This window comes from Equus przewalskii, chromosome 25 (genome assembly GCF_037783145.1).
Source record: "Equus przewalskii isolate Varuska chromosome 25, EquPr2, whole genome shotgun sequence".
Lineage (NCBI taxonomy): Eukaryota > Metazoa > Chordata > Mammalia > Perissodactyla > Equidae > Equus > Equus przewalskii.
The window spans coordinates 38515253-38587341 of NC_091855.1; positions in this window are offsets into that span (position 1 = coordinate 38515253).

Consider the following 72089-nt stretch of genomic DNA (forward strand, 5'->3'; position numbering starts at 1 on the left):
ATGAGATGGTGGAAAAACAAACCAGTGAAATAATATTGGCTCCTCGTGATGCTGCTCAAATCACCCTGGTCTGAGGCTGCCTGCTGTTTCAGCCAGAAAGTCCGCCCTGGCCACGGGCGGGCAGCGGCTCCAGCTGGTAACGGACTCCATCTTCCAGGGCTTCTTCACTGCCCACCTGAAAAGGTTTCCTGCTGTTTACCTTCTCCAGGCATCTTGTTGCCTTTGCTTTTGATTCGTGGCATCTCTTAGGAGCCGTGCAACCTTGGCTTATCCCTCAGCCCCCTGAGGTTCCTTCCCTGTACAGTGGTGAGGATAGTACCTTCCTTGCCCGTTGTGGGGGGTCATTGGATAATGGCCGAGAGGCTGTACCTGGGGCGGAATCTTGTTCACAAAAATGGCCATGATTGTTCTCCATCCTACAACCTTGCAACCTGACTTTGACCTCTTCATTGAGTGGAGTCCATTTCTTGACCTCATGAATCTGGTTTTATGACTTGCTTTGAGCAACAGAATGGAGCAGAAAAGATGGCCTGCCACTTCTGAACCTCGGCCTCAAGAGACCTTGCATGCCGCCACTGGCTCTCTTGGATCCCTGCCTCTGCCATGCGAGTGCTCCCAGGCTGGCCTGAAGGAAGATGGGCAAGCACAGGAAGCAGACATGAGCCATCTATTGGAGACCATCCTAGACCAGCCAGCCCCCGGCCACCCGGAAGCTGACTACACATGCACGCGTGAGCCCAGCAGAGACCTGAAGAACCATCCCACGGAGCCCAGTCTAAATTGCCCGCCCATGGAATCATACGGAAAATAAATGGTCACTATTTGAAGCCACCCAGTGCTGGATGAGTTGTTATGCAGTAAAAGCCAACAGATACATTGGTATTGAATACAAGAAAGCTGAGTGGCATTGAGGTCTGTCATCCCAGAGGCTGGAGTGGGGAGCTTTGGGGCAGGTCTTGGGGAGGTGCCAAGAAGTGAGATTCCAGAGCAGATGCCCCCACTCCGCCCCCCACCTCCTCAGGGCAGGACAGGAAGTGCGGAACAGTTGGGCATCATATGTCAGGAACCAAAAATTGCATGCAAGCAGAAAAAAAAAAAAGCCTGGGTCTAAGGTTGTTATTTATAGCAAAAATTTAACCAGGGAAGCTCTGTCAGTTTTCTGAATTACTGACAGTTGCAGAAATGTTAATACAAATCTTTATAAGACTAGCCAGATGTTCGATATTAAACAAGCATCTGGTTTGTATAAAAGACTTTTTATGCCCCCTGCACACGGTCTCTTTCTCCCTCTCTTCTTCTCACCCCCCGTCCTGATCCCATGACAGATCCAGGCAATAGCTGCCCGTAACAGCCTCAGCTAGAGTTTTATTTAGTTTCTGAATGCCAGTGTCCACGGTGTCAAAAATGCACCCCAAAAAATAACCCTGGGAAAGGTTAATAATGGCCTTTCTGGTGTCATATTCTGCACTTTATGTGTTGGGCTAATTATTATCATTAGGGCTGTAAGAATGTCTAGTTATCTTTCTTAATCACATACTATAAAGAAGTGCTTCTGAACACATATCTATTATTTAATCAAAATTTCACAGTTATTGGCATTCGTGCTCCACCAGGGCTGTGTTTATTTTCCATTTGCCAGGGGGAGCGTCGCCTCCCAGAAGAGAGGGGGCCCCGTGTCCATACCCACTTTCATGACTGTCATAGCGTGTGACACTCAGTGCTATTAATATCTGAGACGCCAACCACATGTTGTTACTCCCCACTCCCCGCTTTTGGTTGCGTTCTAGAGAAGGCACTTTTATTAACAAATACATGGGGAACGCGTGCCATGGGTGAACCTGCCGCCTGGGAGAGGAGACTTGGTGGGGCTGAGACCCTCAGGGATGTGCTATTATGCTATTTCCAAGGGCAGAGGGCAAAGCAGGTCGGTGGGATCACTACGGACACCCCGTGATGGCCACCTTGGGGCATGGCCACCCACTGCTCGAAAGGAACTGCTCCTCAGAGGCAGGGACTAACAACCAAAGAAGCCTCATTGCCCCGTTTTACAGATAGGCAAACTGAGGCTCGGAGAGAATCACCTGCTCAGAGTCACCTAGCTAGCAAGCTGGAAGTTGAGGCTGACTGCTTGCTTGATTCTAAAGTCTATGGTTTCATTGTAAAGCCATGCACGCTCCCCAACCTGCACTGTGTGGCTACAGCACTTGAAACGTGGCTAGTCCAAAGAGGGTTGTGCTGGAAGTGTAAAATACACACTGGATTTCCAAGATATAGTACAAAAAAAAAAGAATATGAAATATCACATTAGTAATTTTTGTGTGTGTGTGTGAGAAGACTAGCCCTGAGCTAACATCTGTTGCCAATCTTCCGTTTTTTTGTTTAAGGAAGATTGCAGCTGAGCTAACATCAGTGCCAATCTTCCTCTATTTTATGTAGGACACTGCCACAGCATGGCTTGATGAGTGGTGCTAAGTCCGTGCTCAGGATCCAAACCTGTGAACCCCAGGCCACCAAAATGGAGTGCATGAACTTATCCACTGCGCCACCCAGCTGGCCCCCATCACATTAGTAATTTTAACGTTGATTTCATATTGAAACTATAATATTTTGGATCTATTGTGTTTAATAAAATATGTGATTAAAATTAATTTCACCTGTTTCTTTTTACTTTTTAAAATGTCACTGCTAGAAAATTTGCAATCACATCTGTGGCTTGCCTCTGTGCTCGCATCGTGCGTTGGGCAGAGTTCATATGCGTTTCTTCAACAACAGTTCGTCTCATTCCTTTAGAGAGTGGTTCTCAAATGGGTCGATTTTGCCCCCCAGGAGACATTTGGCAACGTCTGAATCAATTTTGACTGTCCTAGTTTGGGGGAGGGGACTGACGGCGTTTGCTGGGCAGAAGCCAGGGATGCTGATCAGCGCCCTGTACTGCACAGGACAGCACGGTCTGGCCCAAAATGTTAGCAGCGCTAAGGCTGAGAAGTCCTGGTTGAAAGTCACACCTTGTATATTTTGTTTTTTGGAGGTCTCCAAGGATGTCACCGATGCTGTAAGAGAAAGAGAAACAGTGCCATGATGGTGTCCATATTGATCATTTCTTCGTCCATTTCCCTCGTGGGCACCCTTCTCCCTGATCTTAATTTCACAGAAGTAGAAACTCATGTCTGATCATAATTTTCACATATTTCTGCCACGTGGCTGACACTTTTTGAAAGCGTGCAAGGGTGGCTGTATTTCCTTGATGGCGTTTTCAGGTAGCAAATCCCTTCTTCCCACAAGGGGATATGCAGCTCCTGGAGAGACGACATCCTGTCAGAATTGGGACAATCTGGCTGGAGGAGGGGAAAGGGGGTTTCCTGGGAGAGGAATAAAGGGGGGCTGACCCTATGTGAGACACAGGCACCGGCTCCTGGCAGGACATCCTTAGACTTGACATGGGCCCTGGCTGGGAGAAGAGGCCCAGAGAGAACGAGCTGAGCCCGGACTTGGACCCCTGCAGCTGTGGAAACGATCCAGGTGGGGAGCAGGGAAGGAAGGCCATTTTGCCATAATGGCTGACTGTCCAGGCCGCCCAGAAGCCCAGGCAGGGACCACGGATTCTCTGGGCAGCTGAGATGGCACAGTGCTCTGGAATGAGTTACACATGGTGAGGCAAACCCACGGGGACCTGAAAACTAGGGTCCTGAGCTGGAAATATCGAGAACTGACACACGCCTTCCCCCTCTGAGCGAACAGGAAGGGTTTGCGTCGGGCTGTGGGCTCCTGGAAACCGGCACTCGGAGACAAGCAGAATAATGCCTCCGGTTTAGGGCCTAAATGTATCCCAGGAAGGGGTGGCCAGGGAAACACGTTTGCTATAATTGTGTAACTGGCATGGAGCTCAGGCCATTAGCTCAGGTGTGTAAGAAATACTATTCTATTTTGTCATAACCAGCTGAGGCATACACAGCCAGCCACTCACCAAAGGTTCCTGCTCCCTTCAGGAACGTCTGGGAGAGGCTGTCCAGCCAGGATGGGCTTTTCAGCCCTCCTGGCATCCAAATGGTGATGGGGACTGGAAATGGTTTCACACGCCCTCCCCCACCGGCTCTGAGGGCCCGAGGGATGCAGAGCTGACATCTGGGATAGGTTTACCTGCTGAGGAGGTGGCAGAGACGGGAGGATGTCGGGGAGCAAATTCCAGAAGACTGAGCAGTGGAGTGTGTGTGTCGTGAGTCCATGGAGGCCTCTACGAGAAGCACAGTCTCTGTTGCTTCTATTGGGCTCAGGGGGGCCTGGAAAATGGGGAGTGGGCTGCAGGGATTTCCAGAGCCATGCAGAAAGCACCTACTATGCAGCAGGCTGTGTGTCGGTTCCGGGACAACAGAGCTGGCTGTCATACAGCCTTGAGCTCACAGCCAGTGGGAGAAGAGAGTCACCGAATAAAAATGATCACCTTGACTGAATACGTCCGCTGTGCCAGGCACGACTCTGAGTGCCATATATTAACTCGGTTCGTTTTTCCCATGAGCTTGCCAAGGAGGTGCTGTTAGTATCAGCGTTTCAGTTTCATTGACAGATTCATTTCGGCTTCGCAGCTCGACAGAAAGGTTGAGTAATTTGCCCAAGATAATAGAGCTGGGATCCCCATCCGGGCTAACTGGCTCCAGAAGTCACACTCCCCACTACCATGGGAGACTGTCCCTTCATGCAGAGACTAAAAAACAAACTCCCTCCCTCCCCCAAGAGCAAATTACCCTTGCTCTCCCTTCCTGCTCTCTGGCAGAAGTGACTACACCCCCCACTTGTACACTGTAGAATTTTGTTAAGACAAAAGTTATAGATGTTTATCTACGCTCACAGGTTGTAGGGAAGAAGAGGGTGTGTTAGATTTGTAGCAATAATGACGCAGCAAACAACCCCCAAATGACAGTGGTTTCCTACATAAATATTCCTTCTCTCTTATGGGTCTGTGGCTCAACTGGGCTTGACTGGGCTTCTATCCAGACCTGCTCCATGGGTCTCTCACCCCAGGACCCAGGCTGAGGATGCAAGGACCACCTGGGGCATTGCTTTTTTTTTTGCAAATGGTGGCAGCACAAGGCTGTCAGGATACGCAATGTCCCTTAGAGCTCTCATTGGGAACCGTCACATCGTCCTTGCTTACCGTTAGTCATGTGGTCAAGCCCACAGCCAGTGGGGTGGAGAGGTGGCTCCACTCACAAGGAAGCCGTGGCAAGGACAGGAAGGGACAGAAGGTCTGTGAACAAATGACAGGTCGCTTTCAGGCACCAGTGGGAAGGGGTTGAACGCAGAAGGCATGGAGAGATTAAGCTCATGCAGAAGGAGTCGTCCCTCTGTGGGCTAAAAGAAAAGAGGTGGGAGCTATTGCTGACACACCCAAGCCTGCAGGTATGGGGCTCAGAGGTGGAGGGTGTCCCCCTCAGGGTCTCCATTTCCCTGCAGAGTGGCGGGTGAGTCATCCCCAGAGCGCCAGCAATGGAGGCCAGGTGTCTGAAGAGTGTAGAGAAGGTTCTGATTGCAACCAGCCCTGGGGACGCACAGGAGCTGCCCAGGGCTGTGGACAAGGGCAGGTGGACAACTCGGCAGCCCGGCTGAGTTTGTAGAGGCGCCAGGCTTTCTGGCCTCCACCCCCGGGGTGGTGACCATCCTGTGTCAGCACTGACTTCTCTGCCGCCCACCAAGTCAACGTCTTGTCTGTCGGTTTTGGGATGAACACAATTGCAAACCAATTGCAAAGTGAAGTTGTAAATCTTGCCAAAGGTGTGGGATTTCTTGAAGTCACTGCAGGTGATACTAGAGAACTGCCTCAAGTATTTGCAAAAGCCACCCGCAAAGAAGATCTGGTGGTCCTAGAAGAGTCAGCGCTGGATTATCATCATGGCTGAGAGGTGACAGATGTTTAGGATGATTTCATATCAACAGATTAAAAAAGGCCCTTGGAAAGACTGATGAAACCCTTGACATTTTTTTAAATAGACTTCTTTATTATGACACCAGGAAGTCAAACCTGCAGTGAAGGAGGTTGTAACCTGTTGTCTTACAATTTTGTTGGAAAAATCATGCCCCCTTACCGACTTATTGCTTACTTATCCTAAGAATTCATGCATAACTGCCATTAGAATCTAAATTTTATTAACTATAAGGAAAAATAAAGTTGACTTCATGATTTTTACTTTTACTTTTTAAGGCAAAATTCTAATCACGTCTTTTTACCAGTTCCATGAAATGGTGGTTCCTGATTTCAGTGGGTTCATTCTGAATGGCCCCTTGTTCCCTCCTGAGACAATGAGGTCCCCCACGCCCAGCGGTCATCTGTTCATCTCCTCCTCGTGCTGGCTGGAGCTGTGTGATGCTCTGGCTCTTTAGCTCCCTGACTTAGACCTTTGATGATCTTACTACAGCAGTCAGCGCTCTCCTGGGCCAAGGCCGTGGGAAGGGTGTGTCCAGGCTCCATTGGCGGGAAGTGTTCTGTCCCGGGTAGAGCTGGACCGTCTGTTGTGTGACACTATGATGCCATGACATGTTCTGTGTCCCACCAAAAATAACTCCTCTGGATATGAAAGCTCATGGATTACTTAATCACGTCACGCCCAATATCGTGTGGGCTACAATTACAGTCTGGGGAAGTCAGACTCCAACCCAGGATGGGGAAATTGTTAAAGTGATTGAAACATGGAAATGAATCTGAGCAGAAAGGTCTAAATCTTACCTGGGTTTGCATTATTGTTATAATAAATAATCACAATAATCCCATACATTTTATAGCTTACAAAATCCTTCTTATACATTACTTCATTTGACTAGGTTAGGGAGAATAAATCTTAAGGCTTAATTTCTCTTGGAAATATCAATCTCTGATCTATACTATGCCTGGCTGCCTTTTTAATGGTCCCAAAGCTCAGCTTCCCCATTCATTCCCCAGCTCAAAACTTTTAAAAACTTTCTGTGTCTAGAGAATAAACTCCAGACTCCTTATCCTGGCATTGAGATCCTCCAGGACTCTGTCTACACCTGTCTTTCTAGCCGTGTCCCTCATCACGCATCTTGCCTTCACACCTAACCACAGCAGCTCCTGCTTCCTGGATGCACAGCTCTGGTTCCCGTGCTGGTGCCTTTGCCCAGTAGCCCCCACCCTATGGATGCCCTTCCCGCACCTGTTCACATGCATGTGGCCAAGCCAACCCAGCTTGCGAGGTCCAGCCTTCAGGCACCTTCCTGAGTCCTCCTGGGGGCAGGGACATCTTGCCTCTGTGTCCCTTAGCACTTCCTCTGAACCTCTCTCAGGACAGCTGCCCTGTAATAGAAGAAGAGTGCACATGACTTGTTTCTCCCACTTGGCTGTGAGCTCCTTGGGTGGGCAGGACCTCAGCTTGACCCTCCTATCTCTGCTTTCTGGGCCCTCCCCACCCTGCCAAGTGTCCGGCCCAAGAGTCGGTAAACCTTTTTCTGGAAAGGGCCAAATAGTCAATATTTTAGGCTGTATGGACCGTATGATCTCTGTTGCAACTATTGACTCTGCCACTGTATTGCAAAAGCAGCTGTGGCCAGTGTGTAGACAAATGGGCATGCCTGTTATAATAAAACTTTATTTACAAAAACAGGCATCAAGCTGGATTGGGTCCATGGGCTGTAGCTCATTGACCCTGTGGCTCAGGCAAATGTCTAACAAAGGTGTTGCATAAGCGTTTGTTGACTGGTGGGTGGATGGTGGGGTGGCTGCAGGAAAGAAAGAACAATGTATGAGTATTTGGGAATTGGGTTTACCCAAGGATACAGGCCAGGGCCCCATTACCACATGGCCTCTTGCACAAGAGGGAAAAAAGGAGTTGCCTGCACAGATGGCCTTCTCATCCTAGGAGGAGAGTGGTCCCTGAGAGAAACGAGTAGGACCCTTGGGGTTGGTGGCAATGCAGGAGAGTTGGAGGGCAGAGCAAGGCTAGCCTCATGGGTCAGTGATGTGGGGAGTAGCCGATGTGGAGGGATGGGAGGCCTGCACAGCGCCGTCCAGGACTCCGACCCTCTGGCTCACCATTCTGTCACCCCTTTGAGTAAGGAGGCTGCCATCTTGGGCTTGCTGCCTCCGTAGGGTTGACCCCGCTTTGGGCCGAGTGGATACCGTAGGATCGGGCTGTTTGCTTCTTGCCTGTCTTTAGTTAACCCAGAGCCAAGAGAGTGGCCTCAGAAGTCCCAAGAACCAGGCAGGGGCCAGGTCCTGAGGACTCTCATCAGTGTGACCAACAGAATCCTGTGCAAGGAAGGCTCCTGGGGCCTGGGGCCTGGGGCCAGTCTCCCTTAGAAGGATGCCTGATATCCATTTAACCCTTTATCGCCCACACAGGGGTTTCCTGCCTCTCACCTCCCTTCATCTTCCCTGTATTCTATCTCCAAGTCCTTTTGCCCTCACACTACACAGCCGTGTTCACTGGCACGCCTGCCTTTCCGCAAGATGAGTGAGAATCCTCGCCCTGGGGAATCGCGGTGTTTGGGGTGAGCCCTCTTTCAAAGGACGGAGACCCTGTAACGGGCGGGGGAGGAGTTAAACGGGGACCCACATCATAAAGAAAAGTGATCTGCTGGGGGCCATACAGGGAACGGGGCAAACTGCAATTAACGACCCACACAGTTAACCATCAAGGTATTTCAAAGCTGCAAGTGAACTATTTCCAGATCTTTCTCAGGTAACTGATGACCTGGATGATCATCTGAATTGCCTTCTCCTCGTTCCACGTGCAGATACAGGTAAAAGGAAAATAAAACCTAAATTTCTTAAGAAAAAATAGTATTATAGTGATGGAGGAATTGTATTGTCTCTTATCCACGATTCTTTGAATAAAAATACCTCTTTGGATATAAATATAATTCTATCTGATCACAGCCCTTATTGTTTTCCATACAAGTGAAGAGCTGGAGGAAAACTTTAAGTTGAATATGGAGTCCACAGTTTTACTTTTATATTTTGTCAGATGGGCGAGTTCAGGACCAAACCACTTAAGAACATCAGGAAAAGAACCTGAAATACAACAATTCATTCAATACTGCAAAACAAAACAAACGAAGCCTGCTTCTGGTAACCCGCTTCCTCTTTCTAATTTTTTTGCTTTGAATGGACAAGAGAAAAAAAGGATCAAATTAGGACATGAAACAAAGAGGAACCCAGGTGGGGATGAGATGCCGTTTCCTTTCCCGATTCTAGAAAGACGACGAAAACGTGCACTTGGAGGGAAGGACGGCCCCACTACTGAATTCCCTCCCTCTCGCCAAGACTTCTGCTCATCCCTGGATTACTTCTTTCACTTCTCAAGATCACTTCTCTCTCTCCCTCTCTTTCTCTTCCTCCAACGTTTGAAGCCCTGCCCCCCAACTCTCAACATTTTAAAAATTCTTAATGATGCAACCTGAAGTTGTCATGGCAACTGATTTCCTTGCTGAGGCGGTGGTGGAGGCCTGTGATCCGGCTGCCATTGAAATCGCAAATAATTTTCCTTTTCTTTCAAAATTAAGTAGGCTGGCTAAAGTGTTCCACTGTGGTTTTCCCTGCCCCCAAAGAATAAGGCTCCCATGTACTGAAATATCCAGTTATTGCGTTTCCCTGGTATCTTTTATGACTTCCTTCTCCACGGGCATATAGGCTGTCCCTCTGGAAAAATAACAAGAACATACTCTTTGTTATTTCTCTTTTGTCAGTGTGAGAAATGCTTCTGACGAGGTCTAATGACATTTGATGGGTTTCGCCACCCCTTTTTTTAATTGCCTTTGGTTTCCCATTCTTAAAAACAACCAAGTTTCTTTCTCCTTGAATCTTGAGGACAGCTTTGTAAATAGCGCGTTGGAGCACAAAGAAGCTATTTGGTCCTGAAGGTCTGCATCGGTGTCACCCCACGTGGATTCAGTGGAAGCTGTCCTTACCTCGCCTGTGTGCCTACCGACTTCCCAGCACAGGCAGGGGCTGGGCACCTTCTCTGAGCACTGCCTCTGTTTCCCTAATGCCTTGATCAAAGCCGGTCTGTCTGCCTTCCTGCCTCCCATGGGCTCCTCAGCCAGTGTGTCTGGCTCTTGCACGCAGCACGGCACTGAGCTTGCTCTCCCTGAGGTCTGGGTGGTTCTGGAGTGCCATGCCAATGTGGCACCAAACAGAGCTCATCCTTTTATCCTCACACTCTTCCCTCGTCCTGTCAACACAGTGAGTTGTATCGTCATCCACACGGGCAGAAACCTGGGGGACAATGTGGAATCTTCTCTCCTGCAGGCTCTGTGGCTCACCAGTTAGCAGGGCTGTTGAGTCTCCACCCGAGGGGGCCCCAGGCCGTGCCCTACAGGGCTGTACTGTCCTGTGCACAGACCACTGCAGCAGCCTCCCGTCACAGCACCTCCTGTTACCTGTCCTGAAAGGAGCTCTCTCTCTCTCTGATGCAGACACGACTGGGACCGGCCACTGCTCCAAGCAGACCGTCCTTGCCTTTAGGCTACACGTCCTTGGTCTCATCCTTGCGGAACCTTCCAGGTCGTCACAGGGGAGGTGAGGCTCCAGGCCAAGGGCAGACAGAGTCCTGGGTGGGTCAAGTCGTCGCCCTTCCTCAGAGGTGAGGAAGCAGAGAGGGTTTCTCTGTGGCGTTTGCACATCTCACCAGGGCAGAGCCAGCACGTGAACTTGGGCCTTTTAAGTTGCACGCTTTTCCTGGAGGATGAAGGCTGAGGGCAGGGGCCTTGTGATCTTTCTTCCTTTGTCCCTCAGACTCATAGGATGCAACCCACCAACCACGACACGGTGACCGTCTCTTGTCAGATGACTGGCTCGGTGGTTTATTCAAGTCCCACTTGCTGGCGTACCTGCTCGGGATGAAGAAGCAAGAGACATGCCGCCCCTGTCCTCCCGCAGCCCCCAGTCTAGGAGAGGAGTGGACATGGCACGGACCGCTGTAAACAAGGGAGGAGGCAGGCAGCCGGCCGGGCTCCACAGCTCCCTGTCTGGGCAACCTCAGGCAAGAATCTCAACTCCTCCAGCCACCGACTGGGCATCTGTGAAATGGGGTGAACTACACCTTCCTGCAGCTCAGCTTGGGAGCTACACAGGCCCATGTGGATGGCTGGCACCCCACTTGGTAGCCGTGACCTTGCTCACATTGCATAACTCCACAGGGTCTCGTTTCCCTATCTGCACAATGGGGGACAGTCAGAGGCTCCACTCACAGGACTACAGTGAGAATCAGAGGATGATGCGTGTAAGATGCTCAGTGCAGCGCCTACCATTTTGGGTACCCGGAGGAGGAGCTCAGGTGGGGAGTAGGTCAGGGAGGGTGTCCTGGGAAAGGCGAATGAACAACTTACGTAAGAGCGTGGAAGTAAGAAACAGCAGGGGTGTGTGTGTGTGATAGGTGTGTATGTGCGGGATTGGTGTGAGGTGTGTATCCTTATGTGTGTATGTGATGGGTGTGTGTGTGAGAGATGGGTGTGTGTGTGTGTGTGTGAAGTTGTGATAGGCACGTGGTGGTGAGAGATGAGGCTGGAGAGGCAGACAGGGCCTCACCAGGGCTGGCTGCCGAGGCCTTGTTTGACAGTGTTGACTTTGTCCTGAGGGGCCCTGGAAGCCATAGGAAGGTTGACACGGGCGATGTGAGGTGTGGTCCGGCCCTTCAGGCAGGCAGGAGCGTGGAGGAGAGACTGGAGGCAGCAACCCAGGAAGGAGGGGAAAGGGCTGTCAGGAGCTGTCTGGGAGGCACAGGCGGGCCAGGGGCCAACCGGTGCAGAAAGTCTGGACGATTCCCAGCACCATCCGAGGCCTCTTCTGGGCAAGTGTGTGCTGGGCAGTGGGCGTCTGGACACGAGCAGGCCGGGCCCCTGCCCTTGAGAGGCTCAAGATATGAGACCCACCTTTGCTCCTCCCTCCTCCAGGCATTTTGGGACTTTCTAGAATGTCTCTCTCACATGGCTGCGATATGACACAAGCTCACACAATCAAGTTGACAATTTCTTCATTTCTGATTTTCAGACCTGTAATTTGGCAAGCCTTGGAATAACTACTCATTAGCACTCAGAGAAGTATTCTCTGACACATAGTAGGCACTCAGTCAACAGTGAACGAATGAGTGGTTTCTGGGAGCATTCCCCACGTTGTTCAAAGAGCAGACAAATCCATTTCTTGAGTTTCCCAGTTTGTAGCAGACAGTGTCGAGGGTGAGGCCTGGCTCGGTGTATACAAGCTCTATGTACCTTTAGCTGGTAGATGTTTTGGGCCTCAGTTTCCCCGTTTGCTCTGCTGCCCTCTTCCCCTTGCGCTGAGGTTAAATGAGGAATGGATGGGGCGCTGCTTTGCGAACAATAAAGGATGAGACATCTCTGTATGGTTTGCTGCGGGAGAGGGCTGAGCGGTGGGCAGGACAGGACAGACTTCCTCCATCCCCAGGGACGGGGGAGCGCCGAGTGAGACCGTGTTCGAGAACCACAAGCAGGGCTCTGAGGCACCTTCCATTTTGTCTCAACCAGGAGCTACGTGGTAACTTTGTGACTACGTGGTAACTTAAGTGCCTTTGGGATTAAAGAAACTCAGTTACATGCAGATAACCTTCGCATTTGCCATCCAGTGTCCACATACCACACCGAGCAGACCCCTGAACCATCTCAGGTTTGCTCAGCACCGGCCCCCTTCTCTTTGTATCTCCCTCTCTGTCTATTGAGATAAATGGAGGTCCCCAAGGAAAATCCTTTCTTTTGAGCCTTTCAGATCTCCCAAGCAAAGACGATTTATCCAGCCTCCTTGGAGGTTAAGGAATGGCTCAAAGCCTTGAATGGAAAGAGAAAGTGTATCTATTTACTTGGAGAGCTTCCTCTTCAATTCCTTCGCATGCGGCCTCAGTAACCCCGACAGAACAATGTCTGCAACGCGCCAGTCCAAGTAGCCCCAAAGCAGGAGGCGGTGTCACGGACTCCCAGTCAAGGTCTTCCCGTGATTGTGAGAACATTCGGCAAGGACGATAAAGCACTCAGAAAGTAATGATGCACTTAAATGTACACATGAAGCGCTTTTAATTTTTTTTTTGACAAAGAGGAAACTGAAGTGGGCAGCTTTGGGGAAACATACACCTCTGTCCCTCACTTATGCCGAATTGTTGTTCTAGGAATTTGAGCACCGTTGCTGAAGGCATTATTGCCAACAAAAGATCCTTTTCGAGGCTGAGAAGCAGACCTTTGCCTTGTTGCTTTCTCTTGCCTGTGAAAGCATTTCTGTTAATGTGCTGCTTGAAGAGAGGGGCCTCCGCCAGCATCTGGCTGATGCATGTTGGGAGCAGAACTTACAGACTGGGGAAGCGAGATACAGTATGATGGGGGGTCGGGGAGGGAAGCAGGCTGGAATCCTTTTCAAGAGAGAAGGAAGGGGACTAGTCCTGGATTGTAGATTAGCAGGTGGGGACCTAGGGAGCCCGATGGGGGGACATATATTGGTTAGCCATTGGTACGAAATGCTGTATAAAGAACCACCCCCAAACTCAGTGGTTTTGCACATCACTTAGTCTCACAAATCTGCAGGTTGAGTGGGCTCAGTGGGGCAACTCTGCTTCACCCTGGGTCTGGCAGCGCTGGGTGGGATGGCCCTGCTCCACGTGTTAATTCTGGGGTCCCTGGCAGAAGGGAGAGCAGCTCCCCAGGGGAAGAGCTTCTTATGGCAGTGGCAGAAGGTCTCGTAAGGCTTAGCGTGGGAGCTGGTCAAGTCCGTCCTGCCCATATGCCACTGGCCAAAAGGAGTCACATGGCCAAGCTCAAAGTCAACGGGTGGGGGATGTACTCTGTCCGTGACAAGACTGTGGCAAAGGTGTGAATGCAGTGAGTGGTAAAGAAGTGGGGCCGGTCATTCCATCCCCACAGGAAACAACATCTGTTGAGCATCCACCACGGACTGTCTACTTACGCTGGTCCGTTATATGCACATTCTCATTTTTCCTTCTCAGCAATTGTGGAAAATATGAATTATGATCTCCACTTGCCAGATTTGGCAAGGTGAAGTAACCTGAACAGACTTACACAGCAGAGGTGGGATTAAAACCTGATCTGCCTGCCTCCAAAACCCAGACTCTTCCAGCTCTGCCAGGATTTTTCATCACCCGAAAAACGGGGCTAAAATCTCCTTGCCTGCCTCCCTCCACACGCTTGCGTGAGGCTCAAACAAGACAACATATAGGAAATTGCTTTAAAGCTCAAAGCACTGGATAAATACAGGATCCATCATTGCATGTTATCATACCGCCCCTGTAATTCATACTGGATTTGAGTGGGGATCCCTGGGGGCCTGTCCCTGTGAGCTTGGTAAGCGATCTTGGTCAAACCCCGTTTCCTCTGTGGACCCTACTGAAGAGGGGACATGAACTCTCTCCTTATTTACAAAATGGTGGAGTTTGGGTGCCCATGGGCACTACGGATGGGAGGCTTGGGGCTTCATAGGGCCAGGGCATAGACGTGGGACAGGGGATAGTGACACAGGGGAGCTGAGGAGGTGACTGAAGCAGGCTGTCAAAAGTGGAGTTAAGCAGGACGGTGGCCTGGTCAGACTGAGAGTTTAGAGAGCGCTTAGAGCAGCAGTGTGAGGATGGGTGTGAGGGCCTGGCTGGAGGCAGGAGGCCATCGCCGTGGTGATGAGAGCCCAAACCAGGGAGATGCTGGTGAGGTGGGGACTCTTGCCTTGCACTTCAGGCTCCAGCCACACCAAAGACCTCGGGTTCCCTCCATCCTGCCTTCCTTTCTCATGATGCCGTGTCTTCGCTCATGCTGGCTTCTCTTCCTGGACTCTCACCCTGCCTGACCACCTGGCTCTCTCTCATTCCTTTCAAGCCCCAGTTCAACCATCACCTTCCGTGACACTCTTTCTCTAACTTCCCATAGGCAGCTAAGGACTTCACCCTCAGTGGCCCAGGGACACACCCCGTTATGTTCCCACTGCTTCATAAGCCCCGTGGGAGTTGGGCTCCCATTTTGCATTTCTGTGTCCCCTGTGCTTGGCACCATGCTTCTTAGCTCATAGGTATCCTCCAAAATGTTGGCCAAGGGCAAGACCATAATGGAGTGGGCTAAGGGCTGAAGGGGGCACAGGGACCATGCTACAAGTCTGTGACCCCTGTGGCGAGCAGAACTTGGCACAGAGCAGGGAGTGGTTAAACCCTGATCGATTGCTCATCACAGTGTGAGCAAAGGGCTATTGGGGTGAGAAAGGGAGCATGACCACAATTCTCCACGTTTTCTTAGGGTCATGTGACAGTGGAATCGTAGGTTGCCTCTACCATGGTGGCTGAACCCAGAGTTCAGTGGTTCAACCCCAAGCGTCCGTTCCTCCCTCACACCAGGTTGAATGCAGGTGTTCCTGACCGAGCCGCCTGCCCTGCGGTCCCTGGACCCCTTCCATCTTGCGTTTCTACATCCTTGGAATGTTCTCCCCGTCCAGCCAGTGGACGGTGAGAGAGCCTGCCGGAGCGCGTGGGAGGATGCTGTGGGCCAGGCCAGGAAGTGGGCCCCTCCCCTCTGCCCACATTCCCTTGACCACACGGAACTGGAACAGCTAGTCCACCTGCACGTCCCTGAGGAAAAGGAAGAGAGTTTTGATGAATATGCAGCAGTCTCTCTTAGAGGCAAGTTCCCAACTTCTCTGAGTTGGTTTCCGCTCTAAATGGGGAGTAGTAATACCCACGTCCTTTGTCGCTGTGAGGGCTGGCTGTGCTAAGACAGAATCCTTTCCACAGCTTTCCACAGGAACTGGCAGTGCTTGGGGAACGTTGGTTCTGTCACTGTCCTTAAATCGCCGTTGTTGTTATCAAACCTGGGCTCACACCATCGCATGGGGACCAAAAGCCATCATTGCCCTTAGCATCCTCTCTAGACCAGGAAGAAACCCCACAGCTCCCTTCCAGCTCCCGCAAGTTGTCTGAAGCCAAGGTCTGTCATCTTCCCCTGGCTCGACCAGTGAGATAGAAACAAAATATCGGAAGGGGCACCGGGAGCTTACATTAACCTCCGGCCTTATACGAGACTGCGTGTTCAAGGCCCGCAGACGTCTCCTCTCTTCACAGCCCATCCTCCGCACCTGCACGGGTGTTGTCATTGTCTTTCAAGATACCTGGAAAAATAAACTTTATTGAATCCATTTCCACTTTGAATGGAAACATACATGTCTGCCTCTTTCAACAGGAATGCTTACAGAGCCCCCTTTGCCCCATCAAATTCCTCCTTCTTTATATAAAAGACTTCTTTTCTCTCTCTCTTTCTTTTTCCCTCGGCGGCGTTGTTCAGCAGGCTGTATTATGTGGAGATTTTTCCACCGTGGAAGGCTTTGGTGACCCCCGTCTTGAGGAAATGCTTAAGCATTCAATAATAGTGCATATGGTGGCTCGCTAAAAATAAACATCTGCTTATAAAGAGTTTAACCCGGGGATGCTACACTTTGGAGGAGAGGCCATCCTTAATGGACTCTCAGTGCCGAGCCGAAAAGGAGTCCATTGCAGCTGGAAACTGACAGCCTCTCGTTGTCATGATACCGGGATATTGTTAACAGCTGGGCCAGGTGGGCTCAGAGGGGTGGTGGAAATGGCGGCTTGCTGGGGACCGGGAAGAAAGAGGCGCTTCCTGCCTGGTTACTTGGTAACGCCATCTCCTCTTCTGTGTGGGGCTCCTGGGATGGACTTGATTAGTCTTTGGACCATCGTTTGCCTACCCAGGAAGAGGTAGCGGTGGAGAAGAAGTGAGGAGAGAAGGGGAGAGGAGGCACGTTGCGTGCGGCCGTGAGGACAGCTGTGGGACGCTGCCAGACCTGGTTTCCTGTTCTGTTTTTGCCCCTTCTTGGCTGTGAGACTGTGCAAGCCTTCAACTTTCTGAGCTTCACCTCTGCATCTGTAGCCTAGGATGCTAACCCCATTCCCTCAAGGCTGCTGTGAGGGTTAGAGATCGCCTATGTGAAACTCCAGCGCAGAGCTTGGTGGATAACAAGCATTTGGGAATATAGTGGTTGTTATAACCGAGTCCACCCATCTGGAGAAAGCAGGCAGAAACAGAGTTGATGCAGCTCAAAAGGAGATAAAACACAGTGTGTTGGGTTCCAGAAGGCAGGACTGGAAGTGCCCAGCGACATGGTTAGAAAGACCCACATGTTGGGTGGGGGCTTGTTTGAGGTCAGTTCAAATCACTGACACTCCCATCATCTGTCAGGCTCTCCCCACGATAGCACCATGAGAATGTTCTCTCACATCATAGGTGAGGAGGCTGTGGCTCAGAGCTGTCAGTATGTCACCAAGCCTGTAGGGGAAGCAGGAGATCAAATTCAGAATGGGGCTCTGTCTTCTCCATACTAATACTTCCCATCTTAGAATTTCTCCCGATAACCCTTACACAACCTAAAAAGAATTAAACAATAGCATGGTTGTTCCATCAGACTGCTCATCAGCATAAATTCCACCATTTTCCATGGTGCAAAGTACCTAAATGGCATATGGGCACAGGCAGGCGAGAGGTGGCCACAGTAAGGTCTCTGTGCAGCTCTGGGGCCCCATGTGGATTATGTGTTAGAGATGGCCAGACAATGACAAGTGCTGGTGATGATGGGGAAAGATCACAGCCCTCATTCATAGCTGGTGGGAATTTAAAATGGTGTAACAACTTTGGACAACACTCTGGCACTTTCTCAAATGGCGAAACATAGAGTTACAATATGATCCAGCAATTCCACTCCTAGGTATACACCCAAGAGAGATTAAAACATGCCCACAGAAAAACCTATACACAAATGTTCGTAGCAGCATTATTCATAATAGCCAAAAGGTGAAACAACCCAAACGTCCATCAATGAAAGAATGGATAAACAAAATGTGGTCTATCCATACAATGGAATATTATTCAGCCATAAAAAAGAAGGAAGCACTAATACATGACACAATGTGGATTGGTCTTGAAAATGCTATGCCAAGTGAAAAAGGCCAGCTCCATAAAACCACACATTACATGATTCCACGTATATAAAATGTGCAGAATAGGCAAATCTACAGAGATAGAAAGTAAATTAGTGGTTGCTTAGGGCTGGGGGGATGAGGGAATGGGGTGTTGACAGCCAAAGGGTACAGGGTTTATTTTTGAGGTGATGAAAATGTTCAAAATTGGCTGTGCTGATGACTGCACATGTCTGTGAATATACTGAAAACTGTTGAATTGTGCAGTTTAAATGGGTGAGTGGTATGGGATGTGATCATGTTTCAATAAAGCTGTTAATAAAAAAAAAATGGGTTAAAGAGGGGTGGGTGCCTAAAAAATTAGGATACCATTTCCAGAAGATTGGGGAATAGATGCTGTGCAGCGGAAACTGCTAATGCGCACTTTTACGTGACTGTTCTAAGGATTCAATGACACGACGTGTAGAGGCACCTGAGAGTGGTGAGGCTTCAGCAAACACGGGTCTCTCTTCCTCTCCCTCCTCTGTGAAAACCATAGTGTAGACTAGAATCCCAATGGACTTAGCAAGGGCAACAAGATTTCCTCCCAGCTTTGAGGTGGGAAACAGGTGTAAGCCAGCATTTCTGAACGGGAGGAAGGTGATGGAAAGTGTCCCTTAGTCAACAACATTGGGCTGCGCTTGGCTCCTGCAAGAGGTCCCCTGCATCTGTCAGTGTGTGAATGAGTCTGGTCAAGACGCCTCTGCCCCCCAACCACCAAAGAGCATCTGGTGTGGCTGGTTTTCTACAGAACCCATTTGGGAAATATTTGGGCCTGTTATCATCTGAATCAAAGTGTCAAGAGACCGTCAAGGGCCAGAGCCTGACCCTTTGTTCAGAGTACAGCAGTCAGACCTGAGACGCTCTTCCTCATCCAGTCTGAGGCCCCCTTGTGTTGACCTGGCCTCTTCTGGCCTGTCCCTCAGGCTGCCCCCATCTCAGCCAGTGGGTCTCACAGAGTGCTCCAAGACCACTTGGGTTTGGGGACCAGGGATTGGGCAAGGCTGGGAAGGTGTCTTGTGTGTCTGGGTGTAGGCCTGAGGCCATGTGGCCTTGGGGTCATGCTGTGCCACAGAAGGATCAAGCCCTGACCTTTCCCAAGAGAGGGCTTTATCCTCTTAGAGCCTGAGAACAAACAGCAGAAGGTTCTGGGCTCTGATATGGGTCCCTCCAAAGACTCCCGCCCAGCTCCCCCGCTTGACTTCTCCAAGACCACTCACTAGCTGGGTCTCTCGACCTGTCTGAGGACCCAGCTCTTCATCTGTGAAATGGGGCAATACTGTCTATTTTCTGAATCACAGTGAGGTTTAAATGAGACAAGTTTTGTGAAAACACCCTGCAGACTGGCACAGAATAAATAAATGCTCATTAAAACTTTTCATGGGCTGGTCCCACGGCCGAGTGGTTAAGTTCATGCACTCTGCTTTGGCGGCCCAGGGTTTTGCTGGTTCGGATCCTGGGGGGGTACCTAGCACCGCTCATCAAGCCACACTGAGGCGGCGTCCTACACAGCACAACTAGAAGGACCTACAGCTAGAATATACAGCTACGTAGTGGGGGGCTTTGAGGAGAAAAAAAAAAAGAAAAGATTGACAACAGATGTTAGCTCAGGTGCCAATCTTAAAAAAGAAAACACAAAACTTTTCATCATCACCATCATCATCATTATCATCAGAGAGGTGGCCCCAGGTGGTCAATCCCTTCCAGATCACTCAGGTAGATGGGCCCCTTTGCAGAGCACTGCACGCTATATCCATTTCATATTTCCTGGAATACGGAAATGGCAAGGAAACTGAGGTGTGTCTGGGTAGCTTAGTGGGGTCAAGGTCCTCTACGAGGATACAATAGAGGTTAGTTTTCAGCCCAGATCTTTCCAAACACTTGTCTCTTTCCGCTCCCTGATGAGCCCCTGCCTTCCCCTGGTGAGCCTGGCGCTGTTTCAGCAGGAGATCTGGCAGGGTGTTAATGAGGGGCCTGTTTAAAAAGCCGGAAAACCTCACCCTAGACATTCACCTAATGTATTCATGCCATAGGTTGTTGGCTGGGGCGCCCTATTAACGGGGTCTGCCTGTGAGTGCTGGTTTTGAGGGCGGTGCGTGTCTGTGGAGACACTTGTGGCTTCCGTCAGCCTCAGGAGAGAGAGGGCTGGCCGAGCAGAGGGGAGGTGCCTGGGAGCCAGTCCCTGGGGCCTGCTGAGAAATGGCCCAGCAGGGCAGACCACCCCTGCTGCCTGGTAGGTTGGTTGGTGCCTCAAAGGAGAGGGCAATTTACTGTGCCTACTATGTGCCAGGCACAGTGCTAATGCTTGGGGATCAGCAGAGGGAAAGTGGGCAGAAATCCCTCCCCCATGCAGCTCACAGCTTGTCAGAGGGAGACAGAAATAAGCAACTGAGAAAACTCCATACAGAGTGTGGGAGATGGTACTAAGAGCTAGCGAGGGAAAGTCAAGCAGGAGGGGAGCGGGATGGAGGGGGTGCTGAGGCAGGGGGCGGGGAGGACTGAGGCTTCCCTTCCATGTGGGATGGATGGCTAACGGGGACTATGGGCACAGTGGCCGGTAGCCAGGCTGTGGGGTGGTGGCTTGGTGAGGAGCCTCAGAGGGCGTTCTCGAAAACAGGGCCTACAGAGGGAGGAAGTGGGGTGCTCATATTAACGTCAGGCCCCCAATTTGGATGTTGGGTGGATCCTCCAAATGAGATTATGGACTCAGTCAGATGGATGCACCGAGGGTGGAAACAAGAAGGCTCACCTGTGTGTCCCCCAGAAGCCCCGGTCCTGGGGTGCAGTAAGAATTCATTAAAATAAACGAATTATCTCGAGACTAGCACAGTGAATTGTGTCGCATTTTTGTCTGTGTGTTATAAGTGTTAGTTTAGTAAACGTACACATCTGATGTGTATCACAAATTCTGTGTCCGTTGTGATGTTTCTATATTCCTGGCTCTCTCTTGACCTTTAGGAAAGTAGCTTTGGTCCCTGATCTGGCCCTTCAGTCTTTCACTGTGAATTAAATCCTTACTGACGGCTGACTCCATGCCCAGCACTGTCCCAGATGCCAGGCGTACGGCGGTGAGTAAACAGACAAAAGTGTCCGCCCTCCTGGGGCTTATGCTCTCCATGGCGGAGACACATAGGTAAAATATGTTGTATGTCACATGGGGGTGCATGCTGTGAAGACAAAGCAGGGATGGGGGACAGAGTGTGTGGGGGGTAGATAGAGCCTGGGAAGGGAGACGGGGAGCATAGTGGAGGAAGAGACCCTAGGGGTTGCTGCCCTGGACCACACGAGGACGAGAGGTGATCTGGGAACCCTGGATGCCTTGTGGTGGCTGATGCGACCTGAGGAAGAGGCACGGCATTATTTGTCCCCAAGACCTCAAGGCAAGTGGTGATGTGGAAGCTGAGTGGTGGTGGTGGTGGGGAGAATGAGGGTCTTGCCAGGAGCAGGCAGACCTCCTGGGACCCTCTCTTCACTCCTGGAATGGTGCCCTGGAGAACAGGGTAGGACGTCTTCATTGGAGCAGGCAGAGCTCCTAGGCTTGGGTTGTGGGTTGGGATGGTGTAGGCAGGTAGAGGAGACTCACGTCCACTCCCGTGCTGAAGGCTCACTGGGTCTCTCTCCCCTGGAGGCCATTCTCTGGCCCACAGGGCAGTGGGGAGATCAGGGAGCTAATGCCGCAGGAGCAGCCCTCAGCCAGTGAGGAAGGGCAGGGGGTGGACAAAGGTCCCGGCTCCTTTGGTTCTCGGGGAGCTCGTGCTGGGTCGTGATCTACACAGGCTCTCTGTGGGTCTCCACAAACCATACTTTGCAGGCTCTCCTCCCATCCTGGCCTCATTTCTCCATTCCCTCAAGTGCTTCCTGGGATCACCTCTAGAATAAGTTATTTGCACCGAAATCCTTGTCTCAGGCTCTGCTTTAGGGGAACCCAAACTAAGATGAGGAGAGAGGTATTCAACCCACATCCCCAAATTCAACCCACAGGCTGCCACCTGTTTGCAAATTCTGCCAGGAGGGTGGAGAGTGACGGTTAGTGACTCGGGATCTCTCCTCACCTTGAGCCTCGTGGCAGACCTGGTGCAGACACTGTCTCTGAGGGTCGTTTCCTTCCCCCTCGACTTGCCCTGTGAGCCTGGGCTGTTGGCCCTCCCTGGTCTCTGGATGGTCTGAGTTCTCATTTATGTTCCTGGTCAAGAAGTCAAGGCTCATAAAGAGGCAGAGTCTGGAGAGCTCACGGGTGTCAGAAAGTGACATTCAAATCTCACTTCCAGCCCTTCAAGAAATATTACCCTTGCAAGCAACCTGCTGCGAGATCCTGGGCAGGGTGCCTGGGCTCTCTGAGCTGCACTCTCCTCTTCTGTAAGTTGGGGGTGACCATCCCTGTCACAGCTTATTGTGGTCTCATTGCAGCAACCAGACAGCACAGGCCACTGAGGGCGGTGCATGGTCCCCAGCGATGGTTATCTTCAGTGGGAACTCAAAATGCTGGGTATGAGGGTGTGGGGCATGGGCTGGGCATCGGGGCAATGGCCACGTATAGAGTTGGGTCTCCCACACCTCAGATTTTCCAGGACCTCAAACAGTTAAATCGTGGATTAACTGATTCAATGCATTCTCCTCTGTCTTACATGTGGGCCTCCAGGTTCCCAGCTGGGCCCCTAAGACAGGAAGTGGCGTCATCCTTCTGCCTTGCCAGGGAAGAGCTGGGGGGCCTCCTCCAACACGCCAGCCCTCAGGAGGAGGACTTGGCGGGGGGTGCCCCTTCTTTGAAAGCATCCACCTTCCTCCCCCAGGGAAAAGGGGATTCAGGAGAGCCAGCAGGTCCTGGGCGGGGTCTCCCCCGGGTGAGGTTAACAGGACAGAATTGCTACTCCTCGGCCCCGCAGCGGCTCACAAACCACAGTCCGTCTCTGGGTAGAACCGTTCACCAGAGAGCAGCCGGGGCCCCAGCCGCAGTCCCCATCGGGTGACTACGCGCAAGCTTTTGTCTGTGTGTCACATATGAGCCTGTTCCTGGTCTCTCCTGTTCCAGAACTGGAAGGAGAGAAGGGGTGAGTGATGTGGCTTTCAGTTAACCTTGGGCTAATTTTAAATTACGATTTCTGGTATACAGCTTGGAGACTAGGTCTTTCTTTGTGAACTGTTTTAAATCTGCTTCTGGAAGTACAGGATATGGACCAATATAAGAGACTTTTTTGGGGGTGGATGGCGGAAGGGATGAATTTTGTTTTTGTTTATGTCATTCTGTTTTATCATAAGGCTTAAATGCTTAACTAAATGAGCTTTAATTTTCTCTCTAAAGACAATCTGAAACAGACATCTCTGCCAGTGCTCCCCAAAGTTCTTCATGTGGGACGGCTTTGTCGTTAGGCCTCTGGCTATTTTATAAAGAAACTCACAAACTAGGGAGACTCCTGTGTCAGAAGACTCGGCCTCATCTTCCATTGAGAAGCTGTGATCATCTTAAAGGGGACAGAAAAGACCTTGGCTTAGGAGCAGCTGCCGGTCCTGCCCAGCCACTAAGTGGCAGCGTGGCCTTGGGCAAATCATGGCCTCCTGGTGGGCCTCAGTTTCCCGTCTGTGAAAGGACGTGCCTCAGTGAGATGATCTGAAAGCTTCTTTCCAGCCCTATCTCTCCCAGGTCTCTGCTGAGTACGAATCAGAACAGTTGTCAGTGTCTGTGCTGACACAAAGACCTGCTTCCCACAGCTCTGAAATCGCGGGGTCAGATGTTATGCTTACCTGCCACACGGAGATTGAGCCTGCCTGCTGGGAGGAAGGCTTTGTGCACGGATTCTTGAAGGATAATAAGTCCTTTTCTTATCTAGTGGTGCATTAGGGATAAGATGACTATAATTTCTTGTCTGCAAGGACTGAGCTTCAAAAGGAGAATTCCTACTCGCACAAGTGTAGGGACAACAACAAAAACATATGTGAAATTAGAGGGAAGAAAGAGAGACTCAGGCATAGCTATTTTGGATGTTTTCCATCATTCAGCTTGTTTGGGAAATAGGAAAATTGCATTGTCTGCTTCAAAAACCCTACAGGAAATTATTAAAAACTTGGAATTCCTGTATAATCACCAAATCTCCTAAAGTGCACAAATTATACTCATGTGAATGGGGATAAATTTATTAGCAGGAACTCATTTGAGATGAACTCAAAGTTGGCCACTTTGTTGTGGTGCTAAATGAGATTTTGAAAGAGAAATCTTTTAAATAGACGTATCTATGTTATATTCAAAGGGAAAAAATCTATCAATAGATTGCTGGGACATTTCTTTTTCTTTTCATTTGTATTGAAATAACAATACAATATTAAAGAAGGTTGTGAAAAAAAATTCCTCAAGGGGCTGGCAGTGGCGCAGCTGTTAAGTTCACATGTTCCGCTTCGGCGGCCCGGGGTTCGCGGGTTCGGATCCTGGGTGCAGACATGGCACCGCTTGGCAAGCCATGCTGTGGTAGGCATCCCACATATAAAGCAGAGGAAGATGGGCACGGATGTTAGCTCAGGGCTAGTCTTCCTCAGCAAAAAGAGGAGGATTGGTAGCAGTTAGCTCAGGGCTAATCTTCCTGAAAAAAAAAAAGAAATCCCTCAGGTCTGATATCCAAATCTTCTGATAATTATAATTATTTTTCCAAGTCTTAGTCTAATACTTCTCTATGAGCATACATATTTTACGATACTCTAAACACAGTCTACATACTATTTCATGTCTTAATCTTTTCCTCTTAACAATGTATTGTAAACATCTTTCCTGTTGATACAAACTCTTTATCACCATCATTGTTCAAAGCTGTGTAATATTCCAGCCAGTGGAAATATGCCAGTTGAGGTCATCATCCCCCCAGAATCAAACATTTGGGTTTTTTCCCCTCCTTTCTCATTGATGCTGACCAAGCTTCAGATAATATATCCTTCCTCCCACCCACTCAATTCATGAATTAGTGCCAGGAGCCGGGATGACTGAGTCAAGGGCTCTTTTTTATTTTATTTTTTTGGTGAGGAAGATTGACCCTGAGGTAACATCTGTGCCCATCTTCCTCTACTTTATGTGGGAGACCGCCACAGCATGGCTTGATGAGTCGTGCTAGGTCCACACCGGGGATCTGAACCCTTGAACCCCAGGCCACTGAAGTGGAGTGTGAGAACTTAACCACTATGCCACTGGGCCAGCCCCTCAAGGGCATCTTTAAGGCTTTAGATAGTTACTGTCTTTTGCCATCCTGAAGTAGCCCAACGTCATGAGGTAGGATTGAGCCAGTTTTTCAGCTAATCTCACTAGCAGCGCAGAGGACTATTTGAAATATGTCCCCCCAAATTAATTGCCATTACAGAGTATTTCAAGGCATGAAGCGTTCAAGGGAAGTGTTGAGTGAAGCATTTCACTTTAATGCTTTAAAGCGAAACTGATGATCAGTCAGAAGGCATACTTTCCTTGGGTTTACAGTTGGCGCATCATCTTGTGTGGTTTCATACATATTCTTTGTTCTTCTTCTACTAGCAGTAGTGGTAGTAACGGCAGTGGTAGTAGCAGCAGTGAGAGCAATAACCACAGTTGTGGCAGTAGCGGTGGTGGTAACAATCACAGCAGCCGTGGCCGTGGTGGTGGTAGTAGTAGCAGCAGTAGTTGGAGTAGCAGCAGTAGTTGGAGTAGCAGCAGTAGTTGGAGAAGCAGCAGTAGTTGGAGAAGCAGCCGTAGTTGGAGTAGTAGCAGTAGTTGGAGTAGCAGCAGTAGTAGCAGCACTGGGAGTAGTCGCAGTAGCAGCAGAGGCCACAGCAGGAATAGCAGTGTTGGTAGCAGCAGGAGTGGCCACAGTAGTAATAGGAGTGGCAGCAACAGTGATAGCAATAGCAGCAGCAGTCAACAGCGGCCGCAGTGATAGTAATGCAGAGGCAGTAATGGTGGCGGCAGCAGTGATAGCAGGAACACAGTAGTAGCAACAGTAACAGTAGCAGCAGTAGCAGTAGTGGTAGCGTGAGTGGTAATTGTGGTGGGACCGTTAGTGGTAGTAGCAGCAGCAGCAGCAGTAGCAGCAGTGACAGCAGTAACAGCAGCAGCAACAGTAACAGTAGCTCGGCGCTGGCTTGTCCTGCCACCTGTCTTCGAGGAGCCCTTGGGTTCCGTCACCTGGGCGGGAGGTCCCCACACTCAGGGAATGCCTGCTGCGTGCGGGGCTGCGGAAGATGCTGGGACGTGGGGACGTGTGAGGAGGGCCCCTGCCATAGCTGAGCGCCCCTCTCTTCTGGTCGGGGGGACTGACCTATCCACAGAAGAGTGGTGGGCAGGCCCAAGTCCCCCGGAAGGGCCACCGCGTGTGGAGGGGCGTGGCTTCTTCTGACCAGGCCACGGGAGTGATGTCCCAAGGGCTTCTGGAGCCGTGTGAACTAAGCTGGGAGGCGGAGGAAGGGTCTGCTTGCCAGGCAGCCATGCAGTGAGATCCCTGCGGGTGGAGTGACCGGGCGGCCCGACCCTCGGGTGGAGGGGCATGAGGGTGGGGCCTGAGTCAGGAGTTAGGGGCCGAGCCTGGCGCGCCGGGAAGACGTCTCCTTCATTCTGGCAGCTCCGCAGTTAAGCACAGGCTTCTTCCTCTGGGATTGGGCTTGAGTTTTAGCCATCTCCTATTTCCCCTAGCATCTAGCACTGAGCTGTGCAGCAGTAGCCACTTACCGGGCGGGTGAGCAAATCCACCATGTAGCCACCATAATCTTTACGATGCAGTTCTGGCCCTGCCAGACCCCTGCTCAGAATCCTCCCTCAGCTTCCCACTGCTCTCAGGATGGAGGCCACGCCCCTTCCCCCAGCCCGCAGACTCCCCAGCATGGTCCTGGCCCCACGGCACCCGTGAGGAGCCAGCTGGGAGCATGGAGGCCGTGTCCTGAGCTGACAGCAGCACCTCGAGCCACCTGTGTGGATTACAGTTCCTGCTCTGCCGCTCTCTAACGATGCAGCTAGCGGACACCTCCATGTCTGCGTCCTCATCTCTACAGAGGTAAAAGGAGACTCTACTTCTAGGATTAAATAAGAGTACGCACCCAGGCCAGCGGCCCTGGCACAGGGCCGTTATCTGCTGTGAGTATTTTCTCCACAAGTGTTACCTGGTCAAGGGGCCCCACACGAATAAGTCTTGATGAGAAGGTGATCTGAAGCGCTGCTCACACAGTGTGGACACTCAGCTGTAGCGTGGACCGGTGGCCCCCACGGCAGCCAACAGGCCCAGAGACAACGATTATCACTATGATGATCAGCAAAAAACAGCCAAACTCTTTTCAGTTTTGAAAAAAAAAAAGAAAGAAAGAAGAGAAAGCGATCTCACTGAAGAGAGGAGGAAAACCGTGCTCGTCTCAGTTTATCCGAAACCTTTTCGTATTTTCAGTTTTAATAAGATGTGACGGAAGCTGACATTTTTGCAAGCACCAAGAACTCGCGTCACTTTGAAAACTTGCAAGTTGATCTGAAGAAGCACCAAGAGGTAGCCAAGACTCGCTTTGCTCACAGATGGTGGCGGATTAGGTGCCAGTTTGCCGAAAAGCTTGGAACCGGCAGACGGCGGAGGGCAGCTGGCTGAGGCCACCCGTGGGCAGGCAGGACGAGCTGCCCAGCAGGAGGGCCTTGAAGCCTTGGCCACACCACACCTGGCCCAGGTGAGGGGCTGCCAGGTCCCCGCTTGGCCTCCTCGTGGGGCTCGTGTCTCAGGCGAGACTGGCTTCAGGGGCTGGGGACGTTTGCCTGTCCTTGGTGCATGCGGAGCCCAGAGCTCAGGCCGGGTCCCAGCCTTGCCACCACCTAGCTGGGTGGCCTTGGCTGAATCATTAACCTCTTTGGGCCGAAGTTTCAGCATTGAAGGGAGAAGAGTACTGACACGGAGCCTTAAGAACAGCTACCTCATAGGGTTATTAAAAAGAATAAGACCATATTGGGAGAGCTCTTTCTAACTATAACGTCTAGTTATTTTATAAAGTCTAATTATTTAATTCCCCAAATGGGGTGACATGGGGGCACAAGGGCATATGAAGAAGATGAAGAATTCAAAATTAATTACGGAATTTATTCAACAAGCCTGTGTTCAGCTCTTCTGGGTGTCGCTGACCCAGACCTGGAGCCGTAACGATGAACACCCTCCAGGAGTTTCGAGATCTGCTCCCCACTGCAGCCGGGGAAGGGGCAGTGGGGCTGTCCCTCGGAGAAGACATAAAGGGTCCTTCATCTGGGGGGCTATGGGTGAAGGTCAACGAGTCTGAGGGGAGGGGGACAATCATGCAGAAGGCACAGCCGGAACAAGCCCCGGGGCCTGAATGGGCCTGCGCGGAAACGCCCATGAGCCATCCACGTGGATGTCCTGATGTCCAGGGGCTGATTGTCTCCCCCAGGGCCTAACCCCAGGGCCAATGGTGGCTCAGAGAGGGTGTCCTTTCTCGAGGAGCTTGAATTGATGAGGACAGAGGTCGGTTCCTCTCATGAGCAAGTCCTGGCTCCCTGAAATAGGCATGTGCCGTGCCAGCTCCTGTCACTGCAGGGCGGAGGGAGGCACTGGGACAGGCCAGACAGCTTAGTTTTGTCCCCTGATGTCCTAGCCTGCTGATGAACTCTCCTTCCGCTCCCTCCGGAAGCCTTTGGGTTCGCGTGATACGGAAATTACGGTGCATGTGTATCTGGGGATGCGACTGACAGAATAAGAAATGTACCCCTCCTCGAAGTGAGCCCCAGGAGCTCAAGACGGGACGCAGTCGGTCTCCTGCTGCAGGACAGACGTCCTTCTGCCGGTAGCTAGGAGGTCTGAGCTGGGAGGGAGTTTGTGCTCCCTCTGCGGGTCTCCCAGGGTATCCCCACCTCTGCCCGCAGACACATCCTTCCAGGAGTGAAGTAATGAAAGGCTGCTGGTCACTCAGATCCAGGTTAAAATTCCTCCTCTGCCATCTCCAAGCTGTGTGTCCTCAGGCAAGTCACCTGGCCTCTCTGTGCCTTCTGAGACACTATCATTACCTGTGCTGTTACTAAGGGGTTGAGTGAACTGAGATTAAATGAGAGGAGGATGACGTCTGGCATGCAGTGCCTGGAACGCAGGAATTGCTTAGAAAATCTTTGTTGCATCTGAATCCTAAGACACCCTCCCACCTATGGATAAGAATAAATATAACAATGGGAATAGTGGATTCTCAGCCAGTCAGGAGTGCCAGCTGTAAACACTGGCTGGCCCATACCAGGGTGAAAGTGCATGCCGGTCCCTTCTCTCTCCTTTTAGAAGTTTCCCCTTAACCCTTTTTGGGTTCAAAGGAACATTTTGTTAGAAGCATATTAGCCAGCATCCTACCTAACATGACACCACTAATATTTACGGGGCCCTCACTGGGGGCCGGGCAATGTGGGAGGGGCTCTCCCAGCATCACCCCGGTCACTGCTCACAGTAGCCCTCTGAAGTCAGCCCCATATCCACTCCCATCTGGCAGAGGATGGAACTTTCTAGGAAATGGAGCCTACTGGGCCTCACTCACTTAGTAAGTGGCAGAGTTGGGACACAAACCCCGGCTGCCCGCCCCGGAGCCCAGGCCCGCCAGATGAGATTGTCTTCCAAATGCAGCCCGACTTGGCCCAACGCTCTCGCTTTGGGGAGAAACACGTCTCATCTCTTTCCATAGCCTGATCTGAAAACGAGGCTTCTTTCACTTCACATTTCACAGCCGCGGTTCTTTCTTGCACAGAAAACCCATCAATGCTGCTGGCCCCCTTCCCTCTTCTGGGCGCGTTCCAGGCTGCTGGCGTGTGGGTCTAAATAAACATCCGTCAGCCGGGATGCTCGCAGACCGAGCCCAAACATTTGGCTCCAAGGGGTGATTTCAGGGGCTCGCAAAACCTCCACCTTGCCACCCACACACTTCGGACACTCCCTTTATGTGTCCAGGAAAAGCAGAGCAGTTGGTTTCTCTACTCTCACACGCAGCTCGGTAAAAACCTCTGTTGTGCTGAAATAACCTATACTTCTGTCTTGCTCATCAAGCTGCGAGTGTTTCTAGGCCAGAGTGGAGGGACCGACATTTATTGTCCCCTCATCCCAGGCTCCGGCCCACACGTGCTACATGCCTGGCCTCACGCTTTATGACAGGCCCAGGTGAAGTATTAACGTCTCCCTCTAAGGGAGGCTGGAAGGAGAGGTACATTTTCTCAGATCAGGCAGCCACTTTGAGGCAGAGCTGGGATTTCTGTGGTCTTCCCATTACACCAAGGAGATCACAGCTTATCCCACTGCATCTCCCTAGGACCCCACGAAGAGACTGGGGCGGCTTTCCAGCAAATGTTTGTTGAGTGACTGACTGACAGAATAAAAGAATGAGTAAGTGTCAAATTTCTAAGAGAAGTGTGGAGCCAGAGCTTTCTAGAAAGATTTAGGTGTCTTGCTTAGAAGGATGACCTAGATTGGAGGAGCACTGGCTAATGGAGTTGTCACATACGTCAGACACGGATAACACTTTGCAAGGCATTGGAGTATAGTCATATCAATAAGAGAGCTTCAATCCTGCCAAGGGCATTGTCTACAGACCGCCTTTTGTTCCTTCTGACTCTGCATAAATGGAATTCGTTGCATCAGGTAAGTCAGGCCAACTACTTCTTTTAGCCTGTTAATTGAGGAGCAGGTTTTTCAAGTTCTTTGAATTATTTGAATCATTTTTCAACAAACATACAGATACAAAAAATGCCATGTCTTTGCAGACTGGAGAGTGGCAAAATGCTATCACGGTTTAATTTCCAAATTTGGTCGGTTGACTTTTTCAATCAGCACTCAATCCTCTGGCACGCATTGCCCCTAATTTTCACTGGCTTTTGCCCTTTGGCAATGGTCTCCAAGAGGAGTTGCTAGAAGTTTCTTGTAGAAGAAAGCTTAAAGTCATCACCCAGGCTCCCTGTTTTAAAGATGAGGACATCCCGTTTCCCAGAGGAAAAGAGACACGGCTAGAACGCGGCCAATCTCACACCAGAGCCGGGTCTCCTGACACCACACAAAAATCCTCTGCTTAAATGAACGCTAAGTGGACCAGCTTCCCCGTGCAATTGTGCGCACTGCTGTCCTCGCTCCCTTAGGTTCCCCTCTTGATGATAGAGTTGCTCTAAAGTATTTAAACCCGTGGACTGATGGCTAAAGCTCGTCTTAACAATGATGATGCACTGTGTTCTGTGATGCCCTTCCTAGGAATTTACCAAAGAAAATAATCAGAAATGTGGATAAAGATTTATGTACCAAGATGTTCATTACTGCATTATTTATAACAGGAAAAAAAAGGAAAAAAAAGGAAGTAAGCTAACAAAGAAGGCCTATTACGCTAGAGTGCACTATTAGGCTGCCATTAAAATAAAGATTGAAGACTATTTAATGACCTTGGAACATGTTCAGGAGAAAACATGAAGTGAAGAAGGAAGGCCAAAAATGGATGGATATAGAATGGTCTTGAACATGTAAAAAATATGCAATATACACAGAAAAAAGACTGGAAGGAAATGTACCCAAATGTTAGTAGAAGTCATTCATTCAACAATAACGCATTGCATTTATTGATCACCCACTATCTATTGGGCACCGAGCTAGTCACTGGCATGCAAAATAGGGTGGGTTTCTGCCTTCGTGGCCCTGCTGTCTGGGGTAGGGGTGAAAGAAGAGGCAACGTTAAGAAAATAGTCATGAAAATAAACATATAATTACAAATGGTGATCATTGCTATTAAGAAGGTTACCTCTGAAGGATGGGATTCTGGGTGATTGTTAGTTTTATGTGTTTTTTCCTTTTATATTCTTCCGACTTTTCTTTAGATTTTACTATGATCTTTAGATCTTAGAAAAACAGAGGACTTTTAAAAACATACACAAAACCCCAGGTAGCAGCATCGTTTCCAGTGGCCCCGTGCTGACAATGGAGCCAGTAGACGGAACCACTTGGTGGGTGGGGGGGTCCCTCCAGAGATGCTTGGACCCTGGGTTTGGGACGAAGCTCTGCCCTTGGAGCGCTGGTGGCGGTGTCAGTTTCCTCTTGCTGCTGTAACAAATTATCACAAACTTGGTGACTGAAAGCCACACAAATTTATTCTCTCACAGTTCCAGAGGCCACAAGGCTCAAATTAGTATCACTGGGCTAAAACTGAGGTGCTGACGGGCCGGTTCCTTCCGAGGCTCTAGGGGAAAATCCCTCTCCTTGTCTTTCTCTGTTTCTGGTGGCTGCCTCAAATCCCTTGCTCACGGCTCCTTCCGCCATGCTCGCGGCATCCCACGGGCTTCTCTGTCCCCTGTAGTGGGGTCTCCCTCTGCCTCCTCTGAGAGGGACTCCTAGGATTACACGTAGGGCCCACCTGGATAACCCAGGACCGTATTCCATCTCAAGATCCTTAACTTGATCACATTGGCAAAGTCCCTTTGCCCCGTCAGGTGACATTCCCAGGTTCCAAGGATTAGGACTCAGGTATCTTTGGGGGCCATTATTCAGCGGCTGCAGCTTATCAAAAGTTTGTAGCTTTATGGAATGTTAAACCTGGTTAGCTAATCTTAGAACGGCCCTTGCCTAATGTGTGCGTGTGTGTGTGTGTGTGTGTATGTATATTTATGGGTGTGTGTTTTCCTGAGAAAAAGAAAGAATGGAATGTCTGCAAATTCGTTTGTGCCATGAGAGCTTCTTAAATATTTGGTGGCTGACCTCAGACCCCATTGGCTCTACTCTATTATTGTGAACAATTTGCTTGGAGGTTTGCATCCAAAATGGGAGGAAAGGCTGGGCACACAAATAAAGAGCGAGAGAGAGGAGAGGAGAGGATCATTGTAAGCTAATGCTTGCATTTCACACATTCAGTCCAGTTAAGACATTGACATCCAGCATTGTGTATGTTCCTGCGAGAGGGCTCTCCGAGCTGTGTATCTCATGGGTGTCATTGGATGTTATTGTTGCCTTGCTAAATATTCATGGATGAATATGTGGAATAAATTCTCTTGTAAACTGACAGAGGGCAAGTAAGTCCTGTCCTTGAGTCTCTCATCTGCATCCTCATTTCTGAAAAACTGTCTGTTTGGGCCTGAGTATGTGTGTGTGCGTGTGCGTGCATGAGTGTGGGCACCATGTACTTGGTTAATTTAAGCAGAAGCATCCCATTTTCAGAGTAGCAAACATGCCTCTCCCCACTTTGGGGACCTCCACGGGGGAGGTCGTTAAAGAAGGCAAGTTTTGCTCATACAATGGCTTTGGTAAAGCTGCCATCTTGCTTTAAAACCAGTCTCTTTGGACCCATTAAGGGGCTGTGACTTGTTTGTTCAGAGGTGGAGTGGGTTCCAAGAATGACTGTGACAAAAAGCAGCACATAATGAGTGCATGAGCACACACGCACACACACATACATACTCTCACAGAGCAGAACTACTTTGGGCCCAGGACAAAGTCCTTGAGGGTGGCCATGGGCCAGAGTGCTCTGGGGAGAGAGAGAGAGAGAGAGTGGGGTGGGGAGACTGTGACGGCGTTGGGTTACAGACCTAGGAGATATAGAGAGGACAAGGGAGGGACAGTGACTACTGGAGACTCTGCTGAGATGCCACCTTCCCTAGGACACATCCTCTGATCCTTTGTCTTGTCCTCCATCAGGCCTAGCCAGTTGCCCAGGGCTATGGACTGAATTGTGTGCCCCCCAAGTTAGTATGTTGAAGCCCAATGTGACAGTATTTGGGAGTGGGGCCTTTGGGAGATAATTAGGTTCAGAAGTCATGGGAGTGGGGCCGTCGTGATGGGATTAGTGCCCTTATGAGAAGAGACACCAGGGTGCTCTCTCTCTCCCCTGCTACCTGAGGACACGGTGAGAGGGTGGCCTTTCACAAGCCAGGAAAGGAGTTCTCACCAGAGCCCGACCAGCCTGCACCCTGACCTTGCATTCCAGCCTCCACAACCGTGAAGGAATAAATGTCAGTCATTTAAGCCGCGTGATCCATGGTATTTTGCTATGGCAGCTGGAGCTGATTAAGACACCCAGCCTTGGGGTTCTCACAGCACACGCACAGGCATCCAGCAGAGCAAACTATAATTATTGCTTTACTTGTCTGTCTCCCCTGACAGCCTGAGGGCTCGTCGAGGTCAGGGACTCCCCTACTGGACGCTCTGGCTGTGTTCTGTGTACTTAGCAGGTGCTGGTGGCAGACACTGGCTGAGGCACCCCAATACCTCTTGCCCCTGTTTTCCATGATCAGAGAACTTTCAGCTGTGCCCCTGGCCGCTTGGAATGAGAACTGCACTGTTCCGCCTTCTTTGCAGTGGGGTGTGGCCACGTGACTGTGCTCCGGCGAATGGGAATGTGAGGGAATGGACGGGTTTCCCTTCCGGGCCATGCCCTTAAAGAGTAAACGCACACCGTCCCTCTCCCTTTTGCCCCTTCCTGCTGGCTGGAATTTGGGCACGTTTGGGAGCCCCCTTGGGCCATGCAATCAAGGGCAATGCCCTAAGAGGGCACAGTAACAAGGTAGAGTGGGCCTAGCCCATGACACTGCGAGGCTGCCGTCCAGCCCTGGACTGTTTATGCCCCAACTGTTTACCTGAGAGGGAATTACAATGCTTGATAAGGATCTGCTATTTTGTGTCTCTGTTCCAGGAGCCCAAATAAATACTCACGCAACGCTCAGAGTGTTTGCACACTGACAGATAGCAGGCTCTGAGCCCCTGCAGATATCCCCAGCCGAAGTTCCACACTGTGGCCTCACTGAAGACAGAACACCCTACCCCCTAATCCTGCCAAAGAGGTCCACGTCCTAGTCTCCCAAACTGTGACTATGTTCCCTTCCATGGCAACAGGGACTTTGCAGACGCGATTGAGCTAAGGATCTTGAGATGGGGGATTGTCCTGGATTATCTGGATGGGCTGAATGTTATCACCAGTGTCCTTACAAGAAAGGAGAGGTGACAAAGGAAGCAGAAGTCAGAGTGACGTGAGGAAGGGGCCATGAGCCAAGGAATGTGGGCAGCCTCTGGGAGCTAGAAGGGGCCAGGAAGTGGATTCTTTTCTAGAGCCTCCCAAAGGAGCCAGCCCTGCCAACCCATTTCAGACCTCTGACCTCCAGAACTGGAAGAGAATGAGTCTGTGTTTAAGCCTCTGAGTTTGTGGCAATTTGTTACAGCAGCAACAGGAAACTAATACACTCTTCTTTGTCCCCATGGTTCTTTGCATCCTCGAACACAGGCTTCGAATCCAAGTTGCCAGGTGGACCTGGGCTTGAACCTGCTCTGGCACCTCCCAGGCTGGGTAACAAATGCTCCGAGCCTCCAGCACATGGGGAGGCACAGGAGAAGACTCTGCAAACGAGAGTTCCAGCACTCTGGGGCTTCAATCGTTTGCTGGGGGCTCTGACTCCTCTCTGGGCCTGCGAACTCTGACAGCAGGGACCCTGAGACCCCCTTCTTCCTCAGTGTCCCCTTTCCTCCCATCGACAGTCTTTTCTGTTTTTCAGGGGATCATGTTACCATCCTCACCCTGCTCAGAAACATCTGCTGACTCTCCTTCGAGTCCAAACTCCTTAGCGTGGCACGCGATGCTCTTTACACTCAGGCCCGAGATGCTGGCATCCTGCTCCCGGCCGGCTGCCCTCACAGCCCCTCACCCAGGGACTCTGAATTTCATGCAGCTGGACCAGACTCCCTTCTGTTCTTCCAGAAGCCCAGCTCTTATCCCACTGTCCCTGCCTGGACCACCTGCCCACCATTTCCTCCAGTCACAATCCTGCTCGTCCCCTAAGACCCTGCAGGGGGAGGAGGTGAAGACCACAGCCCTGGTTCTGGACTAGATCCCAGCTCACCCACAGGCTGGCTTTGTGCCATTGGGCAAGTCCCTTAACGCCTCTGAGCCTGTTTCCTCATCTGTAAAACAGCAACAATAACAGGCGTGTTGTGAGTATTAATTGGGACAACACTTACAAAGCACACACACAGGCTTGGGCTGTCACTGTTGTTACTAAGGTGTCGCCTCCTTCGTGAAGCACGACTTGATTTCCCCCAGTGTAATTAATTGATTCCTTCTGAGGTCGCACAGATCTCTCTCGGCCCTCTTATATAACATCATCAGTCTCTCTCAGAGTGACCAACTTGTTCCCGTCTACCTGGGACTTTCCTGGTTTAGCACCGAAAGCCTCGTGTACCAGGAAACCCCTCAGCCCCAGGTGACCAGGACGGCTGGTCACCCTACTCCCTCTGGACGCCTCGCTCTTGAAGGCGAGGGCTGTCTTACATGTCATTACATCCCCACAACACTGCATGACAACAACCGGCCAGAGTTGGAAGTAAACCAATGTCCACTCAAGGAAGGGAAGAAAGGAAAGAGGGAGGGAGGGAACAGGGAAAGGAAGGAAAGTGAAACACTACTTGAAATATCACTTGTATTTTCTCTTCTTGGAAATTCAGATTCTCCACCCCGCCCCCCTGCCCGACTCCCTCAGGGGACCCTTGAACTTGAAGATGAGGCCATGACACCTTCACTCCAGGGAACGGAGGGCTGACTGCACAGAACAAAGAAGTTGTGCTCGACTTTGAGTCTCCCTTGGCCTTTAAAAATGAAAACCCGGGGTGAGGCAATGTTCTTGAAAGGCCAGGCTTTCTAAAGAGAAAAGCCATTTTCTCAGAATGCCTCCGGAGCCGGGTTTTTACATCTCGAGAACCAAAGCTCGGGGACGGGCTGCAGAGTGAGCCACAAGGTGCGAAGGGGGCAGATTCTGCCGCATGGAAGGGAGGACTCGCGGGGTGGGGAGGAGGGCCCTGGTGGAGAGGAAGAGAAAGCAGAGGGCCAGGGCCGGTGTCCTCACCCCTCACTGCCCAGGGCCAGATCCCCGGACAAGGCGCTCATTCCATGTGTTTCCAGGCTCTGTCTGAATAAGAATGGTGGAGCAGAAATGGCTGACGGAGGAGTTCTGGTGGGGGGAGTCCAAAGCAGGTCCAGGGGCCCACCCTCTCCAGCGACGTACAGAGAAAGCAACTGAGAGTCTGTGGGCCCTGGGAGTCACAGAGAAGCTGGAGCCTACTGGACCAGAGGTGACCTGGGTTGAGATGAGGTGGCCGCACGGTGTGGGACCTTGGGACCAGAGACAGTGCGTGAAGCACAATGCTCCAAAGGCCAGGTGACACCACAGCAGGATGCCCAGAGAGCCGACAGCCATGCTACTCCTTGGGGGACACTGAAGGGATCAGGGCTGTTGTCACTCGTGGTCCATGGTGTGAGTGATGCCCTAACTGGAGGTCAGTGGGAGCCTCACTCGGGGTTGTGTGGCCCCCAGCACCACACGCACCCCTTGACCCAGACTCCATCTTGGGAGGGAGGAGGGGAGGATCCTTGAGAATGGGCAAGAAGCCCTGAAAGAGACTGAGATTTCACTGGGAAGTGACAGAGTAGCTTGACTGGGAAAATTCAGAGTTTCTGCCATCACAGGATTGGGGGCTGGAGAGCAAGACGAAAGCAGTTACAGACAGCAAAGCAAGTTACATCCTCCTGCACATCTGCAGAATCCCAGGCTGGGGACTGAGGGAACGCCGGAATGCAGAAGATGTACCTCCTGCAGCATGACTTGGTTCTTACTGGCCTTCTGGAAACTTCTCACTGGCTGTTGAGTCTTATAAAGGGAGCCAGGATGCAGACATGGGGTGGGTGGGGACTATGGCCAGGGCAAGGCTGACGGCTTCGAAGGAGACAGGGAGGAGCAGCAAGGGGCACTGTCTCCATTCTCCAGAACCCTGTGACTCCTGTCAGGGCATGGCTGCACTTGGAACGCCCTGGAGGCAGTCCATTGGGCATTTATTTTTATTTATTTATTTTTTTTGGTGAGGAAGATTGGCCCTGAGCTAACATCTGTTACAATCTTCCTCTTTTTTAAAAATTTCTCCCCAAAGCCCCAGTACATAGTTGTATATTCTAGTTGTAACTCCTTCTAGTTCTTCTATGTGGGATGCCACCACAGCATGGCTTGATGAGTGGTGTGTAGGTCTGCGCCCAGGATCCAAACTGGCAAACCCCAGGCCACCCAAGTGGAGCACATGAACTTAACCACTATGCCACTGGGCTGGCCCCTGGGTATTTATTTTTTAAGAGTTAAAGTTCTGGGAGTCCCCATATATAACTCATCTCTCAATATTCCTGAAGGCCACCCAGGGAAAGTTGACATGCACCTGTGGGGACATGGAGCTTCGTGAGAAATGGCTTTCCTGTCACTGGAGCCACTCTTGTCTGGATGCCCAGAGCGGGGGTGGCAAGGCCCCCTGTTGCCTCCCTGAGTGCTGGCTGAGCTGGCCTGTGGGGGGGTCATGGCCATTGCCCACACTGTGTTCTTCCTATCAGGCTCCTTTGGGTGGAAAACCTCCTCTGTGTCCAAGGGTTGGGGGTTGGGCCTGAGGTCAGAGGGCATGGTCCATTCTAGAACCACAGACATCAGAGCAGCCAGGCCTCCTCCCCTCCAGCCGGGACCTTGCTGTGAGGTGAGGACAGTGAGCTCGGGAAGCATCAATGACTCGCCCAAGGTCCCACAGAGCTCACAGCAGGAGCAGGACCAAAGCTCGGGTCTCCTGGAGCCCAGCTTGGCCCTCCTTCCCAGGCCTCTTATTCTGCTCTTTCTCCCACTGAGATTTACTCTTTCCGGCCCGCAACGAGAAAAATCAGACTTCTTCGCATGCCTTTCCTGAGAGTCACCTTCCCAAGGACAGAGGATTGTCCATGATCACACATCTTTGAACTCACTGCTCTTCATGAGAGCGACAACTTGAGCGGACGTGCCAGGGCTCCCCCACATCCGGTTCCCCTTTCCCTCCGGGCACATGGGAGGACCCCACTTCCTGCCCCCTGTGGCCAGAGAGGCCACATGACTCGTTCTGGCCAATAGGCTGTGAGAGGAAGTGACATACATCACTTCCGGTCTGAAGCGTTTAATTGCTGGCGGAGAGACCCTCCAGCACATTCTATTCTTGACCGAGAGGCCCCAGTGTGGGTACAAGATGGTGGAGCTGCATCAGCCTGTGTCCCGGGTGGCTGTGTGAAGCAGAGTGCCCTGCAGGGGGACTTGTAGCCCGACCGGGAAATAAACGTGCTGCACGGAGCGGCTCAGATTTCCAGGCTGCCTGTGACGGCAGCAGAAGCTGCACCTTCCTGTGATCACAGACGTGGAGTGCTTAGTGCGAGACACAGCCCCTCTGTTGGAAAAAGGAGCACCGAACGCCTCCGCAGTGGGGCCTGGGGGCGGGAGTGGGGTGGGGCCAGTGTCTTCCCCGGCGAGGGGCGACGTGAAGTTATAACGCAGGAGTCGACTTTTCTCTGAAACCCCATCGCCTCTTCTGTAAAATGGCGATGATGCTACTCGCTGCCCAGGGCTGGGGAAGAATTCGCTGAGATGAAGTGCTTGGCAGAGTGCCTGCCCTGTGAGTGAAATGCCTGCCACAAAGTGAGCATTTAGTCACGGTACTAGCTTCCATGATAGAGGTGGTAGTAATTATTATTATCGTTTTATTATCAAAAAGAGAAATCTGTGAGGCTTGAACAGGGCGTGGTCCCATGGGGGGATCTCTTGAGGAAACATGGCAGATGACCAAGTATCCCCAACTTGCATGCAGAGTCCCCGTCTCCTTGGGATCTGTGAGGCTGGGTCCTGCCGCCATCACCGTGATGGTCACCTGGAGCTCTTCCTCTTGTCAGATGAGACCCAGGCTTGGGCTCAGCTCTCCTCCCAGGAGAAGGGATACTGGGCAGGCCAGCAGCAGGTGTCCACATGACTACTAGAGTGATGGGGGGCCCGCCTGCCTGGGGGTCTGCTCCCCCACTGCTTAACCACTCCTGTCAGGGGTGATGGTGCCTGGGCCACTGCCAAGTTCCCAAAGTCCTGTCAAGGCTTGTCGCAAGCATGGGCCCAGTAAACACTAGCTCTGTTGAAAGATCCAGGACTCTCCGGTTTGCTCAAACCACGTGGCATCCTCAGGGCCTCGCCTGATTTGCAAAGTTGTAAGTCATCCATTTACTCAGCCAGAAAGGATTCCTTCTGGGCAATTGAGTATGTTTTATTTGCTCCATCACTTTTGGATTTCTCATTAATAGAAGCCACCTTCCCACCCTCTTGGCCTGGTGAGCTCCTACTTGTCTTTCAGGACTGGGACCAGAGGTCACATTTCCAGGAAGCCTCTCCGGCTGGGCCGGTCTTCTTCGTGCTCACCCACTCCCGCCCGTTGAGCACCCATCCAGCGGCTGCCTGCTGATGTTGGTTTCCCCTTGCACATGAGCTTCTTGGTGGCCAGGAGTATGGTCTCAGCTATGCCTGGTTCTCACGCACGAGAACATGACTAGGTTCTCAATGCACGTTCGTGGGATGAACGGGTGAAGGAAGGCATAGACATAAACCCACAGTCTACCCTTTACAACACAACAACCACATGCCACCCCAGCAACACCTTGGCAGAGGGGAGGCCCCTGCCCTGTGCCTGGAGCACAGGCTCCTACCGTGCATTCAGAGATGCGCCGTGTGTTTTGCATTTAGAAGCATGACTTTCACAGGAAGATTGCCTTCGTACATAGGAGGCTCTTCCCTGATCAGCTGTGTCGCCATGATGGGGCGGGGGAGGGGCGGCCCTGCCTCATTTCCTTATGGGTCACGTCTGCTTTAATGTTTTCTCCTTCTGTCTGTCCCCACAAAGAAGCCATGAACCAAGGGATGATGGGAGAAATTGAGCCGAAGTTCTCACGGCCTCTGCTCCTGGATTCGGGCTTTCCTGCCCTTGGCCAGCTCACCCTGCAGACTCCGGGTCTCAGAGCCAGGAACTTGACCTCCGCATGTTTAGTTTTCTTCTGGGTGGAGCACTGGGTGCTCGGGGCAGGGACTCAGTCATGGCTGGTGACTGACCAGCTGACCAGAGACCAGATGATGGATGGGAAAGGAAAACGCATTTGCCCCCCAACCTCGTATGGCAGAGCAATCAATTATTCAGGAGCCGGTTATCAAATCAGGGACCTGTTTGGACCCTCGGCTTTGACTGCTTCTTTCCTGCTGTCTGATAGGGTGGATTCGTACCCTAACAAGAGGAGGCAACATGCATCTGGAACACGGCACATCCCAGCTCTGTGTCGCAAGGGGCCTGGGCAGCCAGGAGGCCCAGCTAGCTGAACTGTCTTGGACAAGTCCTCTCATCTCTCCCAGCCTCGCTTTTCTAATCTGTCAGGGGGATTATAAAACCTGTCTGCCTACCTTACACAGTCTGGCTGGGATGGGGACTTCGATGTCTATAAACTGTGTGCGACTACAAGCAAATGGTTGTACATTTCACCAGCCACAAGCTTGACAGGAGAGGAAGTGCAGCCCGTTGGCCATAGCAGAGATCTGGATTTTCTGTGGGTTCCATTTACCTCCCGACCCCAATCCCATTTGGCCAAGACTTGGGCCTCTGGCCTGGATGTTGCCAGGCTGGTCCCAATAAGATTGGATGCTGGGTCCATACTCACAGGTCACTGTGTAGCCTTCCCACCAACCCTCTGTCCGCATCACCCACACCTGAGCCGTCTCATTGCTTCAGTAGCCTTTCCTGCTATGGGCCAAGCTCTGCGTTAGGCGGAAGCATATGACACGGTGTATTAGTTCTCTTTGGCAGCTATAACAAGTCACTACAAATTTACTGGCTGTAAACAACACAAATGTATTCTCCTACAGTTCTGGAAGGCAGGAACTGGGTGTGGGGTGGATGTCAAGGTGTCAGCAGGGCACGTTCCTCGTGGAGGCTCTGGGGAAAATCCCTTCCTGCCTTTGCCAGCTTCTAGAAGCCACCTGAATTCCTTGGCTTGTGGCCCCTCCTTTCGTCTTCAAAGCCAGACATGTACCATTTCCGAGCTCTGTCTGCTCTGTCGCATCACCTTCTCCTCTGACCCTTCTGCCTTCCTCTGTAAGGATGCTGGTGATTACCTTTAGGGTTCACCCGAACAATCCAGGATCATCTCCCCATCTCAAAGTCCTTAACTTGGTCACACTGCAAAGCCCCTTTTGCCACGTAAGGAAACATATCCACAGGGCTCAGGGATTGGGATGTGGGCGTCTTTGGGGGCCCTTATCCCGCCTGCCAAACATATTCTCCACCTTCACGGTGGAGGGGATGGGCAGCACCCCCACGTTCCAGGTCCTGGTGACCCTAGTCACCGCTGGTCCCAGCATGCCTCTTGGCAACACCCACTCCATGGGGACACTCCACAGAAAAGGAACATGTCGGATTGGACTTAAACCGTTGACCTAGTTAGCAGAATGAAGGAATTGGGCTCCTGAGGGGTGGTGGCAAGATATCGTTAAATTATTTAGCAGTGTGTGCATTAGAAGGCCATTATATAAAGGAGCGAATTATAAACACCAACTTCCACAATAAGATAATAAAGTAAATAATACATTAACGAGGCGCCGTGCTCTGGAGTCTGAGTGGCTGACAGTCACGGAGGCTGCTGGGCACCAGGCCGTAAAGCCACAGGCGCTCAGTGAAGACCACGTGTGGCAGGACCAGCTGGGTCTGCCGCCTGCCTGGCCCACGGTGCCCAGGGTCACCGCCAGTGGGGAGGGGTCACCACCGATGCCGAGACTGCTGGTTGTGCTGTGAGATTTTCTGTGAAGCTGCCTGGCCACGCTCGGCGTGAGGCTTCCCCGATCTGTCACCTGTTCTCTTGGGATGACACTGTGCTTAGAGGGCTGTGTGGTTAGTGGCACAGACTCTGGGCCCCGACACCGTGAGTTCCAGTCCTGGCTCTGCCGCTTACGAAGCCCTGGTTTTTCCTTCGAGAAACGGGGCCGGCGCTGACAGTGTCCATCTCACAGCACTGCTGCGGGTCAGGTGAGGTGCTCCCGGGAAGCTCCAAGAACGGTGGGCTCCTGAGACGACCGTCAGCGCGCGATGACGGTCAGCTCTTTGTTGTCGTCTGTTATTACTGTGGTGGGCTGAATAACGGCTCCAGAGGTACCCAGGCCCTGATCCCAGCACCTGTGGGTGTGTTTAGTGATGACCAAAGCAAGGTGCTCTAGCGCTGGCCCTGAAGCCGGAGGAAGGGGCCCCGAGCCGAGGGATGGAAGGAAGCAGCTGCAGAAGCGGGGAGAGCCGGGAAGTGGATTTCCCTGGAGGGAGCGCAGGCCAGCTGACGCCTGGACTTCTGCCCGCCCACTCCGATGTTGAACGGTAAGAGAACAAATGTAGGTTGTTTTAAGCCATGGATTTTGTGGTAATTTGTTACAGCAGCCACGGGAAACTCATGCAACCACCACTCCCGGCCCAGCTCCTGTGTGTGGTAGAAGATACGCACCACGAATGGCTCTGTGCTGTTCCCTCGCTGCTTGTGGCTCATGGACCTGCACAGTCAACATTTATTGAGTTCCTAGTATGTTCCAGGTAATTTTTTTCCGTGCCAGACCTACAAAAATAAGGCAAGGCTGTGCACCATCTATTGTAAATAGAAAACTTCCCCATAATGTCAGGAAAGCAGGCTGCCTGGGGTCCGAAATCACACCCACCCAGATTACAATCCAGCTCTAATTAGCTGTGTCTCTGGGCAAAGTGTTTACCCTCTCTGGGCTTCCCAGTCTGGGAATATGAATAGTATCTCTCTCATGGGGTCGGTGTGGGGATTAAATGAGTAAATATACAAAAATATTTTAGAACAGTGTCTGGAATGTACATTACTTACTAAGTGTTAGCTATTACGATGAGAGAACAAAACAAGAAGACCACATTTCAATGAGGAGGTCAGGAACCTTCCCTCTGCATTTCAGGCAGAGGGAACAGCATGTGCAAAGGCCCTGGGGTGGGAAGAAATTGTGAATTCAAGAAACTAGACAAAGCCTAGAACAGGGGAGACTGTCAGGTGAGGATGTGAAACAAGTTGAGGCCACGTGAAGCAAGTTCTTGGAGGCCACTGTGACGATTTGACCTGTATCCTAAGAACGTGGGAAGATGTGGGATGGCTTTTAGGTAGGGAGTGATATGATGTCATTTACACCTTTTAAAGATCACCGTGATGGCTGAGTGGAGATGGGAACAGAAGGGAGTCACAGAAGCTTTGGGAAGTTCTAAGAAAGGGCTTTTGCAACTTGGCGGAGGAGAGTCAGGGAGCCTTTGTAGAGGAAGGGATAGATGTCTTGGGTCAGGATCAAGAAAACTAAAAAGCTGACAGGAAGTCAGAAGTCAGAAGAGGCAAGAGAAAGAAAGGCTTTTTTCAGAGATCCAATTGCATGGAGGAGCCCAGCTGCATGGAGCAGAGTGCAAGATGGGATGGGAAGCAAGCAGAAAAGGCAGACAGGGTCACATGGTGAAAGGAGACGAGAGCTAAAGGCAACATGGTTCAGATGTCAAAAGGGATCCTCCTGTCCCGGGCTGCCATGTGCAGTGGCGCAGGCTGTTCACTGCACAAGGGTACACTTACAGCGTACCCTGCTCTGGTAGCACCCGGTCGTGGTCATCTCATGGATGAGACAGCACCCTTCTCGAGGCTTCAGCATCTGTCATAGGGGCAGAATAGCAGTGTGGAGCCAGGCGACTTGGGTGGAGCTGCTGCTATTTCATCAAGTTGTCTCCAGCAGTTCCGTACCCCTCTCAGCCTCGTTTTCCTCATCTGTAAACACAACACACTTGTCTGCTTTGCTGCCCTGAGTCGCAGGTTTAGAAAGGCTGCAGGGAGACCGTGCAACACCCAGCACTCTGTAAACCGCAAAGCCCGGGACAACGGGAGGCACTGTGCGGTGTCACCTGTTTCCCATCCTCACTGTGCTTCACCGGAGCGCCCTTACCCCATCTCTGCGCCACAAGGTCCTCGACATCCAGGTCGCCGAGCCACCTTCCCAGACTGCTGGCGGTCCTCTGCTCTTTCCCTGAACACTGCCTACTTCACAGCGATCGGCCCAATTCCTATTTAGTTTCTTGTTTATTTTGTTTCTGTTTGTCTCACCTCATGAAACTACAAATTAATTGTATCCCTTCTGTTGGTCGCTCTTGTACCCCTAGCGCCTAGCACAATGCTGGCGCATACTAGCTGCTTGATAAATATCTGCTGAATAAGTTGAAAGAAAGACTGGGCTTATTGCTCCTGGAGGACCCTTCCCGCTGACTGGGACACGTCTCTCTCTCCCGTGCATCTACACGCAGACACTAACCAGGGCACGGACACAGCCATGCTGAGGCCGACGGAAATCCGTGTGGGAAAAGGGTCTGTTTCCCATTTCTAGAATGGGGCGAAGAAACAGAGGAGATGAGGTGGAGGAGACGAGAAATGGACACTTGAAGATAAAAGCACAGAGGAAAAGGATCTATATACATATACAGATATATATATATATATATATATATATATATATATATATGTATATATACATGCATTTTATTTTGTTGAGAATTCTAGGAACTTCCAAGGATGTGCCTGATGTCTGGAAGGCTCCAGCTTGTCCTCAGTTCCCACACAAGCCTCAGACAAGAACTGTTGACCTGAAGTCACTGATGGCTGATTTCTGCAGAATGAGGAAGGCGGGTTGCAAAGAGATTTAAAAAGGGCACCAGAAAAAGCAGGCTCCTTGGATTCAGATCCCTTGCGTATGAATTATGAATTGCGAGAGTGTTTCAGAAAGGTGACGTTGGCCCCTCAGGGATCCTTCCCATGGACACTCCTTTGGGGAGGGGCTGCAGACTTCCAATGCGGGAATTGAATCGCTCCAGGAGGCTCCCCAGGCGGGCAGCGGCAGCCGACGACGGGGAGAGCCGCAGTCTGGTCCTGTGTCCTATTGTGTCTCTGGGAAGCTGGGCTTTCCCAGAGGCTCTAACTTCCCCCTCAGCCAACGACACAAGCCTTCTTCCGGGCCTCACACTTTCCAGAATTTACTTAGGACTCATTTTGGGCTCAGAAAGATCCTTAGACCAAGAGAACCGCGCTTCTTGGTGAACTCTTCAACACAAAAATGTAACAAAATTAAATTTTTCCCTGTAATGAGATTTTCCCTAATGTCGATTTATTTATTGGCTGCTTTCTGAGCTGTCCTCAGGTGCTGTGCCTGTGGCCCCAGCCGTTGCTTAAGTCATATACGATTTCACTAATCAGAAGGGTTTGGAAAATATTTTACCCTTGACAGTGACCTGTATTACAATTAAGGCGTATGATGTGGCCTCTTATTTGCCTAAGGAGACAACAAGATTTGCTGTGTAATTTGAGAAGCACTTAGAATACAGCCATCCACGCTGTAAGCTGATTATAAATAAAGTTCAGCCCAATTGCTTCCATCAGAATATCAGGATTCTCAGTCAAAGAAAAGGACGCAACCCCGATGCGCAGTTGCTCTGCATTGCTTGTGTACATAAATCAGATTCTCTTAGCAACTGCTGCATATCATGTTTATTAAACACCTTCTGCTTATTACAGAGCGGGGTACCACCATCCCTCTCAAAGTCTCAGAAAGTCTTGTGTCCCATCCACTATTTTAAAGTCTGCTGGGGGCACACAGCATTCTTCCTGCAGAAGAGGCCTGTGGGGGCTTGGGGTATTGGGTGGGCTCTGCAGGCCAAGTGAGGAGAGGATTTTATTTTATTTTTTCGTTTTGCAAACAAAGCAGCTTTTTGGGCCCCAATGCCGTGGCCTTGCAGGTCCACCCTACGGAAGGGAAATTATTCTTCCCCTTGGTCACTGCAAACGGAGAATCAGGGACTCTGAGCTAAAGGACACTGCTGCGTCCAAGCCCCCTGGTGCGACGGACGAGGAGACCGGGGACCGTGGCGGGGGTGGGGGGGGGTGCCCACGTGATCACACGGGCGGGAAGGGGCAGGCCGCCTGCACACAGCCCTCTGCCAGCTGAAGTATGCCAAAGCTTCCGGCTTCTTTATTCGTCCAGCTGATGTATTTTAATAAACTCCACGTGACCGTCTTCTTAAAGTGTATCATTCAAACAACACGCAATTAGCAAGAGGCAAGGCCCCCTTCCACCGTCACTCACCTCCCCATGCCGCCTTCCTGCCCGCAGCTACACACAGTGTGACACCTGAAGGAAGATGCCGCTGTGATTAAGGACCTTGTGATGTGGTCCTGGATGACCCTGGGTGACCCGGTGGGCCCTAAATGTAATCACTTAGCATCCTTATAAGAGGGAGGCAGAGGGAGGTTTGACACACCCTCTCATCCCTTTTTAGGCATTTCTATACATACATGTATTTGTACAAAAGTTGATTGGTGTTTTTTTTATAAGCAACATCATACTGGACAAATCGTTTTGCAAATTGACTTTTTTTCTTCCTTAACTACATTTCAGAAATCTTTCCATGTCAGTACATACAACTCTGCCACCTTCTTTTTTTTAACTTTTTTAAGATTAGCCCTGAGCTAACATCCGCTGCCAATCCTTCTCTTTTTGCTGAGGAAGACTGGCCCTGAGCTAACATCTGTGCCCATCTTATTCTATTTTATATGTGTGACACCTGCCACAGCATGGCTTGATAAGCAGTGCATAGGTCCATGGCCGGGATTCATACTGGTGCACCCCCGGCCACTGAAGCAGGACGTGCAAACTTAACCGCTGTGCCACTGGACTGACTTCATGGCTCCATCTGCTTCCTTCTTTTTAATGCTTACGTAGTATTCTGCAACGCCAATAAACATCGTTTATTTTACCTCTCCCCTGCTATGAACATTTAGCTCACTTTCCTTTTTTTGCTGTTCAAAGCAATGTTTCAACAAATACCTTATACACGTTATTTACATGCATGTTTGAGAACGTCTCTAACATAGAAGCCTGGGGGTGAAGTTGCTGGATAAGGGTATGTGCAGTTTAAATTTTCATAGTCACTGCCTGATTGTTCTCTGAAAGGTCTGAACTAATTCACATTCCCACCAGGGGTATTGGAGGGTTTTTTAGGCAGGCAGGCAGATAACTTTGCTGATGATTTTGATGATTTGACTTCACTTTAAAAAATTATATTTTGGGGTTGGCCTGGTGGCATAGTGGTTAAGTTCACATGCTCTGCTTTGGCGGCCTGGGGTTAGCTGGTTCGGATCCTGGCCATGGACCTACTCATTGCTTATCAAGCTAGGCTGTGGCAGGTGTCCCACATATAAAATAAAGGAAGATGGGCACAGATGTTAGCTCAGGGCCAATCTTCCTCAGCAAAAAAAGAGGAGGATTGGCAGTGGATGTTAGCTCAGGGTTAATCTTCCTCAAAAAAAAATTATATTTCAATTCCACCAAAGGATCTTATAAAAACAAAGCCTTAAAAATATTATGCAAGCAGAAATTCCATCTTAGAAAAGGTGGGAAAAGAACAAAAATAATAAAAACAAATATCACTCATAATTCCCCATCCACTGATAACCACAGTTAGTGAGCTTTACTTCTAGACTTTTTCTAAGTAGAAAATATACTTACATAACACAGGCACGGGATCACACATTATAGATTGTAACTGACTGTTTCATTTAACTATGTATCGTTGAGCCCGGTCCACAGCAACTACCAGGAACCTACATAATCATTTCAATGGTTGTATAATATTTCTTCAATCCCCTGTTGTTGGGCACTTAGCATGTTTCCAGTTTTCTGCCATGATAAGCAATGCTGTAATGAGCTCTGCTCATATGTCTGTGTGCACGTGTTCCATCTCTCATGTTTACGTCATCTCTCTTTCCTGCTTCTCTGCTCTTGACCCAGAGCCCCTTCAAGATCCCTGAAACATTCTATCACAGCTTTTCACATCAGGGGGCTTACCAGTGGCATGTCCTCAGTGTTGGGGGGCTGCCGGTAGCCGCATCACTCTCTATGCACTCCCGTCTCGGACTAGCCCTCCCAGGCACCAGCAGACACTGCCCTGATCTAAAATGACAAAGTCCCTCTTCTTCCCAGAGCCGCCAGTGTGAGTTTCCTGGGGCTGCCATGACTTGGTAGACAGAAACGTGTTCTCTCGCCGTTCTGGAGGCCAGAAGTCTGAAATCAAGGTGTCAGCACGGCTATGCTCCCTCTGAAGGGAGGGTCCTTCCTGCCTCTTCCAGCTTCCAGAGGCTCCTTGCATTCCAGGCATCCTCGGCTTGTGGCAGCATCACTCTGTTTTCACACGGCCTCTCCTCTGTGTGTGTGTGTCTGTCCTCTGTATGTCTCCATAAGGAATTGTCATTGGATTTATTGGTTTTAGGACCCACTTGGACAATCCAGGATGATCTCATCTTGAGACCCTTCACTTAACTACATCTGCAAAGACCTTTTTTCCCAGTAAGGCCACACTCACAGGTACCAGGGGTGAGGATGTAAACAGCTTTTTGGGATCCACCATTCATCTTACTAGAAGACCCTCCATGTAGCTGCCTTCCACACTAGTGTCACCCCCTCATCTTTACTCCACCTTCTCCATGTCCTCCGAGCAGATTAAACACCTCATAGCCAGAGTGCTCTGGGGCTTTTGGCTCTGAAAGCCTTGGAGGTCACGGCCTTGGGGCTGCTCCTCAAGCCCTGCCACAGAATGAGACCCTCTTTGGGGGCAGTGTGTTTCCCACATTCTTCTCCAAGAAGGTCTTAATAACTGGCCTCCTTCAAGCTATGGACGCGTGTGCTCTTGCTTCTTCATCTAGCCTTCATGTTATGCATCACGGCCCAAGGCATGAGGCCAAGCGGGGCTGGGCCTGGAGTCTCTTAGACAAGCAGAAATAACACTAAGATATCAAGGCCATGCATTAAAAAGCACAGGCTCACCAGGCAATGAAAAGTAACGTAGCTTGGTTGGCATTTCAGCAGCTTCAGTTTCTTGTTTGACTCTCCTGGACCTTGGCAAATCTCCATTCTTTACGGGCAGATTTGATTTTTAGAAACAGTCAGGAGCCACAGGGCACTAGAACAGTTTGTGAGAGGGATGACGAAAAGCTGGAGAAACCATTTTGAGGGAAGAAGGATGGGGGATGATGAAGCCAGGAGGGGTGCAAAATGGGAAGCAATTCTGAATGTGGCGTGGGGAGGGCAGGGTGAGCCCTCCAAGTCATCGCTTCAAAGGGACCAACAAGCAGACTGAAAAATTCTCATATTTTTGTTCTAAAGAAAAAAAAAGAGAGAGAGAGTCACTTTATTCTTTCTATTACTCAGAAATAGGGGTGATCAGTTTCATGGGAGACAACTGCCTTTTTGCCTCCCAATTCTTCCTCTTCTCCTTGATATGGGTGTGGGGTTGGGTGTTTGATCCGAAATCTGACAGAAGCCGTCGCCTCGCCAGTTGTTCTAAGCCCTTTATGTTTACGAGCCAGAAAAATACAAAACAACCTTGGGGTGAAGGGGACTTGGAGAAAGTTCCTAAATTTTTAATTTTCTCAATGCAAAAATGTAGAAAGAATAAAACAACTTTGCAGGTACTGTCAGCATCACTTCATACACAAAAGGAGGTTTTAGCAGCAAAAAAGTAGAAATAACATCATGTCAGAGTAAAGCACAGTTCTTTGAATTGAATTGATTTCGCTTTAAGAAAAACTTGCCACATTTGCCTCATTTTTCTCACCGGGCTGCTGCTAGTGAAAACTTTGTTAATAAACTGACATCACGGCTTAGAGCTGCTGGACTACCAGGAATAGGAGCCAGGAGATTAAACCCATAGTCACGATTTACCACCGTTCGCTCAGTCCTGGCAGCAGCTCTGCCAGGTAGACACTGTTGGCTGCATTTTAGTGTGAGTCTAAGTAATTTTGCTCAAGGCCACACGTGCAGCTCGTGGTGGGGTAGACACTGGAGTCAGTGGACTGACTCCAAACACTGAGCTCTTTGCCGCTCTCCACACTGCCTTCCATCCAGCACAAGCGTCTTTTCCATCGGCGTAACCGTGAGCTTTATGAATTTACCAACACCAGCCTCCGCGAAGCCATGTCTATGTGTGAGGCTCATGCTGGGCGCTGGGGTTGTGGAGACGGCAAAACACGATTCCTGGCCTCAGCGAGCTCACTTCCCAGTAGAAGGCACCAACAGATCCGTATGAAACCACGAATGATGCACCATTGTGAAAGTCAGGGGCCGAGTGAGTGTCCGGGTCACTGCGAGAGTTTACAGGGCTGGGGTCCTTGGGGAAGGCGGCCCAGAGAATGTGGGGAGCATCTGGTCTATAATCAACATGGAGTCTGAACGTGTAGACCATAAAGTTTACAACACCCGCACCGTCGGGATCAGGCTCACAGGCTGCTGCCCAGCACGTGCATCTTTTTGGGGGGTAATGCGAGAACCTATATTGTTTTTAAAAATATGCGTTTCCTTGGAACCACCAATTCCACCGCTAGGAAATTATGTTAATTCCTAAGTAAATTCTCCGATTATGATCAAAGAACTGTGCAAAGAAGGATATACCAAGGATGCTCATTATTGTTCTACTTATAATATTGAAAAACCTGTCTAAAAGATGAAACTCTTCCTTCAAACTGAAACCTGCTCCACAAGGAAGCATAGGGAGAGTCATGTCGTGCCGGGATCCTAATTCAGGCGTTCCCATCAAAGAAGAGGCAGAGGTGGGGTCTGGGGTCTGGGGTCAGATTATGCTGGAGCCTGAGTCTGTGACCTTGAGCAGGTCACAACCTCTTTGGTGCTCAGTTTCGGGCTAAGGAAGTGGAGATGAGGGGAGCAGACTCCCCGGAGGCACTTAGAGCTGGGAGTTGAGGACAGGAATGGAACCTAGTCTATGGACGGTGGGGAGGGACCCGGAGAGGGGAGACTCTGGGTAGGCGTCAGTGGGAGCTGTTATTTTAAAAATTCATTTCCGACCTCAGCTTTAAACCCTCTGAATTACAGAAACCTGGTGCAAGTCGGAGACAAGGATGAGCTAAAGATGCTGGGAAGGGACTGTCTGTCTGTCCGACACAAGCCCTGGGGCGCCCCCCCTCGAATAGGGGTGCAGAACCTCAGGTCTGCATACCGGGTCGTTTACGCTCCCCTGGTATTTAGCATGAGAGGAGGAGTAATTGCCCTGGCAGTGTCCTGGCTGAATTCCAATTTGGGTGATTACATTCTGCCTACTTAAAATTCCCCTCTCTGGTATCCATGGTAGAAGCAATTCTTCAAACCCTCTCCTGTTAGGGGGAAAAAAAATTAAAAGAAAGGAGCACGAAGTATATAGAACTGCTCTGTGCATCCAGAAGTGGTTTCTTTTTAGACGGGGAGTGGAGGATACCCATTGGAATAAATCTGTCAGACATGCTGGAATTTTCCAGAAAGATTTCGTTTAAGGAGGGGAGGTGGCGGGAGCAGGGCTATCTATGTGTCTGAATATGGAGAATACTTATGTGAAGTGTCTTTTAGGTGAGGCCGTTGAGTTGCCTGCTTGGGGCCAGGCCGGGCGGCCTGGGAGCTCAAACGTCTGTCCTCTGCTCGCCCCCCACGCTTGTCCTCCCCATAATGCCTCCTGCCTGTTGCATGTTCGGTACTGCTTAATTATAGAATATGAAATTGTTTCCTTTCATTTGGATGCTATTGGGAATGATGTATGGATAACAGCTTGAGAATTCAAATTATACTACAGATCAACATGACCCGAGAGAAGAAAAAATGTTTTGACTATTACACTAAACAAACCAGGCTGGATGTCAGAGAGACGCCGGGCTGTGCAAATCTCCAAGCGCATGATTTGCACTCGTCCTAAGTGGCTTTATTAATTAAAGTGCGCCAAGACTTTCCCACATTGTACCTAATGTATTTTTTAAACACACACACACACACACACAAACACACACTCACACAACAAATGGCTCAGAAAAGCAGTAACTTGATTTCATAAAGTTGGCCCCTCCCTCTGCACACTTCTCCACTGCAAGCGAGCCTTCAGAAGTCTCAGCTTCCTATTTCCACGGGTCTGAAAGAATCACAATTAACCCCTGATTTACGGGAGGGCTGTCGCCTATGAAATATGGGGGGCCTCCACAACGGAGGCAGAAATCTCGTGTGCAGAGATGATGCGGGAAAGTCTGTCTTCAATCACGATGCCTGTGCACGCGGATTTACAGCAGCGTCCGCGCACGGCGGGATAAAAAGCCAAGATCTTCGCCGATAAAACCTGCACGGCTCAGTGCATATTTACCCATTTATCCACCCCCGTTGCACAAAAGGCAGCTGCCCTGCACATTCCTGAGTTCGCCCTTCCACCAGCAGGCAGAGATGGTCGTAAGCTAATTGTTTTATGGTGGTTTCTGCACTTTTCATACCTCTTTGGTGTCTGGGTGAGGTTGGAATAACACAAAATTGCTAAACTTCACCTTCTTTCTTTTTAGTCATCTGCCCTTAGATGGACAAACAGTCAAGGTTGCATCTTGTCATGTTTTCATTCTGCGGATGTCGACGTGAGCAAAGGAAGTCCCTCTGCCTGAAAATTCTAATAACTTGGAGGGAGGTGCTCATGCCCCTGGTTCCTCTGGGGGGCTATCCCTAACTGCCAGTGTGTCCTCCAGGGTGAGCCTACCAGTGCTCCTGTCACTGCAGCTGTCACTGCCTGGAAAGATCGACCCTTTCATGAGCAGCCAACTCCGTTCCATTGCTTAACACTTGGACTGAGCCAGGTTGATACTAGAGAATTTCTACCCGAGGCTGGTTCCCCATGGTCCGGGAGGGTGCGTTTTGATGTCCAGAACGAAGGAGTGTCATGGTGGGAGCTCGGATCTGTGCAGGGCACCTACCTCCTGGGTTGTGCAGAGTCCTGCCCTGCAGAGCTCTCTCCACACCCACCTCCCTCCTTCCTCCTTTCTCGGTGCATCCTGCCCGCCCCGTAGACCTACAGAAGTTAACCCTGGCGAGTGCAACCTTAAGCAGTCCTCGCCCACGAGGCCTCCCCAAGACTGTGGCTTGGGTTCCGTCTGCAAAAATAAAACAGAACGAAAAGAGCTGAGCCTCAGTGGCAATCTGGAGAGTAAAGTGACAGGTTTCAATTTCCTCCAAATTGTTAATACATTTTTCTAGAATCATATTTGCTAGCTCCCAAGCCCTGTTTAAAAAAAATTTTTAATGAAAGCTTATTCAGAAGATTATTACAAAAGCTCTATGGAATATTAGCACTGTTTTAGTGGGTGTGATTCAAAACAACATCCTACAAGAGAAAAGAGGAATAAAATAAAAGACATTTCTGTCAATAATGGTCAAAATATACCAATCCATACACCCCGTTCTGAACAGAACATTATTTTCCCGGTCTAAGCCATGATGTGTTAATATTGCTGCCTTTAACAATCGGGTTTTCTTTTCCTACAGTGCAGCTGACTGACAAGGGGTGAGGAGTGAAAATTTGCCATTCGAGAACCTCTTGGGTCGGCTACTGGAAAAGAACTAAGTCTCTCCTCTTAAAACAAGTTCAAGGTTTTTCCACAAGCCAGCGCGAGCAGCTTGGATTCCAAAGCCGAGACAGACGTGAGTGGCAAGACTTTGTGGGGCGGGGGCTTCTGCTGGCTGCTTCTCCACTGCACCCGGGCTTCACTGGCAGCATTTACTAGAAAAGGAGACCTATTTTGTGAGCCCTTCCCTGGATCCAGCACTGACCTCCCCCGCACCCGCCAGTGCAGCTGTTTTGTTCTTCAAATATATTATCACTTTTTAAACTGATGGTAAAGGAAAGAATACATTCATTTTTCAGCCCAAGGAGGCTCCAGGAAAAAGCAAGTTCTGCTGCTGAGGAACAACATGGCATAATGTTGTTTTTCAAAACACCACCAGCTCTGCCTTCCTCCTTTTAATGGTATTCATTTTCCTTCTTAGAAAAGGGGTTAAAATTAGTAGGCACATTTCATATTAGCGTATTTCATGCAATAAAGCATAAATTATTTAAAATAACACGACCTTTTATCTTGCACCTTTTGAAGGAAGCAAATTAAAAATGTAAATTGGGAGCTAATTAATATGCAAATGTATTCATTCGCAGTTAACAATTAGCAATTAAACCTGCAGTGTCTACAAAGAGCACGGACAAAATTAGTAACTTAATTTATCATTAAAAAATGAAAACGTACACAAAATTTTAATTGACTTTCAAAATATTTCCCCTGCTTTTTTCCTTTCATTTTTTAATACCAAAAAAGAATTTTTTTTGTATTATGTCTTAGCTCTACAGATGAAACTGCGTGCGTGTAGCATTGGAGAGAGTTCATTAAATAGGATCGGAGGAAAGCATGTTAGGAAAAGTTTGCCTTTTATATGAGGTATTAAAAGATGACATTTAAGAATGTTGACTTGTGTTTCATAGTTGAGTTCAAGAGAGAAATAAATACATAGATTCGCCTGTGTTTGGGAATATAGAGATGGCAGAGATTTGTACAGAGAAGGGGGGTACATTCTGCCTGTGTGCATAGATGTGGGACCGGCTGTGTGTGCGTGTCTGTGTGTGTGTGTGTGCACACCCGCGCCTTCTAAAAGACGCACAACAAATGCACAGGGTCATTTAAATGCTTCTGGTTCAGCTTTGAGAATTCCAGTACAAAACAGTTGCTTGGAGAATCAACACCAAATAGCTTAAGATGTAAATAAGATACTCTAGGTTGATCAGGATACACATTAACATTCAATGTTTCATCTATCCTTCCTCACTACAACCCAGACACACATATTTTCCACTTTCTGTTCTTTTGGAGGATTTAAAGAGCAAACCTTGTGCATATTTTCCTGATTGGGGGTTCATTCGATACATCTCCTCACCATCAGTGAGCTCTGCCTGCATATGTGGGCTTGTATCTTTACACTCTCGCTTTCTAATGTCACGCAACGTAGGAAAGAACCCAGCAAACGTCGGATCTGTTGCCTGCAACCTTATTTTGGTTATTTAAACAGCACCTGCTGGTCCGGCTCCATGGAGAGCTTGCTGAGTTTCATTCACAAGTGTTTTCTTTGGGTTTTTCTCGATTCAGGGCTGACTCGGGCTAGCTGTTCTGCATCCTCTCCTTTGTGAACTTTGCGTTTCGGACAGAGCTGCATCCGGCTGTCTGCTGATACAGGTTGCCCTTCTGGGGAGAGCTGGACACAGTTCTGCTTGCTAGGATTTCACAGTCTCTGCAACACTTGGAGGGTAGTTTGAACTGGGATGGGGGCCTGACTGCTTTCCTCACCAGGCCCCAAACTGGCTTGGATGCAATTCAGCCCGCATTTTTCACCCTACTCTCCATTCACTGTCATGAGAAACACACGGCATCTGGGGGCGAGAAACTCAAAGACCTCGAAGCCACGGAAATAAGCATTAAGTTGATTTCATTCGGTTTCACAAAAGGCGATTCTACCTTCCTGACTGATGGACCAACACTGACAAATAACTGTTGATTAAATTCTTCTTCTTCTTATGTATTTATTTAGCTGTTTGCATAGAACTAGAGAAGAAAAACGTGTTGAGGAGCAAGGAAATATTCTATCTTTTCATAATTGTACCAAAGAAATATGTTTTTTTCTTTTCTAAATTTGTACTTCTCTGGGGCCTTTGAATACCTTCCCAATATATCCAATACTCCAGAACTTTCCAACAATAAGAATGGCCATTTAGAAGCAAACAAAAAAGCCTAATTTTAACGGAAAATCAGATAATATGCTAAATACAGCTCTTAACATGGGCAAAATTGTGATTTGTATCTGGGAATTTCTATCTGCCAGGAAGAAATTTTAAATCAGGTCCCCCTACCCCGACTTCAGGGATAGAAAGGTTTTTCATCCCAGTGAACTGGCTACAATGCCCAGGCTGGGAACTGTGTAATTCTGAGGGTCACAGAAGGCACTCAGAAATCAGCTTATAAACATTCATGCTTTCTCTTTTTATAGGAAATATGCACCATTCTACTTCTGTGTGGAAAAAATAAGACCTCATCAATGGTCACTTTTCATGGACTATTTAGGTTTTGAGCATCTCAGAAGCCCTTTTTTGGCTTCTGAGCTCTCCTTGGGATGCCGTCTTCAGGAATAAAGGTTTCTCCCTTCCAATACACACATTTCACTATAGGAACTGTCACCAAACTAAATAAAAACCTAACTCTGCACACCTTCTACCTTATCTGCCAAAAAAGATCCAAACGGCCTTCCGTACTTCGTGTGTGTGTGTGTGTGTGTGTGTGTGTGTGTGTGCGCGCCCGCGCTTGTGCGCCTGCAATATTAAGCAGCTAACAACAATCTGAGAATTAAGTTACCACAATTAGGAATTAGAAGCAGGTGGCGTAATAATGGTGCTTTTTTCATTTCATTTATTAGCAAAAAGAGAGAGAGAGGAGCTTCATTTATTTTCATCAGCGCCTCAGTAAAAGCATAGCAATTTGCAACACAAAAATCATTTCAAGTACCTCAGCCTCGTGCAAACCCTGTTTTCTTTTTTTGCCTTAAAAGCCTTTTAAAGTTCATTCCCCAAGCCCCCCTCCCTCCCCAGACTCTGAAAGAGTGTGTGTGTGTCTTATGTGGAGTGGTGAGTGCTGGTGGGATCCGACTATTTCTCCTCCTAAGCAGTTTCGGGGTGCAGTTTGGAGCCGACGGTTGGAGTTGCGGGGGCTCTGGGGTAAGCGGCATCTCACGCCCTGTCCTCTTTTTCGCCTGCATTTAGTTTCTGCATTTCGCCTCTCATTTAGTTTCACACGAGCTTGTCTCAGCCTTGCAAAGATTCAATTCTGGTGCAACGTCTCCCCCAAATAAATAAACTGCGCAACATCCGTTTCTATGGCATCAGCCATCCGGGCCAGCGCCCCCTACGCACCCCACTGCCACGCGGGCACCCCAGCACCCTGCAGACCCCCAGCGTTCTGCGTTTCTCCCGGGCCGCTCCTGACGGAGCTGTTGCGGCGCAGCGACCCTGGCGCGCTCTCTAGCGTCCACATCTGGGATCGCCACGGGCTGACCCGCCTGGCGCCGCCGCCTGCATCCCCTCCCGGGAGAGGATGCGGGGCGTGCAAGAGGGTGCGGGGCGAGGGGGTGCACAGGCGCCTTCGTGTGCATGAGTCCCCTCTGCGCCGGGGGCGGGGGCTGGGCGATTCTATTGCAAACTTTAGGGAGCCCCTTCTCTGTCTGGGGCCGCTGGCTCGTGGTGCCCCACGTTTGACATTCCCTGGGCGCACGGCGAGTAGGCCCCAGGCCCGGCCAGCCGCCCGCTTTCGTCCCAGCCTGCCGCCTGCGTTCGGAGGTCGCCGCGCGCCGAGGCGTCGGATTTCCTGGAGAATGGCCGGCTCAGCGCGACCCTCTTCTCCCAGTCGGCTCCTCTCCTCAGTGCACCCCTGCCCGTCTGCCTTCTCGCTTGTGCGCCATCACTTGGGGCTCTCTCGTTCCGCGCCCCGGCTCTCCGACTGCATCTCCCTGTTTCTCTTTTTCCTCCCTGTTTCATTTCATCCCTTCTCTCCCAATATCGGTCTTGCAGTCTCTCCGGTCTGCTTCTTTTTCCCCTGCAGTTTTCTCACTGTTTCTCTTTCTTTGCTTCCCTTTTTCCTTTTCCTGCCTTTCTGCCTCACTGGTTCTTTGCTCTCTCTCAGTTTGTGTTTCTCAGCCTCTAATGTTATATTTCTCTTTATATTTTCTCTACCCCATTTCTCTTCTTCCTCCTCCACCCCTTCTGTCTCCTGCTCCCCAGGGAATTTCACAAATACATCAGGGGCCTCCAGTCTCATAATCTCTAACGCCAGCCGCCGCCTTCTTCATCCACCGCATTCGAGTGAGCTGTGGTCCAAACCTTGGAAGATGAGCTGCTGGTCCGGGGGGGTCACGGGTTTCCTCTGCAGCCCAGCCGGGCCTGGCTGTTTTGGTTTGGTTTTTGCTTTAAAAACGCGGTGTATCGGAATTCTTGGGGAATTCACTGTCCTCATTCTAGGAGTGGCTTTTGGTGCCGGTTGGAAGGTGGTGGGGGGGCTGGCGAGGAGATCCCAAAAGCCAGCTGGCAGGGGGAGAATCCTCAGCCGGTTCTCAAAGTTTGGACTTTCCGAGAAAACTGTAGCTCCTGCCTGGAGATGTGGCAGTCCCTGAACCAGGCTCACCTTGCTTAAAGGTGTGTCCAGTTTCAGTCCCCAGGAGACTGTTCCATGGTTGTTGGGATTTGAGAAAAGGATCAACCACCAAAATAATGAAAGGCGTTCAGATCAAAACACTATGTTGGTACTGTCACCTATGAAGTGAACAGAGATTAGTGTAATAAAACTCCAGGCTGGTGAGAGAGGAGAGAAGGAGAAAAGCAGACAGAGCTTTGGGGAATATAAATTGATACGACCCCTTTGGAAAGAAATTTGGCAATCTGTATCAAGAACCTTTAAAATGCTCATACCTTTTGATCCAGTAATTCCACTCCTGGGAATCTAGCCCAAAGAAATCATCTGAAATGTGGAAAGAGCTTTATGCCTGGAGATGTAAATCCAGCTGCCATTTATGAAAGAAAAACTGGAAATAATCTGAATGTCCAACACGAGTGGACTGTTTAGTAAACTATGGTCTGTCCACCACCTAAAATTGATGCTGGCCTGGAAAATCATGTTTGTGAGAAGACGATGACCTGGGAGACGCGGGTGAGCAAATGTTGAGACAGAAGCACATTCAAAGCTGAAACTGCCACGTGACACAATGATGCTCAACAAAGTAAAAGTCACACACAGGAAACAGGTTCACAGCACAGAACTCTGTACGGTAGAACGAGGGGTGATTTTTTTTCCTTATCCTAATTCTCTTTTGCCTTCTAGTTTTCTGGAAGGAGCGTGAGTTTCCCTTTAGAATAGAATAAAACAGCTGCCTTTCTTTTTCTTTTTTAAAAGTGGTTGTGAAAGTGACAAGGGCTCCGAGAAGAAAGCTGAATATGGTTGATGGGAAGGAAACCAGGTCCTTGGATGAACTGGGGCTGTGAAATAGAGAGGAGTGATAGAGAGCCTGGTCTCTGAGAGGATGTAGGGGTGAGGGAGAGAGCATGGGTTTTGCAGAAGAATGGAGCTGGGTCCGATTCCTGCCTTCACTCCCTGACCTGGGGCAGGGCTGGGCTCCGGGGAATGCTTGCTGCCACCTTAGCTGTTAAATGTGGGGATGGCTTCTTCAACCACCGACCCGCCCTCTCTGTGCCTGCAGCTTGCATCCTCTGTGGCCATCACCATCCTCCTTTATGCTGATGCACAATGAGGAAGATGCATAGGATGCTCTCTTTGGAGAGACAGCTACTTCCCGATTGGGGTTTCAACCCAAACCAGACCCTCTGTTGGCTGCACCTGAGCATTCCCTCTGCAGTAACAGCAGCTCTGGGCTTCAGGGACCACAATCAGCAGTGTATCTGGACAGGCGATTCCCAAAGCGTGTGCAGTGGAACACTGTCCTGGAGATGGTCCAAAATGCTCTGTGCGTGCATGGAGCACCTGCTCTGTGCCACGGCTGTACATTCCTCAAAGACAGGGAGCAGACTCAGCCAGCAGGAGACTGCCGCAGACAAGGCCCCTGACACCTTGACTTTTCTTTCTTTCATTCAACCCATCCTTCACTCAGGGCTGATTCTTGGTAAAAATGGGAAATCGAGGAAGTTTATTTTAGATGAACTTTCATCTCCCATTTCAGCCAGAAAATCTCCTCTTGACAGAAATTCCTGCTCTCTCACCCTCCTACCTTACAGCACTGTCCAATAGAACATTCTGTGATGATGGAAACATTCTCTAATCTGTGCTGTCTGATGTGGTAGCCACCAGCCACATGTGACTATCGAGCACTTAAAACATGTCTAGTGCCGCTGAGCAACTGAATTTTTAGTTTAATTTAATTTTAATTAATTTAAATTTAAATGAAATAGCCACATATGGCTAGTGACGGCAGTATTGGATGGTGCAGCTCCATAAAAACCTGTCTTCAGTTCTGCCTCTGGTCTCACTCAAACTCAAATCCACCCTTTATGTCCAAATGTTATCAGCTCTTCAGGTCTCAGGCTAGCTGTCACGTCAGCGGCGTGCTGGTGCCGGCTTGCCCTGGCCCGGAACAGCTGTGCTAGCTGACGTCTCTCTTCCTCACTCTGTAGCGACTTCACATGGGTACTTTGAAATCCATTGTTGTGGATGTCTTTACACCATGGCAATGGGCAAACCCTGCAAATCGGTCTGTTTTCCCCAGAAAGCCAGTCGTTAAATATTTACCAGCACACCCTTGTGTATCAGTGCCCCTATGAGCAAGTACCTCCTTAAATTTTGCTCACTAAGCACCTTGCTTGTCTCACCCTAGTCCTGGCTCTGCTGAGTAACTTCCCCCTGGCTGCCCAGGGTCAGATTGGGCCCATCCTCTGGGATCCTGTGGCCTCCAGGGCTTACATCTCTCATTGGACTCTCACACTGCATCTTTCTGTCTGCCTCCTCCATTAGACTTAGAGTTCTGTGAGGGTAGGTAGTTCCTGCGTCCTACTAGGTGCTGGTTCCCCCGGGGCTGGCACATAGTAGGTGCTTGATAAGTACTTGTTGAATAAATAAACAAAAACGCTCAGTGGGAAGAACTTGGGACTGGGAGCCCATCTCTGGGGCCCCAGGTTTGTCTGATTGGCTCTTACTAGCTGTGTGACATTGAGTATGTCCCCTTTCTGAGTCAGCATCTTGGTGTGTCACATGGGCATAATAATCCTTTTCCTGTCCACCTCAGGGGATATTGTAAGAATTAAGTAAAATATAAAGCTGCTTTGACAAACTGTGCAAATAAGCAAATTGCTTTTGAAAGTCCAGGGACGTCTCGAATTCTCTTTGGTTCTCTGCTGTCTCAGGTTTGGGCATCATGTGGATGAAAGGGGGATCTCTCTTCTCCCACTGAGCTAAGGGAAATGGGACCAGCGCAGCAACTGGCAAGTGAGGGAAAGGGTGTGCGTTTGCTGCTAAGCAGACCCTGACCTTCCCCTAAGGCTGCAATTTCTTTCATCTTCCTCAACAGGAAAGCTGAGCCTGGCTCCAGCCAAGAGGGTTCTTTGTGTTTACGGACTTGAGCGAGGAAGGAGCCCTGGTGGTGAAGGCTGAACTCTTGGATGAGAAATTGTTTTCTCCTGACATTTAGGAAAGAAGCTCTTTTTTGAAAACCCACAAATATTTGTCAGTTATTTTTCTCTTTGAGAAATGTTTTTCTCCGATCTGCGATGCTAAAGACCGTCGTGGGCATTTCAGCTTCTGTGGCCTGTGAAAGCCGACTGCGTACCAGCACTGCTCCGAAGGGTTAATTGCATCTAAGCATTGGAAAGTGATTATCTAATTAAACTTTGAAATGGAATGGTAAAAACACTGGGTGACAGACTGTCTGTAGGAGGGTCCCCTGAGGTGCTCTCCATTTATTGCTAATCATTTTCCCCGCCCGGGCTCTGCCGGCTTCCAGTTGAGCACATGCACAGCCCGCGCTCTCGGAGCTCTGGCTTCACTCAGAGATTTGCCAGGCAGCTCTCCCCCTCGGTGTCTCGTGCCCTGCCTGAACTCCACAGTTGTGCCTGGCAATCTTGAAGGATTTTCATCCCTGGTCTTTCGCTCCCCAATTCCTATTTAAAATCAAAAGGTTATTTCTATGCTTAGAATCATAAAATCAAAGAAGTTTGAAGTGTTGGGAGTTATTCTGGATAGTTATGAATATTGCCCAGAAAATTTGGGTTCGAGACCTAGGATGCCAGCCATAAAGCACCTGTGTCTTATCTGCTGGTGTTCAATTCTTCTGAGCAAGGACCTGGGTAGGCCCTCCGGTGGATGCAGACGTGAGTCTGGGATATGTGCCCTGGAGCAGCCTGCAGGCCAGAAGGAACAGACTGCATGTGCTGGTATTCAGACGGCTCTTTGTAACCTAGAAAACTATCCTGTTTGCTCCTCGTTGCTACCTCGTGATGCAGTTACCTACACCGTGGCCATTTTGCAGATGTGGAAACTGGGCTCAGACTGCTTCAATGACTTCCCTGAGCCCCTCAAAGCTGGGCCGCCTGACATGGGAACTCACTTCTTTGTACCTACTGCTCACCGTAAGCAGCAGCCTGTGCTGGACACTGTGGAGACACGGAGAAGGAGGAGTTCGTTCCCACAGGTGGCAAGGAGGACACTGACATAGAGGAGGTGGCCTTTGGGCAAGATGTTCACAGATGGGGCTCAACCAGGAAGAGAGAAGGCACAGAGAAAGAAAGGCAAGTGGACACTGAGTTTGGGGACCAACAAGTTGGCAGCACTGACTTGAGGCCTTGCACTTGGTTTTTATTTTTTATTTTTGAATGACTCCTTTATGTAGCAGTAAACATTTCTTGAACACCTATCATGTGCCAGACCCTGGGGTGTTAGTGAGAAACAAAACAGACAATGGGTGCTCCGGCGTCCTAGAGGGACAGTGGCAGGGTTTTGAGCATGACAAGATATACTTAGATCTAGGTTTTAGGACAATCGCTGGGGTGACAATTTGGAGGAGGAGCTGGAGGTGGACAGGGTCAGAAGCTGGGGGACCCTTGAGGAGACTCCTGTGAAAGGCTAGGAGAGATGAGGAGGAGCTGGTCCGGGGCCATGGCGACAGGGATGAGGATGAGGGGACCGATCTGAAACCAGCTTAACTAAAATTCCAGAATTATTCCTGTGTGCTCTTTGTCTAGAATTAAGGCACTAGAGTTACTTAAATTTCCCCTTAGAATTGCCTTTGTGCAACAACACTTTAATATTTTGCCCTCAGCAAAGGTTACCCAATGATATAAGAAGAACCACACGAGGAACATCACTGCATTTGTTATAAAATGACTATTGGGGACGTAATTCATTACGCTGCTCAATGCCACTTATGCAAATGTCCCCAGACAAATGCATCCTAGGGCGCTGGGCCAAGAAAGATTGGTTCTCCTGACATGCAGGCTGGCTCCTACTCTGGACGATAAGAACCCCACGGGCCGCCATCCCTCCCTCTGGACTCCAGGTGTTGGGGAGGTTGGAGGGAAGTTTTGGGCTTAATTTTTGTAGCATTACCTGGAATCTTGTACTCGGTTGCTTGATCTAATTGTATTCTGCTTTTACTGTCAGCTGCTTTTTCGGAAATGGAGGCGGGGAGAAAGCTCATGATGAAGTCAATCCCTAAATGGCTTAAAATAGCTTCTAGTAGCTATTTATTAAATGGAGTTTGCATATGTCTCCTGAATACTATTTCCCAAACTCTGTTCTGTGGCATCCAGAGGTTCCGTGAGATGTTCCAAAGGAGGGGAAAAAGTCACATCTGGTGGTATTTTTTATCTTCAGTTCCTTTGCAAGTATATAGAAAAATGCTAAGCTCACTGATAGAGCTGTTCTAATGATGCAATGAGAGGCTGAATGACGTGAGTTAGGAGTGCAGGCTCCGGAATCAGAGTCCCCAGGCACAACCTGACCTGGGGAATTACTCCATCTCTTTGTGACTCAGTTTCTTCATCTGTAAAATGGCACTAATTGTCATATGTGCCTTAGAGATCAGAAGAGTGTCTGGCACACAGTCAGCCTTTGGCTGGAGTAGCTTTGATTTCTAAGTGATCCTCAACCTTAGGGAACAGGCCTCCCGTACCTGACAGCGTCAGGAAGTCATGGGACAGATGGTGGCGGGAGGGTGATGTTGGCAGTGGATTGTATATTTGTCTGGCCACTGCCAAGCTGTGTTCTTTCTACTGGATTTGACAATTGCCGTCTTTGTTATGCATTTTATCTCATAATTTTAACATTTATTGGTGCAATTATTCAATGTTTACTTTATATTAAGCATATGGATCAAATTTTGATCATTTCTTACTGCAATTAATTCAACTGTGAGACCATTATTTTGTTGTCTAGTTTAACTTAAATGATATTGCATGAGCCTCTATTGGCACCTCGACAAAACAGTACAACTTAAGTAACATTTCATGGTCAAGCAAGTTGGGGAAATACTGCCTGAGGTTGCATTCTGGTTTATACGAGTCCTTTGCGCAAGATTACTATGTGCACTCAGATACAGGAGCAGCCAGCTTGTTCCTTCAAAACATCACCACTCTTTATATGCAACCTTGATCTATATAAGCCCTAGGTGTTTTTACCATGGGTAATGGTTCTACCCACCAACACCAGCTTGAAATCAATGACTGTGTGTTTATCATTCCTTTAGTCATTCAATAATTATTCACTGAGTCCCTTCTATGTGCCAGCTACCATGCTAAGCATTGGCGGCATTGAGTTCGACCTTCTGTGTTCTAGATCTGAGCTGTCCAATACGGGAGCCATGAGCCACATGCGGCTGTTGAGCACTTGAAATGTGGCCAATATGAAGTGTGATGTGCTGCACATGTGAAATACACACCAAGTTTTAAAGACTTAGCATGAAAAGGAATGCAAAATATCTTGTAAATAATATCTATCATATATTAGAAATATATAATAGTATAATTTAAATAATTAATATTGGTTACATGTTGCAATAACAATATTTTGGATTTATTGGGTTAAATAAAATTTATTTGTAGAATTAATTTCACCTGCTTCTTTTTACTTTTTTTAATGTGGCTACTGGAAACTTTTTTAGATTACATATGTGGCTCACATTCTGTTTCTATCGGACAGTGCTGATCTAGAAGATTCTCAGACATGTAATTGGCTAACTGCACACAATAAAGGGAATGCTGTAATTTTCTGGATTCTTCTAGAGCTGGAGCCGGACATGGAGAGGACTCCCCTATGGCAGGTTGGAGAGGTCAGCTGAGGCTCCAGGTCTGTGGGGATGCTCGAGGTTCTAACTGAAGTTGGGGTCAGGAGGCTGGAGTTGGGATCCAGGGAACTGAGAGTGAGCATAAACATAATGGGATCAAATGGTGGTTTGAGTGTGTCAGCTTTTGCTGTGTAACAAACAATCACGAAACTGCAGAGACATACAACAACATGCATTTTCTTTTCACTCACATCTCTGCAGATTGGCTGGTGTCCAGCTGATCTAGACAGGGCTTGGCTGGGCTTGGCTTCTCCATGGTGGTGCGAGTTAATTTTCTGAACAATAACCTAATCTGTCCATGGGGTTGGGGGCATGGTTAGAAGTGGGGTAAGGTTCTGAATGCTTGTTATGAAGGGAGTAGAAAACTCCTGGTCCATGGGTAGGATAGGTGACCATATAATTTATCATCCAAACAGGATGCTTCTGGGGAAACGGGGGGGGGGGGGGGGGGGGCTATCAATAATTACTCTGGAATGATTGGGATAAACCAGGATCATCCCAGGAAAACCAGGACATATGGTCACCCCAGCTACAAGCCAAATCCCCAACATGGATGATTTGTTTTACTGTCATAGCATTTTTTCTTTTTAAAAATAAATTAGAATGTTCTTCAGAGAGGCTTATGTTCTCCTGCTCAACACAGGCCCAGGCACTCTCTTTGGTGTCGGCAGGCTTGGTTCTTCTGCACGATCCAAGTGAGAGTCCATGCCGCTCTCCCAGCTTCTGGTGGTGGCCGGCAACCCTCGGCGTGCCTCGGCTTGTAGGTGCATCACTCCAGTCTCTGCCTCCATCTTCACGTGGCCTTCTCCCTGTGTCTGCCTGTGTCTCTGTGTCAAATCTCCCTCTCCTTTCTGTTATAAGGACATCATTCCTAAATCCAGGATGATCTTATCTTGAGATCCTTAACTTAATTGCATCTGCAAAGACCCTACCTCCACATACAGTCACATTCACAGGTGCTGGGGGTTAAGACTCGGACGTCTCTTTCCTGAGGGGCACAGTTCAACCCAGCAGAGTGTGTATGTGTGGATGTAGGGCTGGGTGATGGCAGAGGTATCAGAACAGGCTGTCAATTCTCCTGGTGCCGGGGTAGAGGGGGGTCTGGGGTGGCATCTTTCTGGAACCCTGAGGCAGGGTGGTTCTGATCACAGCGGCAGCCCCCAAGTGAACCTCTCTGTCACCCCGAGAATGACTCAGAGTGCTCATCAGCTACAGGACTGTGCTTTACAAATTTGCCAGTAGAAGTCTCCTGCATCCCTCCTCCTCGGGGAAGGACAATGTCCTGATCTGGTCCTTTTGTGTTCAGGGGCCAGCAGGCTCTCAGCGGATGTTAGATGCAATAATACCCACTTATTTTAGCAGCCTCTGCTTTGCTGCCCACTGGTAGCTGGAGGAGACACACATATGCGCGCGCACACACACACACACATACACACAGCCCATGGGGTCTGGCAGATGCAATTAGCCTCTGGGTCCCTCCGAATTAGATGCAGGTGGCTAATTGTCCATGCCAGGAGGCAACTGTGGGCACAATTAGTCATGTCTCTTTCCCCACTCGGGGCTAATAATGGGTGGGGAATCTGAGGCACAGGGAGAAAATCCAAAGGGGCTCAGTTTCTCCCTTAGCCCAGGGCTGTGACAGGCAGCTTTGGGTGGCAGTGCTCATCCTTCGGGCCTGGGGAGGGCTCTGGGGGCAGGGGAGGGGGAGAGTGGCAGCTCTTCCGAGGAAAGGACCCTGTGCCGCTCCTCGCCCTCCCCTCCCCCGCCCCTTCAGCACGCTAGATCTGTGCATCCCAATCTCATAATGATGCCAACCCCTTGCTTTGTGTAGCTTATTAGGGTTTTCAAAGCCCTTTTGCATACATTATTGCATCCAACAGCCACACGATTGGGAGAGGGTGTGGTTCTTACGTTTCATTTTACAGATGAGGAAATGGAGGTTCGGCTGGCAACCGGCAGAGCCCGTGTCAGAGCCCAGGCCTGGGATGCGAACCCCGTGCGCCGTCTTTTTACTTCATCACGCTGCCTTCTGTCCTTCTTCTCCTTCCTTTCTTGTAGGGGCAGAGGGGTGGCACCACAGGGAGCAGAGAGCAGCTTAGGGCGGAACAGGCCTGGGAAATTCCCAGTGTGGAATTTGCTTCAGTAAATTGTAAACAATGCTTTCTTAAGCACGGACGGTCTTCCCTGTCCACGACCCCTTCAAGGAGTCCCGGGGGGTACGGAGGTGGAGCAGGCGCAGCTCCAGCTTCTCAGGAGCCTGCGGCCCAGTGGAGAGAATAAGATGTGTCCATAATATCCATTATCCAGCAGGAATGTGATTGGGCACTCAAGGCTTCCTAATTAGTCCCCTAACTTGTGGAGGGATTTTGGGGCTTCTCGTGGCCTCCCTGGGCCTCAGTTTCCCCAGCTGCTAAAGTACGGTGTTAAGCCTCAGTGGCGTCTCAGGCTCTGTCCAGTCCTTCCAGCTGATTTCCAACAGGGCAGTGGATCAAGGAGGACGCGATTACTTCTGATCCGGGAGGAGAAATTGGGAGAGTGGAAGGTGGCAGAAGGGGCGCACCACAAAGCGTGTTTGATTGGGGCTTGACAGGCAGGATTCCGCGGGAGAGGGCAGAGCAGCCCTGCACCCCAATCCAGGCTCTGCTCAGACTTGCTTTTGGTTGAGAGTGATGACAACCTAACATGAGCACATTTAACTCTGGCTGATGGCGGCAGCTCGTCTCCAAAGATGGCCTTCCAGCGAATCACGCCTCCGGGTATTCTTGCCTTGCATAGGCTCCTCCCCTTGAATCTGACCGAACCCCGAAACTCGCTTGTAGCCAATAGAAGTGGCAGAAATGATGCTGCCTGACGTCTGAGGCGGAAGAGGTGTTGCATCTTCCGCCTTCTTCTCTTGGAACGCTCACTCTAAGGAAAGGCAAACACTGTGTGAGAAGTCCAGCTATCCTGAGATCTGCATGCTATGAGGAAGTCCAAGCTAGCCATGTGGAGAGGCTGTGTAGGGGGAGACGCCTGGCCAGTCCCCAGCTGGTCCAGCCAGGCCACCCCAATAGACATGTTAGTGAAGATGCCATCTTGCACATCCAGCTTGCTTGACGTCTGACTACAACAACATGAAAGATCCCAAGTGAGAACCACCTAGCTGAGTCCATCAACCCACAGAACCATGAAGATAATAATAGATAACTGTTTTAAGCCACTAAATCTTGAGATGGTTTGTTATGCAGCAGTAAACAACCAGAATACATATATAACGCAAAAGTCCAAGCTAGTTTCAAGTGTGGCTGGATCCAGGGGCTTAAATAATATCCCTGGGTCTTGCTTTTCTTTCTTTCTCATGTCTTGCATCCTTCTGTGCTGGTTTTTTTCCTAAACCACTTCTCTCTGATATTTCCCAGAATGTCCAGACTTGTTTCACCTTTGCTTCTAGCACTACCAATGGACAGACCTGCTCTTTCTCAGGAGTTACAACAAAACTAGGGATGTTTTCCTGGAAATATATCCTATTGGCCTACTAACATGATCGTCCTTGAACCTTTCCTGATGTGGCTGGAGGGGAGGGGTGCAGAAGGAACATGAACATTCTCCACCTCTAGAAGTGGGCCTGGGTATCAGCCCTGCCTTGACCCCGGGGGATGACACTTCCTAACAGGATCTTTAAGGGGCTATTACCAAAGAGGGGAAAATGGACCCTCGATAGGCACAAATAGAAGTCCCTTCCTGTGACCTTGTGTATGATTCATAACTTTCCTAAGTCTTTGTTTCCTCTTATTGCAGGAAAATTCAGGAAATAATTCTTGTCCTGCCCAACTCATTGTGAGGCTCAGATTTGAGAATGGCATGGCAGGAGGCCTGGGGAAGCTGTCCCCAGCACCTACCTGGAAGAGGGGACCATCAGCACTGTCTGCAACCTGGAGACTGCTTAAAAGCCAGACAAAGCAGGACAAGATGTGCTCCCCCAAACCCAGTCCTGACCCTAATGAGGAAACCTCTGCAAGGTTTCCAGATCAGTAGGCAGAAGGAGGTGTCCCCAGACACCCTGCCCCGCGGGAGACTTGTATCCTGCATTTCCTGGGTCATACATTTGTGTGCATCAGCAGAGTTTGGGTCATCTAAGGATTCCCTAATATCTCCTGCTCAGCTTGAAGTGAGGGGGATGAGAGGGCCATTGGCTGGAAGGAGGAGGTTGTCCCCTGAACCTGCGGAGGGATCAGAGACACTGCCCATGAGGCCCCAAACTGGAATGATACATTTTACTTGAGGGCATATACACACATTTTTTTCTCTCTAGCCATTACCCTTAAAAGGCCCTGAACATATCTAAAGAAAAGAGACTTTCCCATTAGTCAAGGACACAGAGCAGAAACACAAGGCAATGTAAAAAATAAAAAAAAGAGCCAATGCTAGAAGAAAACCAGCGCTCTTTCTACTATGAAGGCAATTCAGTTCTTGAAATTCTTAAAATTCTTAAATCCAGTGCATTAAAATGGTATCATTCATTCTTTGAGCCTTGGTGTTCATGCGATGATGCCTTCATTCATTTATTCATTCACCCAGCCATCCACCCACTGCTCTATTCACGTGGTCAACTATCCACCTGGTCATGCCCACACCAGCCTCAGATGGAGAAAAGCCCCCATGCCTGGTAGAGGCCTAGAGAGAAATCCTCAGAGCAGGGAAATGGTTAAAATAAATCAAAATAAAATCGGAGTTGGCTGTGGTGCTTATTCTTAATGACACACAGGAAACTATAAACCAGCCATGCTACATAATTGACCACTGAGGATTTTTCGCTCTCAGTCAGTTTGAGATGTACCGAATCCAATATCATATCAGTGATTTGATTTGTTAATAATCAAATTGCAAATACCTTTTCATTTGGCTTCAAAAAGCAAACAGCCATTCGGAATAATTTTTATGGGTCTTGGAATGCAATATAAACTTAAAATATTGTGTTTGCAAGTCCTATTGGCATGACCGTATTATAATTTATATTGGCCTATTTTGATGTACAGTGGCATAATGAAACTTTAAAAAATATATTCTGCAAAGCTGCATCTAAGCCCAAGCTGACAGCACAGATTAATGTAAGAACATCGTGGGGATTCTTTGCATATTTTCTTAAGGAGATTTCTAGAGAATGCTTTTCTACTCCTGAAACTTTGACTCAAGCAGGGATTGCAAAGTCTTTCAGAGTTTTGCTTCTTGTCACCTTTCTGGGCCTACTGCCTGATGCTCCTCCTCCTGCCCCCCTCCTCCATGTACCCCCACCCTGCCCTACTGTTTGCAGTTTTCTGAACATGTCGTGTGTGTACATTTCTGTATTCAGCTTTCTATTCCCTCTGTCTGTAATGCCTTTCCTCTCTTCCCTGCTTGGAGAATATCTCTTAGACATTCTTCAGCTCCTGGCTAAAATGCCATCCCTCCTGGAAACTTTCTCAGACACCCTCAGAAGTTATTACTTCCATTCTCCCACAGCAATTTAAAGGGGACTCTATTATAGCACTTGTCACAGTGTGTTCTTGTTATTTGTTTACACACAATAGACTCTGAGTTCCTTGACAGCTCCCCTGTGATATGTTCAATTCAAAAGCCCCAGTGTTTACCACCATGCCCGGTGCATAATATGTGTTCAATAAGTGCTTTTGGAATAGTGCTATGGATGGATGGGTTGATGGATGGATGGATGAGTGGCTGGGTGGATGGGTGGGTGGATGGATGGATCAATGTTTGGATGGATGGATGAGTGGCTGGGTAGATGGGTGGATTCATGGATGCATGGGTGAGTGGGTGGATGGATGAGCGGCTGGGTGGATGGGTGGGTGAATGGATGGATGGGTGGATGGGTGGATGGATGGGTGGGTAGGTGGATGGATGGATGGATGGATGGATGGATGGATGGATGGATGAATGCATGGATGCATGGATGGGTGGCTGGGTGGATGGATGGTTGGATGGGTTGGTGGATGGACTGAAAGAACAGATCCTCCTGGAGGATAACGCTTTCTCTGGCATTGAAAACATTCAAGCACAGGTTGTACAGAGACTTTAGGACCTAGATAGGTTGTTGAACAAACTAATCTATTAGGTTTCTTCCAACCAGAGAACGCTTGATTCCATTTTATTCCTTTAGGGCTTTGCCTCAGCACAGAAATGCAATAAAACTTTATTTTACTTCTAGTGCCTTGGAAAAGAAATCTTCTTTCTCTTGTAGTAGATAGATGTGTGAGGTTCCCAATTATAGCTGTTTGAGAAAGAAGGGAAGGAACAAAACTAACTGAAGGTTTCTATATGCCAGGCATGGTGCTGGGCATTTCGCAATCTTTTTCTCATATAATTTTCACAATAATCTCATGAGGAACTATCATCCCCATTTTGCAAACAAGGAGCGGAGGCTCAAAAAGACTTAATAAGTGGTGGAACAGAAACTTAAATGGATGTCTTTCTGGCTCCAAAGTCCAAGTCCTGTCCACTACAACATGGCCTACAGCGACAGGAGTGACTGCAGATAAAGGAGTGTGTTTAGAATGTCAGCTTTACGAATGTTGCATGGACAACAGTGAAGACGCCCAGTAGTTATT